The sequence below is a fragment of the Panthera tigris genome, chromosome B1 (genome assembly GCF_018350195.1).
Source record: "Panthera tigris isolate Pti1 chromosome B1, P.tigris_Pti1_mat1.1, whole genome shotgun sequence".
Lineage (NCBI taxonomy): Eukaryota > Metazoa > Chordata > Mammalia > Carnivora > Felidae > Panthera > Panthera tigris.
In genome coordinates, this window is record NC_056663.1 from 45156953 (window position 1) to 45229041 (window position 72089).

General features: G+C 44.9%; 2 long non-coding RNA genes across 2 annotated transcripts; both read left to right on the top strand.

Annotated features, from left to right (window-relative positions):
* Window positions 1–22514: 22514 nt before the first annotated feature.
* Window positions 22515–28247, top strand: LOC122237627. The gene is made up of 3 exons (XR_006216211.1): window positions 22515–22601; window positions 24923–24959; window positions 27845–28247. It is a non-coding gene; the product is annotated as an uncharacterized LOC122237627 (long non-coding RNA).
* Window positions 28248–29287: 1040 nt separating this feature from the next.
* On the top strand, window positions 29288–43468 carry LOC122237628. Its single transcript, XR_006216212.1, has 4 exons — window positions 29288–29420; window positions 33001–33169; window positions 41480–41558; window positions 43312–43468. It is a non-coding gene; the product is annotated as an uncharacterized LOC122237628 (long non-coding RNA).
* Window positions 43469–72089: the final 28621 nt, after the last annotated feature.

Consider the following 72089-nt stretch of genomic DNA (forward strand, 5'->3'; position numbering starts at 1 on the left):
TACAGCTTGGTCTTTGCGACACGGGCGCCCTGTCTTCCTCCGCAGTGTGCTGTGAGTGCCAAGGCCGGCTTTCCTCCATGCCTCTGCTCAGGGAGAAGCAATTCAGAGTCTAATGGGTCTGCGGAACAGGTGCATCCCTCTTGCTGGAAACATTACTGCATAAACAAAGCGAAAAGAACCCAAACCCAAGTACATTGTCCTAAAGGGGGAAATAATACTTCAAAATGGCCAGAATGTTTACCGACCCAGTGAAGGGAAAACAGCAATGCTGCGCTGAGCCTCGCTCTCCCCGTCTTGGGCTGGAGAGTGAGCCTCTGCTGGCTGGGCGGCAGCTCCCAGGCCGGTGCTTGTCCTTCAGAGGGGTGCGCTGGCGGCAAAGGAGTCTAAGGGTATCTTCTCGGCCATTTTATTTCCTGACAGAAATGAAAAAGAGCCTAAGGAGTACCGTCTGCGGAGAGGCCAGCTTGGAAGAACCTGTGTTTGCAGCAAAGGCGGATGGCGGTCAGAAGACGGCCTCGTGGGGTCTCTGCCAGGCCTGTTTGAAGGACCGGGCGGCTGAGGGACTGGAGTGCAGGGCTGCCGGATCCGTGTCTGCTGGATCGGTCTGGCCTCTCCAAGCGCGGTTCGGTCTCGCGAAGCTGTGCAACAGGTGTGTGGGGCACCTGCCCCTCCCCCTTCCCGGAGCCCACTTCCCGTTCACCATCGTTCTCCAGAATGGTTTCTGGCTCCATAAAACCAAAGGCATTTGGCGCATAAAACCAAACACCTTTTGTGTGATGGCCTTCTCGTCATGAGCTAATAAGATACAGAATGAATGAGCACGGCCTCTGCGCTCCTGGTTTCCCTATATAGTCGTGAGGGGGTGGGAGGGTGGTCGTCCCGCCCCTCTGGGTTATCTTCAGTGTCTTTCAGGTCTGGTCCCATTTCATCTGGCTTTTTCCTCCCGTGGAATGATAAGCTCTTCAAACAGACATTCCTTCCTTGTGCCCGGTAAGGCTTAGTGGAAGCACAAAGCAAGAAGAGGTGTGGGTAAAGACAGTGAAAACTAAGTGGACAGGGAGAGATTGGAGGTCTGCGCAGCATGACTGGGACCGCATGTTGGGCAGATGTGAGATAACACACATACAAATGTAACACTCATTCATCTAAAGGTATTTGAGGGCCATTTTGTGTCAGTCACAGTAAATAAATATAAGCAAACGAAAAGTTGCGCCTTCACCCTCGTGGAGCATTTATGAAAGAATCACAGAAGTCATGTAAAGATGAGAGCTGTAGAAATGCCAAAGAGTGTTACCTCATCCTATGAGAGCATCAAATAGTAGCATTTGATCAAATTAGGGAAATCAGAGAAGGCTTCCCTGAGGAAGCGATACTTGAGATCTGAAGGTTGACTAGGAGTTCACCTGTTGAATTGGAAAAGGAGGAGCATCTCAGTTGGGCAGGGCAGCCTGGGGCCCGAGAACATATCTATAATAGACAGAAACAGCAAAGGGTTACAATGAAGAATATGTAAAGGACTGTTACAGATCGACTAGAAGAGCACAAAGCAATCTCCTGAAAATAGGCAAAAGACACACAAAAATAATGGAAGGAAACATATGTGGCTGATAAACACATATAGAAATGTTCAGTCTAATTAGTGATCAGGGAACTGCAGATATCATTTTACAGCATTGACTGGCAATGATTAAAAGGCTGACAACTTACATGTAGAATTAAAAAAAAAAAAATGACCCAAAAAACCAAGCTCATAGCTACAGAGAACAGATTGGTGGTTGCTTGGGAGTGAAAAGGAGTCACAGGTTACAGACTTCCAGTTATAAAATCAGTAAGTCCAGGGGATAGGATGTACTGGTGACTACAGTTAATAATACTGTATTGCATACTTGAAAGTTGCTAAGAGAGTAGACCCTAAAAGATCTCATCACAAGAAAGAAAATTCTGTAACTGTGTGTGGGGACAAATGTCAACTACACTTACTGTGGTGGTCATTTCACCATATATACAAATATTGAATCATTATGTTGTACACTCGAAACTACTCTAATGCTATAAGTCAAGTATACCTCAATAAAAAAAATAAACAGCTGACCATACCAAGTGTTGCAGAGAATATGGAACCATGGGGTCTTTTACACATGTCTGGTGGGGGTGTGAACCAGGGCAACCACTTTGGCAGTCAGCTTCCAAGTGCTTCCTAAAGCCAAACATAAAACCAACCCATATATCCATCAATGCACACCAAGATATGTACCAAGGGGCGTGTGTAAGAATGTTCATGGCAGTACTGTTTAATCAAAAACCAAGCAAACCAGGAAACAATGTGATTGGTGATCAACAGAAGAGTGGGTAAGTAAACTACAGTATGTCCACACAATGGCATATTGAACATTAAACAGATGGACAACCATAACATGCAACAATATGGATAAACTCTAGTAATGTAATATTAAATAGAAAACAAGTCTCCAAATAATATAGTATGAACTATTATTATAAAGTCAAAACAGCTAGAATTACTTCTAGAAATATGTGCTGTATTTTACACACACACACACACACACACACACACACACACACACACACTCTAGAAACAGTAAGACAAGGGAATGGTAAACACAAGACTCAGGATGATGGTTGGTAACCAGGATGATGAGATGTGAGGTCACCAGATGGTTTGCTGTAGATTGTTTGCTTTTGTTTTGGTCAGTGGGATTATGAGTGCTCATGACATTGCAAAAAATTACTTATCAATCTAAAGAAATAAATAAGTAAATAAGCCATCCTATATCTGAGCAATGATGACAGTGAGTCATTAAGTGAAGATTATGATTGATACAATTCTGCTTCTCTGAGATTAGAAAAAAAAAAAGTCATGTACTTGGGGGAGGGGATGAGAAAAAGCCACATGCCTGAGAGAGGAGTGTGTGAGGTAAGGGATGGGGCTCAGGTGAGAGGTAGGGGAGAGAGCTATGTAGGATCTCATAGGGCCTGTTAATGACTTGGATTTAACGGGGTGGTATGATGACATGGTCTTTATATTTCAAAGGTCTCATTCTGGCTGCATCGTGGGTATTTTATTAGTGGTGGTCAGAGAGAATATGGGGAAGGCTGGTTGGGAGGCTGTATCGACTGTAGGTAAGAGGTGATGGTAGCATGGATTAAGATGAGATAATGAGAGAAGCAGGTGAATTTAAATAACAGTAAGTGAAAACTGATAATTTTAGATAGAATATGGGGCATGAGAGTCAATGATGATGCCTCCATTTTATTTGTGAAGGAGGTGGATGGTGGGCTATTTACTGAGAAGAAAGTGAGTTTAGTTTTGACTATGTTGGATTTGGATGCTTTTGAGATATGCCAGTGGGCAGCTGGATATTGGGCTCCATAACTTCCATGGGATCTGAGTTAGCTGAGGATGTACAAGGGAGTCATGGATATGTGGGTGGGGATTAAAGTTGTGGAAGTTGATAAGATTACCTAGAAAGAAACAGTGTAGTGAGAAGAAAGCTGTTGTAAAAACAAAATTTAAGTAGACAGTTAAATTAAAGCAGGCCACACATATCCTATGATGAAAGTGTACCATGAATCTAAGATTATGATTAATCTAGTTAAAAAAAATCAGGGTCTAAGAAACAAAACATATGAATATATGGGAGGGGAGAAAAAAGAGAGAGTGAAACAAACCATAAGATACTCTTTTTTTTTTTTTTAATATTTTTTAACGTTTATTTATTTTTGAGACAGAGAGAGGCAGAGCATGAACGGGGGAGGGTCAGAGAGAGAGGGAGACACAGAATCTGAAACAGGCTCCAGGCTCTGGGCCATCATTAGCCCAGAGCCCGACGCGGGGCTTGAACTCACAGACTATGAGATCGTGACCTGAGCTGAAGTCGGACGCTTAACCGACTGAGCCACCCAGGTGCCCAAGATACTTTTTACCATAGAGAACAAACTGAGGGTTGAGAGGGAGTGGGTGGGGGTTGGGCGAGATGGGTGATGAATGACAGGTATGAAGGAGGGTACTTGTCATGATGAGCACTGGGTATTGTAGGTAAATGATGAATCACTGAATTCTATTCCTGAAACCAATATTGCATTGTATGTTAACTAACTAGAATTTAAATAAAAAATTGAAAAAGAAAATCAAGGTCTAGCATTTGGAGAGATCTTGACTTTTCCAGGAGGGAAAGAAAGCCAGTCGGCCTAGGGTACAGAGGGGTGTGGGTGGTGGGAGGTGAGGTGGGCTGCGGAAGGAGATAGGGGATAGATCATCCAGCATGTCATAGAGCATGTTCAGGATTTGGTCTTTATTCTGGAAATATTAAGAAAGATTTAAAGCTTTACAATTTTTGTTTCAACTTAACGTTTTTAATTATTTATGTTTGCTTTTAAATCAACCTTATTAAGGTATATTATAATTTACATACCATAACATTTTGTATTTTATTATTTATCTATTTATTTGCACCCATTTTACATGTACACTTTGGTGAGATTTCACAGGTATACATTCCCATATAACCACTACTGCAATCAAGATATAGAACATTTCCATCACTGTCCACCCTGCCGATTTCTCTTGTGCACCATTTGGAATCACGGATGCCCTTCCCCCATGCTAACCCCAGGTAACCACTGATGTCTTTTCTGTTATTAAGCACTAGCTTTGCTTATTCTGGAATTCATGTAAATGGAATCATGCAGCGTGCTCTTTTGTGTATGGCTTTGTTCCCACTTATCAAAATGTTTTTTAGATTCATCCACACTATTGCAAGTATCAGAGGTTCATTCTTTTTATTGCAAGTATCCCACTGGGTGGCTATGCCATAGATTAAGTAACCCACTCACTGATTGTTGGGCATTTGCATTTTTTTTTCCAGGCTTTGCTATTATGTAGAAAGCTGCTATTAATATTCATGTATGTCTTCACGTGAACACATGTATGTATTTTGGATACATATCTACGACTGACATTTCTGAGTGCTAAGGTAAATGTAAACTTTACAAGGAACTGCCAAGAGTTTGCCAAAGTAGTTACATCGTTTTCCGCTTCCATCAGCAACCTATGAGATTTTCAGTTGCCACATGTCTTTGCCAATACTTGATATTGTCCGTCTTCTGAATTTTAGCCTTTCTACTTGGTGTGATATGGCATAGGTCAGTGGTTTTACTTTGTATAGCTCTGATGACTAATACTGTTAAGTGTCTTCTGGGAAGTGTCTGCTCAACTATTCCGTCCATTATTTACTTCATTGATGTCTCTGTCTTTTACTGAGTCATAGAAATTCCATATGTATTCTGCACAAGAGTCTTCTGTCATGTATATCTTTAGTTTTCTGCCAATCTGTGGATTGTATCTTTTCCATTTTCAAACTTTTTAACAGGGTTCACTTAAGAACAGAAATTTGTAAATTTGATGAAATTCGATTAAGGTATTTTTCTAGAAGTGTTGTAGTTTCAGCTTTTACACTTAGCTTTATGACACATGTTGAGTTAATATTTGTGAATGGTGTGAGGTCAGGGTTGAGGTTCATTAAAAAAAAAAAAAAGGATATTTAGTTGTTCTAGCACCACTGTTGAGAAAACTATCCTTTCCCACTCAAATTATATTTCTATCTGTGTCAAAAATTAATTGGCTATATATGGATGGATCTATTTCTGGATTCTTTATTCTGTACCAGTGATCCATATATATAGAAATATGATAGATCACACTGTTTAGATTACTGTGGCTTTATAAGTCTTGAAATCAGTTTAGTGTAAGTCTTCTAAATATTATAGTTTTTGAAAAAATTGTTTTGTTATTCCAGGTCCTTTGAATTTTCATACATTTTTTTTGACATCTAAAAATTTTTATTATTTTTAAATTTTCTGATTAAAAAATTGTTTTAATGTTTATTTTTGAAGGAGAGAGAGAGAGACAGAGCATAGTGGGGGAGGGGCAGAGAGAGAGGGACAGACAGAATCCAAAGTGGGCTCCAGGCTCTGAGCTGTCAGCCCTGAGCCCGATGCACGGACCACCAGATCCAAAGTCAGACCTGAGCCAAAGTCAGACACTTAACTAACTGAGTCACCCAGGTGCCTCTTAATTTTCTAATTTTTAAATTTCTAAAAGAAATTATGGTAAATTTCACATTACATAAAATTTACCACCTTAATTATTTTTGCCTTTCATTTCTTTTTTTTTTTATTCAAGTATAATTAACATGCAGTGTTATATACATCACTCAGTGCTTATCATGGTAAGTGTATACTTAATCCCCTTCACCTATTTCCCCCAGTCCCCCTAGCCACCTCCCCTCTGGCAACCACCAATTTGTTCTCTGTATTTAAGAGTCTGTTTTTTTGTATGTCCTTTTTTTTTCTTTATTTGCTCACTTGTTCTGTTTCTTAAATTCCACATATGAGTGAAATTATATATTTGTCTTTCTCTGACTGACTTATTTCACTTAGCGTTATACTCTCTAGTTCCATCCATGTTGTTGCAAATGGCAAGATTTCATTCTTTTATGGCTAATATTCCATTATACAAATACATTTTAAAATCAGGTTGTAAAAAATCCAGCTTGGATTTTGTTTGGGATTGCTTTGCATCCATAGATAAATTGGGGGGGAAAGTCCTATCTTAACACTGGCTTTTCCACTGAATGAACATCATATATTTCTACATTTAGAGGCCTTCTTTAATTTATTTCAGCCATGTCGTATACTTTTTAGCATTTAAGACTTGCCCAAATGTTGTTAAATTTATTCCTAAATATTTTGTATTTTTATGCTGTTGTGAATGGTGTTTTAAAAATTCCAATTTCATATTATCTTTGTTACCAGAAAATGTACAATTGATTTTTGTATGTTGACCTTGTATCCTGTGACTTTGCTAAATTAATATATTATTAGTTAAACATTTGAAACATTTTCAAGAATTTGTTTGAATTTGAACTTTTCATCTGGGCTGCCAAATCATTGACATAAAGTTGTGCACAATATTTTCTCATCCTTTTAATGAGATGGCTTTGTCTGTAGGATTTGTAGTGATGTCCTTTTTTTTCACAAATCATATTGGTTATTCGTATCTTTCATATTTACCCCCATTTCTTTATCACTGGTTTTCATTAATTGGATTATATTGCACTTTTATATTGTTTTTTTGTATTTATCCTGCTTTGGATTAACTAAGTCTTTTGGCTTTGTGCATTCATAGTTTTCATTAAACTTGGAAAAAATTGATCATTATTTCTTCAAATATTTTTCTGCTCTCCATATTATTGCAGGACTCTAATTATCTAGTAACTGCTTGATATTATTCACCAGGTCATTGAGGCTCTGTTCATTTTTTTCAGCTTTTATTTTTATTTTCTCTACCCTTCAGTTTGGGTAGTTTCTATTGCTATTGTAAAGTTCACTGCTTTTTTTCTTTTGTGGTATCTAATCTACTGTCTAAATGCCAGTGTAATGTTTTTATTTAGGGTAACATATTTTTCAATTATGCAACTTATATTTCATTCTTTTAAAATATTTCCTTTAGGGGCGTCTGGGTGGCTCAGTCGGTTAAGCATCCGACTTTGGCTCAGGTCATGATCTCGTGGTTTGTGAGTTTGAGCCCTGTGTCGGGCTCCGTGCTGACAGCTCGGAGCCTGGAACCTGCTTCGGATTCTGTGTCTCCCTCTCTCTCTGCCCCTCCCCTGTCATGCTCTGTCTTTTTCTGTCTCAAAAATAAATAATAAAAAAAAAAAACCATTATAAAATATTTCCTTTAGTCTTCCTTGAGTTTATGTATTTCCTTAAAATCTTGTGCATAGTTATATAGGTATTTAAAAATATTTGTCAGCTTAGGGGTGCCTGGGTAGCTCAGTTGGTTAGTGTTTGACTCTTGGTTTGGGCTCAGGTCATGATGTCACGGTTCCTGGGTTTGAGCCCCTCATCAGCTGACAGTGAGGAACCTGCTTGGGGCTCTCTCTCTCTCCTCTCTCTCTGCCCTCTCCCACTTTTGCTTTCTCTATCTTAGAATAAATAAATAAAAACTTAAAAAAAATTTTTTTTGTCAGCTTGTTTTGCCATCTCTGTTATTTCTAGACCTCTTTCTTTGGTTTGACTTTTCTCCCAAATAGTTTTCTCATATATAATAGTTCTTTCCCCCCCCTCCCCCCCCCCCCGCTGCCCAATGTTTATTTATTTTTGAGAGACAGAGCTTGAGCAGGAGACAGAGAGAGAGACACACAGAATCCAAAGCAGGCTCCAGGCTCCGAGCTCTCAGCACAGAGCCCGATGTGGGGCTCGATCTCACGAACCATGAGATCAAGATCTGAGCTGAAGTTGGATGCTGACCGACTGAGCCACCCAGACACCCCTCATTTTTAATAGTTCTTGACTAGATGTTGGATATTTAGGATAGAATGTCAAGTTTCTGGATTTTGTTGTTATCATATATAGATTGTGAAATTTGTTTTGACTTGCAGTTTTCAATTTCTTATAAATCAAGATTGGAGGGGCCAACATGGCAGAGAAGGAGGGGGATCCGTACTTCCCATGTCTCTCAAACAAAGAAGGGTTGAAGCCAAAGGACTTTGAACCCCAAAAGGAAAAGAGGAAAAGAGACTGAGTCTACCAGGGAGACACTGGGACAACCTAATGGGCCATATGTGGGTGATGGCAAACTGGGGGAGAAAAAATGGGCTGCATAGGCACGGAGGGGAGGGATCCCCTTCTGCAGAGAGACAAAGGGAAGAGAAAGAGCGTCTGGGGAAGTGTAGGACTGTATCTGGACAAGAGAAAAACCTCTGACTGGGACTGAAAGGGATCCCATCTCTAACTGCTGGGCTTTCTCCGGACTGGGGCCATCTGTTCTGTTTGTGCACCTGGGGAGGAGGGGAGTCAACCCTGGGCTCAGTAGCTAGGTCAGGGGCGCAGTCCGCAGTAGGAGAAAGCAGTCCCCTCCCCTAAAGTTCTGCGGCACAGGACAAAACCAGCCAGGGACCACATATCTGGTGGCAGAGAGAGGCGCTTCCCCAGTGCCAGGGTGCGTGGAGCCAGAGTTTAAATCTCAGCCAAGCGCCAGGGCACAGGAGTCAGCGGAGCAAAACAGACCGCCTTGTCTGTGCCCACGGCACAGTGAGGACAGCTCGAAAGGAGTGATTTAGGACACCGGGTCCGTGGAGAAGAGACTGGGAGGTCACCATTATTCTCCCCACCACCACCAAGGCGGGACCTCAGGAATCGGACAAGGGGGCCCACAGTGGAGGTGGGACCTGCCTACATCAGACCACGTGACTCCGCACTGGGTAGCTGTGTATCTACTGGAGCGGGATAGAGGCTGAGGAACCAGACAGCCCCCTCCTCCAGGCCAGCACTGTTGCACTTCCTGGATTAATTCTAGGACAATTCTTGTTTTTTTAGGTATATTCTTCCTTCCTTTTCTCCTTCCTATCTCTTCCCTCCTCTAGGCTGGTTACGTTGGTTGTTGGTTTTTTTTAAGCAGACATATTTAATCCATTCTCTTGATAAATGTTCTACACCTCCTTCTTTACTTTCTTTTCTCTCTTTGGATTAAGCCATTTAGTTCCTCTGCCGGGTCAATGTTTATTTTTCCTTCTTCCTTGCCCCTGTCATATCTCTCTTTGTATGTGCTCTTCCATCAGCACTACCTCCACCCTGTTCTTTACTTGTGCTGGTGTTTCTGGTTTTTTGGCTTTTGGATTTTTTGTTGGTTTGTTTGTTCATTCGTTTGTTTGTTAGTTTTATTTGTTTGTGTGTTTTTGTTTCCTGTTTGTTTGTCTGCTTGTTTTCCTTTCCAGGGCTACTTGGAGGAATAAATCAAAGCGTACCTGGTGGAGGGTCCAAAACATCACTATGAGGAGGGAAGTAAAATAACTAAAGCCACAAGAACAGAGAGCAAGTAATGCTCTCCAAAAAAACACCTCCTGAAGGGCAGGCCCTGGACAGTGTATGACCTCCTTTTAATACAGCAGTGCTCACAGGTGCAGAGCACATAACAAACTTTTAAGACTCATAAGGGACAGAAAGCTAGCCAAAATGACGAAACAGAAGAATTTTCCTCAAAAGAAATTCCAGGAAGAAGTGACAGCTAAAGAATTGATCAAAACAGATATAAGCAATATAACTGAACAAGAATTTAGAATAATAGCCATAAGATTAATCGCTGGGCTTGAGAAAAGCATAGAAAACAGCAGAGAATCTATTGTTGCAGAGATCAACGAATTAAAAAATAGTCATGATGAATTAAAAAATGCTATAAATGAGGTGCAAAATAAAATGGCAGTGGCCACAGCACAGACTGAAGAAGCAGAGGGGAGAATAGGTGAATTAGAAGATAAAATTATGAAAAAAGAGGAAGCTGAGAAAACGAGAGATAAAAAAATCCAGGATCACGAGGGAAGAATTAGAGAACTAAGTGATTCAATCAAATGGAACAATATCCGTATCACAGGAATTTCAGAAGAAGAAGAGAGAGAAAGGGGCTGAAAGTGTACTTGAACAAATCATAGCTGAGAACTTCCCCAATCTGGGGAAGGAAACAGACTTTGAAATCCAAGAGGCACAGAGAACTCCCTTCAGACATAACTTGAATCGATCTTCTGCAAGACATATCATAGTGAAACTGGCAAAATACAAGAATACAGAGAGAATTCTGAAAGCAGCTAGGGATAAATGGGCCTCAACATACACAGGCAGACACATAAGGGGTAGTAGCATACCTATCTACTGAAACTTGCCAGGCTAGAAAGGAATGGCAGGAAATCTTCAATGTGATGAACAGGAAAAATATGCAGCCGAAAATCCTTTATCCAGCAACTCTGTCATTCAGAATAGAAGGAGAGATAAAGGTTTTCCCAAACAAACAAAAACTGAAGGAATTCATCACCACTTAACCAGCCCTACAAAAGATCCTAAGGGGGATTCTGTGAGTGAAATGTTGCAAGGACCACAAAGTACCAGAGACATCACTACAAGCATGAAGCCCACAGACATCACAATAACTCTAAACTCATATCTTTCAATAATAACACTGAATGTAAACGGACTAAATGCTCCAACCAAAAGACAAAGGGTATCAGAATGGATAAAAAAATAAGACCCATCTATTTGCTGCCTACAAGAGACCAATTTTAGACCTGAGGACACCTTCAGATTGAAAGTGAGGGGATGGAGAGCTAACTATCATGCTACTGGAAGTCAAAAGAAAGCTGGAGTAGCCATACTTATATCAGACAAACTAGACTTTAAATTAAAGGCTGTAACAAGAGATGAAGAAGGGCATTATATAATAATTACAGGGTCTATTCATCAGGAAGAGCTAACAATTATAAATGTCTATGCACCAAATTCGAAGCACCCAAATATATAAAATAATTAACCACAAACATAAGCAATCTTATTGGCAAGAATGTGGTAATTGCAGGGGACTTGAATACTCCACTTACAACAATGGACAGATCATCTAGATAGAAAATCAGTAAAGTAACAATGGCTCTGAATGATACACTGGACCAAATGGACCTAACAGATATATTTAGAACTCTACATCCTAAAGCAGCAGAATATACTTTTTCTCCAGTACACATGGAACATTCTCCAAGATAGATCACATACTGGGTCACAAAACAGCCCTAAATAAATACAAAAGAACTGAGATCATACCATACAGACTTTCAGGTCACAATGCTATGAAACTTGAAATCAACCACAGGAAAAAGTCTGAAAAATCTCCAAAAGCATGGATGTTAAAGAACATCTTACTAAAGAATGAGTGGGACAACCAGGCAATTAGAGAAGAAATTTAAAAATATAGGGAAACAAGTGAAAATGAAAACACAACAATCCAAACCCTTTGGGATGCAGCAAAGGCAGTCCTAAGAGGAAATTATATTGCAATCCAGGCCTATCTCAAGAAACAAGAAAAATCCCCAATACAAAATGTAACAGCACACCTAAAGAAACTAGAGGCAGAACAGCAAAGACACTCAAAACCCAGCAGCAGAAGAAAAATAATAAAGATCAGGGCAGAAATAAACAATATATAGTCCAAAAAAAAAAAAAAAACCCACAAGACAGAACAGATCAATGAAAATAAGAGTTGGTTTTTTCAAAAAATAAAGCGATAAACCTCTAGCCAGGCTTCTCAAAAAGAAGAGTGAGGACCCAAATAGATAAAATCACAAATGAAAATGGATTTTTTACAACCAATCCCTCAGAAATACAAGCAATTAGCAGGGAATACTATGAAAAATTATATGCTGACAAACTAGACAACTTGGAAGAAATGGACAAATTCCTAAACACCCACACACTACCAAAACTCAAACGGGAAGAAATAGAAAATTTGAACAGACCCATAACTAGTGAATAAATGGAATCGGTTATCAAAAATCTCCCAACAAATAAGAGTCCTGGACCAGATGGCTTCCCTGGGGAATTCTACCAGACATTTAAAGCACAGTTAATACCTATCCTTCTCAAGCTGTTCCAAAAAATAGAAATGGAAGGAAAACCTCCGGACTCATTCTATGAAGCCAGCATTACTTTGATTCCCAAACCAGACACAGACCCAGCAAAAAAAGAGAACTACAGGCCAATATCCCTGATGATTATGGATGCAAAAATTCTCAGCAAGATACTAGCAAATCGAATTCAACAGCATATAAAAAGAATTATTCACCATGATCAAGTGGGATTCATTCCTGGGCTGCAGGGCTGGTTCAATATTCACAAATCAATCAATGTGATACATCACATAAATAAAAGAAAGGATAAGAACCACATGATCCTGTCAATAGATGCAGAAAGATAATGTGATAAAATACAGCATCCTTTCTTAATAAAAACTCTTGAGAAAATTGGGATAGAAGGAACATACTTAAACATCATAAAAGCCATTTATGAAAAGCCCACAGCTAATATCATCCTCAATGGGGAAAAACTGGGAGCTTTCCCCCGGAGATCAGGAACACAACAGGGATGTCCACTTTCAGTTAGAGAAGGACAGATATCATGTTTTCACTCGTATGTGGATCTTGAGAAACTGAACAGAAGACCATGGGGGAAGGGAAGGGGAAAAAAATAGTTACAAACAGAGAGGGAGGGAGGCAAACCATAAGAGACTCTTAAGTACAGAGAACAAACTGAGAGTTGATGGAGGATGGGGGAGAGGGGAAAGTGGGTGATGGGCACTGGGTGTTGGGATGAGCACTGGGTGTTGTATGGAAGCCAATTTGACAACAAATTATATTTAAAAAATTCTTATAAATCAGCTAGTTCCACTAAAGCTTATTTTTAAGCTTTGTTAGGTTAGGTTTAGAGTAGCCTTAACTCCAGGGTTAGCCTATTTATGTTTATTTGGTGTGACCTTTTTGGAATCTCTGCTGAGTACCCTGCGTGTTCAACAAAGTCTTGGCAGTCTGGTTGATTAGAACTTGAGCATATCTCAGCCTTTTTTGGGCTCTGGGGATTGTTAAGCTTGTGGCCTCACCTTAGTATCCAGCCAAAGACTCAAGGGAATCTCTTTTTCTGTGTAGCTCGCTCTTCTCTTGACGGTTTGCCCTGTAAATTCAAGTTACCTTTGCTTCCTCAACTTTGATTTTCGTCTCATCAACTCAGTGAGTCTACGGTTTTCTGCTATTATTTTTCTTCTCTTTAATGTAATCCAGAAGGTACCCTCTGTCAAAAGTTGGGGTGATTGTAGGCTCACCTTGTTTTTCTGTTTTACAATCTCAGGGATTGTAATCCTATGCTGCCTACTTTCAGATGTTTGAAATCAGTTTTAAATGCAATATTTCCAATTGTCTAGTTGTTTATTGTAGGTGGGCAAATCCAACTCCAGTAATTCAATGCAGTTAGAAGCAGAAGTCAAGTGTTTAGAATTCTGAGACTAGATAGTAGAACCTGAGCCTATGAAGCGAGGAGCAGCCAGACACAAAGGCAGAAATGTGAAAGAGTTTTGTGTCATAGAAACCAAGGAAGGAAAGGAAAGCCTTTTAAGAAAAGAAGAGTTGTACAACTCTGTGGAATATTTTGAGGGGGTCAAATAAAATTTAGACTAAAAAGTAGCCTTGAATCCAGTAACTTGGAAACCACTGGTGGTTTTATAGAGATCTGTTTCCAAGGAACAGATTGGAAACTAGATGGTTCTGGAGGAAGGGAATGAGTGGTAGTTGAGTTTACTGGTTAGAGTAACACTAGTTCTTGCAACAAATAAAATCCAAAATTTCAGCACCTGGAACAGTGGTGTTTCTGGATGTCCCTGGCCATTGGGCAACTTTCTCTCATGATAGGATTCAAGGATTCAGTCTCATTTCTTTCTCTTTTTCTTTTTTTTTTTTTTTTGACAGCGTCATCCCCTAGTGGGACCTCATCATTGCAGTTGTCTGCATCTAACTGGTTATTAGGGGAAGCAGCACCGGGAAAGCTACTTCCTAAAACCTTTGCCTCGAAGTTACACCCAACTTTTGCTCCTTTTTCATTGGTAGAACTAATGACGTGGCCATACCTAGATGCAAGGAAGCCTGGAAATAGAGCCTGGGCCGCCACCATGCTCTATAATTAGAAGAGGGGTATGACATTTGTAGGGCAACAAGCCATCTCTGCCACGGTAGAGATAATGCTTTTGAGAAGTTTGCTTTGAGTGGCAGGAGAGCGTTTGGCTCAAAGCTGGATAGACGTGAGAGGTTAATCTGAAAGATTGGGGCATGTTTTCAAGCCACTGGGAGTGCTCCAAGTCAAGAGAGAGGTTAAACATACAAGAAAGGGAGAAACAGAATGAATACGAAAAAAGGGCAAGGTAGAAGAGTAGGATATGTAAAGCTCAAATACCAGGACTGGTCTCAGGGAGGGTGAACAGTGGTTCTGTTGTATCGAAAGGGGAGGAGACTAGGGGAAGGCATAGGCAGGTTTTATGATTAGTTAATGTCAACACAGGGAGTTCCTCTCTGCTGGTGCCTATTTTTTTCTAGGAAATAGGAGGTAAATTAAGGAGGACGTGTGGGACATGGGAAGTTTGAGGTGAGTAAAGATTTAGAATTATTGCTGCCTTGCTCAGTCTTATTGTACAGTAGATGCTCTATAAATGTTTTTTGAGTATTGATGTATGCATTGCCTTTCCCAAGATTTTTAGGGCACCATCTAGGGATTGTTATGAATAAACAAGGGCTCCTTCCTTCTGCCTCTGAGCAGGCAACAAACTCTTGCTGTGAATCTAGGTGCCATTGGCTGGAATGAATTATAAGGCAAGCCTATCTTTTTTTTTGACCACACCTGGAGGAACTTGGTCACTGAATTCCTAAAGAATCTTGTTACATAAATTACTCCTCTGACCTGGAGCACATGGAAATATTTTCACCTGCTGCCAACAGCTGCAAAGCCCCTGGTTTCAGGATGGAGGTGGGAGGCAGTGGGTTTTGAAGGGTGTCGAGTATCCAGTAGGCTGTCTGGCCTCCCTGAGCCACCCATAGAAGCCCTCGCCTTCCCCTCTCCTGTCCTTTTCTGTTGCCTCCAGAGTAGAGAAAACCAGACCTCAGAGTTAACAGGCACCTGTTTCCTGCTGCATGTATTTAGGATTAGGTCATGAACCTGAAATGAATGAAATGAAAGGTGGGAGCTGTGCCAGAAAATACTGAATGTACAAAGCGAGCGTGCTTGTGTTCAAGCCCTCAGAAGATGGACTCTCCGCCCACCCTCCTCCCCACCACGGGTCCCTTCCCTCTCCACCTCCTGCGCCCTGTCGCCCACTTGTCCCAACCTCTTACTCTTTCTCCCCATTTGGCTTCCCTCCCCGTGCCCTCCACAGCCCCCATTTCTCTTCCGTTCCCCCCTCTGACCCCGCAGAGCCTCGCGAGCTGGCGACCCTGCAGCCAAGGGCTCCCGCAGCCTTCCTGGAGCCTGCTGCTCCCTGTTATTTTCATTTCCCTGTAATTCGAGGGGACAGGTGAGATGTGCTTCAAAACACTGTAATCATATTTTAAATGGAAATGAAATGTGTGAATTAAATGTAAATTACAGTAGAATGGAAGGACAATCACTATTAGTTAAGGGCTGACACCTATTTTTGCAGACCTTTCCCAAACGCCACAACTTGTTTCCCCACATGTGTGATGAGAAGTTGTAATTATGTGGCAGCTGCTTCTGCAGTGGGGCTGATGCTGGTTACTGGATCATTTGTGCAAGGGGGTCTGGGTGCCGGGCCGCGGATGTATTTTAAATAGATACGGACTGCTGTTGGTACTATAAAATTACCCAGAAGAAATGATATTTTTATGCGAGGGCCGTGAAAAGAAACCTTTTTTTGTTGTTGTTTTGTTTTCCCCTTGGAAAGGTGAGGCGGTAATAGAAAGGGACACTTTTATATAGTCAATTTATTTACGGATTCTCCATTTGCTTTTATATTGGAAAAATATGTGCTGTGCCAATGGGTTGCAATTTGGCTCTCAATCTTGGCCTGCCTCCCTCCCACCTAGTGCAGAATGCCTTGGTGCTTCCTAGGGGAGCCCACGGTCCTCCTGTACGACCATTACTGGAGCATTTTTCAAGACAGGATCAGCCCTTTGCTATAATTCCTTGGACGATGAAGGTAATAATTTTATTATCTATCTACCCAAAGCCATGACAAACAGCAAAAAAGATTTAAAAAGAAAATCATTTAATCCCCATCAATCCAGTCTTTTGTTTTGCTTTATGTGGGCACAATGACTGGTTGACTGAGTGTGTTTTAAAACTTTCTGAGCCGTTTCTGTGGTGTGTTGCAGAACTTTCAGAGGTAAGGGCCGATCTGGATGAAATAGATAAAGTTAGAAGCAGCAAGGGGCGATCAGTAAATGCATTAAAAAGGGATCTATTTACATGTTCATTGTTGATTCTAACTCCTGTTTGCCTCAAGTAAATTCCTCGTTCTCCGTGGGAGCAGTCAGCAGATAATATATGTTGAATAATCACGTGTGTCACTGAAATTTACCAATCTTGCATTTTTCGGGCAACAGAGATGCAAGCTCAGTCAATATTTAGTTCTTAGGGACACTGGTGATTAAGGTGTAACGTCTGGCTTGAGATTAGCAAAGGGTCCATCTTGAAGATTCTCTGGCATCTGGCCAATCCCCACCTCTGCCCCTGGCCTCCTCCTCCATGGTCTCTCGTAGGCCACTGCCAAGGGCTCCAGAACAGCCCAGCACCTCGCTGGGCTCCACCTCGCTGCCTGAGCTCACATTGTAAATGCAGCTCTGACCGTGTCACTGGCTGCCCTGGTGAGAACCCTCGGGGGCCTTGGTGAGACAGAGTCAGGGGTCCGCGATGTAGCCACACATGTAGTCAAGTGTCCCTGATGTAGCTCCCAATACTCCAGGCCCTTTCCCTCTGCTTCCAACCAATTCTTCTTTGAAGGTCTGCTCCCAAGTTCTCTGCCTGGTAATCCCACTTACCCTTTAAAGTTTCTCTTAGAATTCTCCTTGGGGGAAAAGCTTTCCCAAAGCTCCTGAAGACCAAACCAAGTGCTTTGGTGGCTATGTCCAGGCATGCTGTGCTCACCACACTGAATTATTACTGACTTTATACACACCTACCTCTAGATTAACACCCAAATAAATGCCTGGCGCAGCTTGACAGTAAACCTCTTGGGTGGTGGCTGCTTCTCTTTGCAAAGTTGAGGGGCTAAAATAAATAAACTTGACTATAGGCCAATTTTTGAATTCCTCGACAGTGTCTTCTTTTGCTGACATTATCCATCTTCCTTTTAAAATAAAACATAAAACGGCTGTATACAACAAAATGTAAACCACATCAAGTGTCTTCCTTTTGATTGCATTATGTCTACCACCACCTTGTTTATGTTCGTGTGGAAATAAAATTAGTTGGCAGCATGTGTTCTAAATGCAAATCTGATCACGGCACTTGCTCCTCTGTCTTCTGGCTTGCTGATACAAAGGGTGGTTGGGATGAGCAGAAAGGTCAAAAGGGAATTTATAGATATTTTATAATATCTATATTTTATGTTATAATATCTTATTTTATTATATTTTATAATATATAGCTTTGTAAATATTTGATTATATTTTATAATATATAAATATGTAAATATTTTATCATATTTTGTAATATATATAAACATAAATATTTTATTATATTTTATAATATATTTTATAATATCTATATTATAGATATAGATATTTATAGATATTTTATATCTATTTATTTGCTAGTGTCTTTTGTTTTATTTAGTTTTTATTATCATTTTTATTTTAGAGACAGTGAGAGTGACAGGAGGGGAGAGGGACAGAGGTAGAGAGAATCTTAAGCAGGCTTCATGTTCAGCATGGAGCCCAATGTGGGGCTTGATCCCACAACCCTGAATCATGACCTGAGCCAAAATGAAGAGTTGGATGCTCATCCGACTGAGCCACCCAGGCGCCCCTATGCTGTGATTTATAAAAAGAAATACATATTTGATGTTCATTCTGTTTCTGGCACAGAGCTCCTAAAGCCCTTAGAATTTGTCTTTTGTTATGCTGATGAGGGGACATCTAGACTGCACCTAAGGATGGGGTCTGGTTGCCAGGATAGTCAACTTGGTGATTAGAGGGCTGCAACTTTCAGTACTACCCTTGAATTTCTGGGAGGAGTAAGGGGCTGGAGATTGAGTTCCATCATCAGTTCCATCACCAATGACTTAACTGATTGTGGCTATGTAATGAAGCCTTCGTAAGAACCCAAAGGACAGGGTTCAGAGAACTTCCAGGTTGGTGAACACGTAGAGGTGCTGGGAGAGTGCACACCTAGAGAAGGCATGAAGATCTGCTCCCTTCCCTCATACCTCGCCCTATGCCCCTCTTCCATCTGGCAGTTCCTGAGTTATATCCTTTTATAATACACTGGTAATCTAGTAACTAAAATATTTCTCTGAGTTCTGTGAGCCACTCTAAGAAATTAATCAAATGCAAGGAGGCTATCATTGGAACCTCCAATCTATAGCCATTGGATCAAAAGCACAGGTGACAACCTGGACTTGTGAGTGGCATCTGAAGTGGGGAGATGGGCAGTCTTCTAGGACTAAACCCTTTCCTATGGGATCTGACACCATGTCTAGGTAGATAGTGTCAGAATTGAGTTGGATTGTAGGACACTCAACTGGTGTCACAGAATTGCTTGGTGGTGAAGAACCCCGTACGTTGTACTGGTGATGAGAATCATCACATAGTGAAAAGGAAAGAGTAGATGTTTCTGGAGATCCCTTCAAGCCCACTTCTGTTCTATAAAATAGAGAAGGCATTAGTATTCCCACCATAAAAATGAGGAAACTTATTCAGAGGGCCGGTACCAATCAGAGAAATGGAGGCAAAGAGAAATTAGGTGGTATGTTCAGAGTAAGAGTTAGTAACAGAGTTAGCCAGAAGCCCCGGAGCTGATGAGGTTCCCTGCAGTACCTGGAGTTCTCGTAGGCTGTGGCATGCCTAACAGCTATCAAAGAAGCAAAGTTGTTTGGGGCCCAACAGATTTGGTGAGTATTCTAGAAGAACAATTATTCCTACACAATTTATTATTAAGAAGCCTGGATGTTTCCTCAGATGATAGTAATTCTGATTGAGATCTACCTGGGGTACCAGGATGAAGTGTGGTGGGGGTGAGAATAGCCCTTGCTTCTGACCGCACCCATGCCATAATGCCCATGTCAATCTCTGCATCAGAAAGTGAGTTGCCAAATGTCCTTCTGACCTGCACTAGAAGTTAAGAAGTTTCAACCAACCCCCGCCCCCTGCCCCCAGGAAAACTCAGCCACCAGATCAACCTCTTTCTATTAATATATCTAGACAGCCTCTACAAACCTGGGATTTATGCTGGTAACCTGGGTCTCGGGAGGGCCTAGCTCAATTTGTGCAGAAATTCCACCAACGGTGGAGAGTTGATTTAGTGTCAGAAAAGGGTGTTTGAAACAAGTGCGTTTTCCTTTACGAGTCTTTTAACATCAGGAGAGAAATACAGCTGATTGCAATTGATTTGTATACGTGGCTCTTTGTGTGAAGTGTCACAGCATGTTTTATAGGAAGAGGGAAACAAAGAAGGAGAAGGGAGAGAAATCGCTCTCCTAGAAGATGCAGGACAGAGTGCAAGGAAGCACATCTTACAGAACACTGTTTGGCCCTCCCGGTGACAGGCATGGATCCCTGCTCCATCACCTACTTTCTGTGTGACCCTGGCAAGTCGCTTAAGGTCTCAAAGCCCTGGTTTCAACATCCGTGAAAGGGGAATAACAATAGTTCCTACCCCATAGGCTGTGGGGAAGGTGAAATCAGCTGGTGCGGCTGAAGGGAGAAGGGTAGTGCTTGCAATAAATGATAGCAAAAAGAAAAAGCACTTGGGGGCCTGGGTTGCTGTATACTCACCAAGTCAAGGCTTTCAGGAAGTCTTTCAGAAGTCAGTGGTTAAAGTCGCACTCACTCCTTTGGGACTGAATCTTCAAAAGTTGTGAACAGGCTTTCTGCCTCTTCCCCATGCCTCCCAACCCCAGTGGCTTTGTTCTCCTCCACTTCCTCTGCCTCTCTAAAAGCTACTTCCAGGAAAGGGCTTTATAAGAGCCCATTGTACTGAATGGACCATTCAGTTTAATGACCATTTAGAGTGTGTCACATATAGGAGAACACCGGAGCCCTTTATGGTTTGAGAAACACTCTCATGATGGCCCCTGGGGTGGCTCAGTCGGTTAAGCATCTGACTCTTGATTTTGGCTCAGGTCACGATCTCTTGGTTTGTGAGTTTCGAGCTTCGTGCTGACAGTATGGAGCGTGCTTGGGATTCTCTCTCTCTCCTTTTCTCTTTGCCCCTCACCCACTTGCTCTCTCTCATAAATAAACAAACTAAAAAAAACACCAAAAACCACTTTCATGCACATGACCTCATTTAATCATCTCAGCAATTCTATGAGATATACAGGTGGCCCCTGACATACTATGATTTGATTTTTCAGCTTGAGGAGGGTATGAAAGCCATCACATTTATTAGAAACCAGACTTCAAATTTTGAGTTTTGGTCTTTTCCCCGGCTAGCCATCAGGCAGGATGATTCTTTCTGGTGATGCTGGGTGAGGCAGGGAGGCGCAGCCCCCAGTCAGCCATGTGATCACAAGGGTGGACTGACAACTATTCTGTTTCTCGCTTTCGGTACAGTGTTCAATCAATTACAGGAGATGTTCAACACTTTATTATAAACTAGGCTTTGTGTTAGGGGGTTTTGCTCAACTGTCGGCTAATGTCAGTGTATGGAGTATATTTAAAGTTGGCTAGGCTAAGCCCTGATGTTCAGTAGGTTAGGTGTATTAAATGTATTTCCCACTTCTGATTTTTTCAACTTATTATGGGTTTATGGGGACATAACTCAATTGTCAGTCAAAGAAGATCCGTATAAGACAGGTGGTATTTATCCTATCGTAAAATGAAATATAGGCAGAGAAGAGTAACTTTTCAAAATTCATGTTTTTGTTCCTATATATAGTTTTAGGTATACATAAATGACTGACTAAAATTGCACAATTAATAAAGTAAGGGTTTATGACTTGGTTTTGTTTTTCTGACTGAATTTTAGTATATTTTAAAAGAAAGAACATTAAAGCAAAGAAAAGACTAGTTGTGGAGTTTCAGCATACGTCAACAAATCAGGGAGTGGGAGTACTTTGTGGGCTAGGAGTCTTTTCCAATGTCTTTGCTGTAACGTTGTACAGAAGCCTGGCAGTCTATGGGAAGGCCCAACTCTGCCCAAGGTATATAATAGCAAAAGTTTTGACTTTCTCTTGGCCTTAAGCTTTCTTAATGTGTCTGTATATTCCTTCACTATCTTCTCCACTAACATGCCTGTGTTAGTTATCTACTGCTGTGTAACAAGTTACCCCCCAATGTAGCAACTTAAAAAAAAACATTTATTATCTAATAGTTTCTGTGGGTCAGGAATCCAGGCACCACTTAGCTGAGCCATCTGCTTCTTGGTCTCTCAGAAGGCTGCGATCAAGGTGTTGGCTGGGACTGTGGTCATCTTGAAGCTCAAAGTGGGGGTGGATTTACTTCCAAACTCATCAATGGTTGTTGGCAGAACTCAGTTCCTCAGTGGCTGTTGGCTGGGGTTGCCCTCAGTTCCTTCTTATATGAGTTTCCCCACAGGGCAGCTCATCCAAGTGAGAGAGAAAGAGAATGAACAAGATGGAACTCACAGCCTTTGTGAGGTTAATCTCTGAGGTGACATGCCATCACTATTGCCGTACTCTATTCACTGGAAGTGAGTCATTAGGTCCAGTCCATACTCAAGAGAGTTTACAAAGGCCCACATACCAGGAGGTAGAGCTCGTCGGGTCATTCTAGAAGTCTGCCGAACCACAATGCCTTTGTAGGGACTGGAGCCAGCCCTCAGGACCAGAAACAGGCTCTAACAGCTTCCTTCTCTTATTTCTACTTTGAAATCAGTAGTATCTCCTCAACCTTTGTGGGAGCAGTTGTGAGGGTGTCCTCTTGAGCCAAGCCCCTAGGCAACTGACTTGATAGTGAAGCAAACTGAATTCAACCTAAGCAACTCATAACCAGTACCCGAAGCTGGGCTGTAATGAATGAGAACGAGCGCGCTTCAAGGTTGGGCAAGTCTTTTGATTCTTTGTTCTTTCCCTCACTCAAGTGGTTATGATGATATGTGAACCTAGAGGACAAACTTTCCCAAAACAGGGATAGAGAATCTCTTGTTTTGGCAGTACTGCCTCCTGCAAAGGTAGGGTGGGGTCAGAATCCGGGAGCATGGATGCCGCTGCCAGCTCCCAGTCCCCAGGCGGCGGTGTCTGCGAACAGAGGAGGTATGCCCTGGCTCGGCCGGTACGTCTGTCAAGGCAGCTCCAGGCTGCCTTGAAACAGAAGCCTGTTGTTTCCCAGGAATGTCAGGTCCCATGTGCGCAGAACCATGCCATTGCTTTGGCAAGTTCATTTTATTTTCATTCATTTAATTGCCTCTCTCAGCTGTTTGTTTTATGAGGAGTTAGTTTCATTAGTCTACTAAGCCCACGTGCTAGCTCCGTGCGCTCAAACGTTGCGTGGACGTTGAGTTTTTCCCCAACTGGGTCTTGCAGAGAACATATATGACCCTAGCGTTGCCCTCTTGAAGTTGAGGCCTGGCATGGATTGCCTGGCATGGGGCCAGGAAGTTCATTAAGTCTTCATCTGAGTTGGTGTAACTTTCTTATGTAAAAGCCACTGACGGCTCCCTGTTTGCAGGAAATGCCAAGCTTGTTGGCGTGAATACAGGCCCTTCACAGCCTGGCCCGAGTCTGCCTCCCCACAGGCCTGTCCAGCTGCTTGTCTGGATCTCCTGTACACACAACAGCTAGAATCCTAGCCTGCTTTCACGCTGTTTCTTTATTCATGCATTTCCCTCACTGTGGGATGAAGGCCCTCCCTCTCTGACCCCCTCTGCCCATCTCTGCGTGGCAATCTCCTCCTCATCTTCCAAGGCCCCGCTCAAACACTAGCTCTGCTTTGTAACTTTTCGGACCTCCTGCTTTCCTTTGGGTTAGAACTCGCGGGTCGATAGCAGCTGCCATCAGCACCCCACCCATTTCCCCTTGGCATTTACCACTTTTTGACACACCAGCCTGACTTCCCACTGCCAGCACCCGCAACTCTTTTTCTGGGGGCTTCCTTTGTCTGCCCACCCTGCCCAGGTGCAAGGTGGGTTGGAAATGTTGGGAGTTATGTCCCCAGAGCAGCCCACCCCCAATAACTGATGGGACTCGGTAGACAAACACCCCGGCTCCCTCACCCTTTGGGCAGGGCATTCCCGAGGCATTTCTCTACAGCAGCCCCTGGGGTCTCCCATGGAGCGAAGCTCCACTTGCCCACAGAAGCAACTGGTTGATAACACATCCCTTCATCCCTTCTCGGTTCCTTCCCTTTCCTTTCTCATTCCCCCCCTTCCCTATCACTGTTCACCCCCCCGTCCCCACCCCAACGGCCAATAACGTCTTTGTACTTGAATGTTTGCTTCAGGGTCTGCTTCTGGGGATCCCAACTAATACAGAGCCCTTCATTTGTGTTTGGGCTCTGTCTACACATTTGTTACAGCCCATATTACAATGTATTGTGTGTTGCCATGGTGTCCTGTGTCCACCGTGACCTCCTTGAGGACAAGATCTCTGCCTTGTCCCTCTCCGCATCCCCCACACTGAGTGCAGTGTCGGGCCCACAAGCAGTGCTCAGACTTTTGCAGAGTTGATTGATTCTCTTATGCTCATTTTCCTGTTTTGTTTTGTTTTTTTATTTAATTTTTCTGTTTTCATAGCTGATGGAGTTTAGATCCTGTTTTTGAGCCAGAGGATGAAGTGGTCAGCCAGACCATCTCAGCATCACTGTGGGCCCAGCCTCTCTTGTGGCCCTTTGTGTCAAGAAGTTTGCCCAGAGGGTTATGTAGCCAGGTGACAGAGCAGCCCTATGCTGGCCACTCTTTGACAGACTGCGAGATTGCATTTTGCATTTTGTGTGGTTGCACTGGTCTTAATTTGGTACAGACAGCATCTGTTCTCATTTCTTTTACCCGGACTCTGTTGTTGCAAATGAGAAATCGGGACGAGTGTAAATGAGATATTGGGAATAAAATCCCATGCTGCAAAGTGCTGAAGTCCCAGGGAAAGGAAGAAATATCTGCTGTGCTATCCTGGGATCACCTTAGATGCCTGCTGAGGTATACTCACATACGCTCCCTGGCCAAGTTTGGGACTTGGGGCAGAATTTCTCACCCCACCTGAGTGAAGAGTTGGAGGGCTGGGGAATGACACATTGGAAGGTTGAGTAAGATTCTCAGAAGAAAGTCTTTACTACAATGTTATTATTATTATTATTATTATTATTATTATTATTATTCTGTGATGACCTTATTCAGTTTTGTCTATAATTATTGCACTTTTTTTCAGGGTGAGAGAGGAAAAGGGACCAGGAAGTGCTCACCAGGTGGGGTATCACTCTCTTTTGTGTCAAGTACTTCTTTACAGAGGACAAAACCCCAACCACAGTGCAGGGAGCATTCTGTACCTATTGGCAGAGCTCCACAACTGACAGACAATGAATGGTCCCAGGTTGGCAAGCAGGCTGGGTGCCCCATCGGCTAGTTTCATCTGGTTGAGCTTGGTTTGGTTGGTGCTCCATTTGCCTCCAGGCCTTGAGAATGTTTCTGATGGGGCAGGAAGGTGATAATAAGGCCTCTTAGCACCACTGATTAGCCCCTCTTGCTTCTGTCCCCTTGGTTCCTGGGAAGTTAACACCTGTGGGCTTTTCCCTTGGAAGAAGCCCAACTGGGTCATTCTCGCTGAAAGTAGATCCTTGATCCAGAGGGTCGTTTTTATTTTTCTTTTTTTAACAGCAGGTCTTTAATGCATTGTTATGACCTTGGGAACACTGCAAAATAGAATGGCATGGGGCATCAAGGGTATAAGACGGCCCAGAGTCTTTTCTTGAGAACTGTGCTTTGCTCTGACATATGTCTTGCTTAGTTAGTTTATTAGAATTAAGATATATTCCTTTATGAGTGAAAATATATGGTAGGATTTCTATTGACTATCCTTACTTGGCCAAATAAAAAGTTGGCAACAACCTTATCATTTCTAACATTCCCTTCAAAAATATATTTTTCATAGATTGGTGATACACAGAAGACAGTGGACAGATATAGAGGACAGATTAAATACTCCATGAGTCCTCATCTAAGCCTGATTTTTTTTTACTTTCTGTAGAAGAGTATACTTTGCCATCGATGCCTAGCTTTCCTTATCTGCAAGATGGGGGCGGAGACCAGGCCACCTAGCTTTATATAGATCAACTGAGAAGGTGATTAGGGTAAGAAAAATCCATGAGGAATGAGGTAGGCTGAGAAATGGCCTTCAAGAGATATCTACTTCCTAAGCCCTGGAAGCTGTGATAGTTATCTTATGTGGAAAAAAAATGGAGGTGGTGGGGAGGTCTTTGGAGATGGGACTCAATTAAGGATTTTGAGAAGGGGAAACTGTCCTGGATTATCCAGGTGGCTCTACACAAAATCACACACATCCTTATAAAAGGGAGGCGAAGGAGACTGCAGACACAGGAGAAGGAGATGTGAAAGCATAAAGCAGAGCAGAAAGAGATTTGAAGATAATGTCCTTGCAGATTAGACTGATGTAGTCACAAGCCAAGGAATGCCAGAAACTACTAGAAGCTGTGAGAGGCAGGGAATGGATTCTCCCCAAGCACCTCTGGAGAGCATGGCCCTGGCCTTACTGACATCTTGATTTCAGCCCAGTGATACTGACTTTGGACTTTTGACCTCCAGAACTGTGAGAGTAAGTTTCTGTTGTTTTACGCCTCCGACGTTGTGGTAATTTGTCACAACAGTCACAGGAGACTAACAGAGGATTCCAGACTCTAAGCTCCTTTAGACTAGGGATTAATCCTGTGTTTCTTTAATCTCTCAAACAATGCCTTGTCCTTAGCATGGACATACCTAGCTGCCCACACCTGTAGATGAGACGGCTCGGCACCGATCTGCTATTTAAGGACAAATCTTCTGAGTCTTCTCTTTTAGGGCCTGTAGACATTTCCTGGATTGTTGGGGACATGTAACCATGGCTCTTTCTCAACTTCATTTCTAGAAACATTAGACTGTCTCCTTGACGTTACACAGAAAGAGATGTTCTTTGCAAGGCAGTGGTTCGGACTTGAAAGAGGCGTATTTTTTAGCAGACAGTGGGATGAGAAATGGGAGTCTGTGCCACGAACCCTTTCTACGAACAGTGCGGTGAAAGCATACCTTTTCTTGGTTCAGGTCCCTTCTGAGTAAGAATTCGTTTCCTGTTTTGCTTTTCAACCTGAGAAGTGACTGTCAGGGGTTGAATTATGTCCCCCTCAAATCCACATGGTGAAATACCTCAGAATGTGACCTTATTTGGAAATAGCGCCACTGCAGATGTAATCAGTTAAGATAAAGTCATTAGGGTAGGCCCTAACCCAGAGTACTGGTGCCCTTATATAAAGGGGAAATTTGGACAAAGACCCACAGACATGGGGAGAATGTCACGAAGGCAGAGATGGTGTGATGCACCTACAATTCAAGGAACACCACAGATCGCCAGCAAACCCCTGGAAGCTAGGGGAGAGGCGTGGGACAGAGTCCCCCTCACAGCCTCAGGAGGAACCAATGCCGCAGATACGTTGATCTTGAACTTCTGGCTTCCAGAACTTCGAGACAACACGTTGCCGTTGTTGAAGTTGCTCAGCATGCAGTGCTTTGTTATGGCGGCCCGAGTCAACGAGCCCAGTGCCACCAACTTGTGCTCTATGTGTCTTGCCTGCACCTTGTAGGGAGCAGCTAAATGAAAGAGAGAGAACAAGAGGGAGTGCTCCTGCTTGCATGCAGGGCAGGAGTGCAGCCTTTAGAAGTGTGGCCTTGATGTCTGAACAGCAATCCTTCCACACCCAGCAATTTGTCTGCTGCCTGTGATAAGAAGATCCATGGAGTCTCAAAGCCACCTCCCTGTCCTAATCCCTCCCCAGGGAGCCAACCTTTCCCTCCAGATGGGGTCAGTGAAGGAAAGTAAAGTTTCAGTCATGCCTTTCAAGTTGCCCTCCCCTCCCCTCTCGCTTTGGTCTCTCCCCCTCCCCCCACAGCCCCCCTTGTTTCCAAGTGCCCAGCCTTGTCAGAAGAGAGGGGACCATCTGGTTAGTCCTTGTTTACTGCACACCCTGCCAGTTTGAGCTTATTAATCATATTTACCCAAGTATCTTAATTACTCCCTGTCTAGCAACTTGCTTTGCACTCAGCTGTTGACCCCTCTTTTTTTATTCCTTTCTATCATTAATCATAGGCGCAGCGTGGGTACAGGAATTCCTGAAGCTTGGATTTCGCTGGCACCGTTACCACTCCCAGAGAGGAGCGGCTGGAGTTCACGGCTGGTTCCTGACAAACTTCCTAATTAATCTGCTGAAGATCAGAGGAGGACTAATCGGGGCTGAAGACTGTGTTGGGCCCATCCCCCCGCCCTTTCCGTGTGTGTGTCTGTGTGTGTGTCTGTGTGTGTGTGTACCGCGCGCCTGTGCACACACTTACAGTGCTGAGCTTGGCAGGAGAGAGTCTCAGCCAGCGATTCAGCACAATAGCATTCCTGCTGCTGCCACCTACCTTCCCTGCTTTGGGAGGAGGAATTTTCTTCTCTTGCTTAGAAGTTTCCAGGAGTCCCCACTCCTTCTGCTGGCGGATGCATGGCGGAATACACATCTTCCAGCCCACTTTCCTATGGGACCAGAATCTCGGGGCCGGTGCAGGCAGGAGCTGTCTCGTGCAGAGCGGATCAAAGCTTTCTCCGGTGGAGCCAAAGATCGGGGGGCCTCTCAGGAGCTCAAGATGCTCCGGGGCCCAAGACCGGCCAAATCCAGGGGCGGCTGCAGACCTCAGGAGCACCCGCTGCAGGGTGCCAGGCTAACAACTTCCAGACAGACAGCCGCCGCACGGGAGGAAATGCAGAGCCGAGGACAGCTGAGCAAGAGTAGGAAGTCTCTCGAATAAGCCGTGCCCCGTGTGCCCCTTTCTCTTTTCTTTAGCAGAAGGCAGCGGGCAGGCAACAAGGGCCGGGCTTCTTTCTTTCCGCCGGGCCTGAATCTCCAGGCCGAGAGACACCATTAAGGAGTATAATTTGTTGATCCAGGCTCTCCTTGCGTTTCAGTGCAGAGTGGCATCGTTTTCTTTATGACCTCGTAAAGTCACAGCCGAGAGGCCGATTTGGAAAACAAACTGCCTCAGGTTGACAGATAATTAGATACAGGGGACATATTATATGCCTTTGCATATAAATGTGCTCCGAGGCGTGTTGGTTCATCTGAAGTTGAGGTTAAAGGCGCGCCAGGTATTCCTGACACATCAGGATATATATTTTCATACGGTCTCGGGCGCTGTGTTGGTTTTATAGCCCTTTCATCCCGGCGCTGACTGATGGCGACCGAGCGCAACCCAACTTAAGAGGAGCGGGGCGCTCGCTCACCCATGAGCCTCTGCGCGGCCGCTGGGCTCCCCACCCCCTCGCGACTCCCCCCCCTTACCTCGCCCTGGCAGAGGGGCTGTTCTTCAGGCTTCCATGCCTTGCGCATGACCAATGGCCACCCTGGGCGGGGGGTGGAAGTGGGCAGGATCCACTTTTCTTTTCTTCTCCCCCCTCCTTTTTTTTTTTTTTTTTTTTTGAATTCTGGGGACCCATTTAATAACAGTTACAAAACAGGGGCCTCCCAAGACTGAGGCAGACCCTGGTGGAGTTCTATACAAGCTAAGCCATGGAAGTGGCTCTTTTCTGGAACGTTCTGCGGACTGTCGAGGCTGCTGGTGGACAGCTGCCGCTGCTCAATATGGCGGCTGGGCCGTGCTGGGGAAGCTCTTCCGTCCTCGGGAATCAGGTCCGAGAGCCAGGGCGTGGCGCCAACCCGAGGAGGATGGGTCTCTCCTTCCCCTGCAGCCTCAGAGCGCCGGGCTAGGGACAGGTCTCTCTGAACACACGGTTCCAGTCAAATTCATCCCCACCAAAATGTAAAGAGCTTAATTTAATGCCCGTCGGGAGTAATTTCAATTTAAAAGTGGCATTACAGCCGGTGGCTGAAAGAATGGCTTAGCGGTTAGTCATCTACCGTTTGGGCGAGTCACTTAATCTCTTTGAGTCTGTTTCTTCATCCTAAAATAGGAATAAGAAGCCGTGCTCACCTTATAACGCTGAGAAGATTAACTTCGATAAAACTTGTGGCCCAGCGCTTCCCATACAGTATCTGGCACGTGTTAACTGTCTTTAATGAGGAAGCTTAACAGAGCTCATCCTAGTAAAAAATGAGGAGAGAGGAGAGGGCCTCGACCCCAAGGAAGGGGCTGCCTGACAGGCCGTCTCCTCAGCGCCCGTGTGGAGGTGGCCGTGGGCTGGTGAGCTGCAGAGGCCCCTGATTCTTGGGAGGTCTGGTTTGGGCCCTGCCTCTGATTAGCTGTGTAATCCGGCCATGTCACTCCCTCTGTCCCACTCGTTAGTTTCCTCATTGTAAAATGAGGGGCCCTCTGAGGGCCGCGGGGGGCAGCGTCGGACCCCTGGCCGCCTCGTGAGGCGGGTCTGTGGGGGGCGCTCTCCTGTCCTCTGCCAGGCGTCCGGCAGGCCCGCTGTCATCCCTGCCGCTGCAACAGGCCTGTGTGGTTTTCCAGGCCAAATTAGAGGGCCGGGGGTGGGGGGGTGGGAGCTCTTAAAAAGACTTCGGCGAGATGGCTGAACAGTTCTCAGCTTGAAATGATCCTCCATCTTCAATCTTGCCAGGGATCTCTATTAGAAAGGGACAGAAGGAGAGAAAGAGAGAGAGAGAGAGATTGAGATGGAGGGAGAGAAAGCAGACAGAGCAAGAGAGAGAAGGCAAAAGGAAGGAGAGGGAGAGAGAATAACCTCATAGGCCAGCCCTAAGCCCTGTTGAAGGGGATGATATAAATAGAGTTGCTGTCACTTTGATGAATTAAATCCTCTCTTAATTAGGATGCATCGATTTAAGGGTTGTCCAGGCAGATAGTCCTTTTCCCCTTCCCAGCAAGTGATAGCAGAGGGAGGAAGCAAGAGAGGGGTGGCTTTCTCTCGTTCTTGCCTGATGGCTGCTTTCTCTCCCAGGCTTCATTTATTATCCCAGAACATGGGCACTGCAGTTTTCTCCATGTGCCATTCTCTTTTCAGCTGGAGCTTGGCAGTGGGCTACACAGGAGCCTTCTGGAGAAAGGACTACCTTTGAACCCCACGACCTTCTGCAGTACCTTTTCACAAGGTGGTCTGTTGAGAACAGAGTGAGGGCCCCTCGGTTGTTCTGTGGGCAGTTCTCTCTTTAGAGCCCCTCGACTTCTGGAGCCATTACTCGGCTGGCCAGCTGGATGCCATGCCTGTAAACCACTGGCTGTACCTTAGGGCAAACCACTTTTGGTCCCAGGAGTCTGAGGTTCCAGGGGCCTGTTCTGGATACCGTTTCCAAAAATGAAGATATATTGTTCACAAGGACCTGGAAAATCTGAGTGTAGATTGAGTATTCCCCGAGTACGAATGGTTCAGCACTTTGTAATACTGGATTCATGAGCGAAAATACTTTGGAGGAGCAGGACATAAAATCGGCAGACTGATTCATCTTCTCTTGACCCCTTCACTCCCAAGGGGCCCATTACTCAGGCAAAGGAAGTGTGTTCCTCGGGGCGTGGAGACATCGTGTGTGCATGTGGAGGGGGGGGGGCTTCTCATTGGGCTTCCTTGTGATTCAGAGTTGTTTCATAAATGGAACAGAGTCTGTAAGAGAAGTCTCTTACATTTGGTCTTTCATATCAAGACTCTAAAAACCCTGGTGTCACTCAGTGAGGGAACTCTCATGTACCCCCTCCCTTAATTCCCTAAAGTCTCATATACACAAATATGTGCATGCCTTCCCAAACTAATGCTGAACATGTCTTTCTGGAATTGCTTCAGCAGTTGAGAGAGGAAAGAGTTTCCTTGTTTTTTTTTTTTTTTTTTTTTTTTTTTTTTTTTTTTAAAGAAGAACAGAGTTTCCTTGGTTTGAGGAAGAAGAATAAACTCATAAAGATGGAAGTGTGTTTGAGTGTGTTTGGAATTCCAGACCCACCGACTCTTACCCAGCTGAGGGGATTTGCTGTGTTTTCTGTTCTGGCTCTCAGGTGACATGTGTCCCTGGCTGCCAAGAGAGAATCCTTGCTTGGATCATCTGGTCACAGGCCAGAATCTCTTTGTTCCCTCTACTGTCCTCTGTAAGGGGATCCATGTGGCCACACTGCTGGAGAACCTCTCTACTCTCTTTGTTTCTACGCCAAGGGGATCCATAGGGTGGAGGTAAAATTTTTTGTAGCAGATTGTGTGTGTGAGCCAGAAAGAATGAGGTGGAGGGATGCAGGAGGAGAGGGAGCAAGCAAAAAAAACAAACAAACAAACAAAAAAAACAAACAAAAAAAAACAAGACAGGAAAGAGAGAAAATGACAAGAAATAAATTAGCCAGGGACAGAGGCAGGAAGAGAGAAGAGGAACCGAGAAGAAATTCCCAAAGAGGAAGTGAGCCTGCAGGCGGGAGGTGGAGAAGAAACCCTCAAAGAGAAAGGAGTGGAGAGCAAGGTTGCCGGCCCAACTGGGGAAGGCAAGACACAGAAATCAGGAGAAGGAAAAGAAGGGATCAAGCAGGTGCTAGGAACAGAAAGGGAGAGGGGTTTGGTTGGGAGGGGAGAGGCAAGAGATGAAGGCGAAGAAGAGGGGAGCAGCCACCGGTGGGGGAAGCAGGGGGAGCGAGAAAGTGCTGTGCTGTGTGGATTATTGTGTGTTTGTCATCTGGAATGGTATAAGCTGTAGGTACAGCATCTCCTGCCCATGATTTATGGTCCCTGTCAGGCAGGGAGCGCGCTTTGTCTGCTGTAGCGTGGAGGATGAATGCGTTTCTGTCATCCCAGCCTGGCCAGCCTTTCTCTCTCTCTGCTCCGAACGCTCGCTCCCCATTTCACGCCAGTGAACATAAACAATCTTTTGTAAACCTGACAGTCACACTTGCTTCTTTGGAAACATAAAGCAGAAATGTATGACTCGGCTTTCATTACCCAATTTCCTACGCTATATAAAAACACTCGGGAAAGACATGTAAGTGGTCACGAAACCTGGGAAATTGGAAGTGTCCTGGAGGGGGGAAAAAAAAGTGGAGGGGGAGGAGGGGAGTCTGGGGGTGGGAAGCTGGTGAGGAGAGGAGATGATGTGTCTAACCCCACCACATCCTTCCCAGAAAATGCTGTCTGATAAACTGGGCCATCCAGACACATAATTATATTACATTTCTGAATAATAGACATTTCCTGCCTGAAATGTTGCTTCCCACCCCCCCTTTTAGCCCAGAGTGCAGTAATGAAACAGTCTTGAGATCAAAGCTGGCTGATAATGTTGCTTTGTTTTTTTTCCCTCCTCTCTTCTGCTTTGCATTTTTCTTCTCTACCAGCCATTTGGCTAACTCCACCAAGTCAAAAGTGCAACTTCTTTTTAAAGAGCTATTAGGGTGCAGTTTGCCGTGATTTCTGAGCTGGAGCGCCTCAGCTGGGACAGTGAGATCTACCGTGGAGAATCCGCCTCCATTCCTGACGTCTGGAGCCTCACTAGGGCCAGAACAGGTGAAGGGGGTCTGTTACCACCGAGGGCTGGGGTGTGGCTCCAAGATACGCTGGGGCCTGGCCTAGAAGCCACTGGACACCTTCCCAGGACACCTTCTGGGAAGAAGAAGGGAAGAAGTCATGGGTGACTTCTCTTCCTGCCTTCAGTTACATTCAGCTGTAGTCTCCTACCCAGCAGAGCAGAGGGGTGCTCGGGGGATGCTCTGGTCCTTTCCATTGTGCTGGGGTTCTGGTCTCGAAGTCCCGGTAAACAGAGTTCCTGGTGAGGTTCCTGACTGTGGATCTGGGAAGTGACAGCAATTTGTTAATAATTATTGTAATCATGTCATTCTTTCAGATCAAAATCTTTGAGAGGCATCTGTGAGCTGCCTTAGTTTCTTTGGCTGTCTGCCTTTAAACATAACAGGGCCATGGAACATCTACTTAAGAGTAGATTGGGCAAGCTGCAAACGCCAGTCCGGCCTGTTCATTGACTCAGAGACCCGGAAGTCACTCTGCTTCCTTGAATCTCAGCTTTTCCAGAAAGACAGACACCCCATTCACCTGTCTGCATCTCTCTCTCTCTCTCTCTCTCCCCCCGCCCCCGTCTCTCTCGCTCGCTCTCTCATGCACACACACACACACACACATACACACACAGAGAACACAGTTTCAAGGACTGGAATATTATAATTCAAAAGAGTTTTGAATACCTACTAGGTGTCCAACACGCTAATAGTTTCTGTAAAGTGCATGCCCTCAAAATGACTGTTGTTGAATGGGAAAGGTTTTGATAGATAGACGTATAGAGCTTGACCAGAAAGGCCTATTGTAGACATGCATACCTCCTTCTCTTCCCTCTCTTTCACCCCATCCGTGCCCAAGTTTTATTCATGATTCTTCCAAGGTTGTACTCTCATCGACCTCCTCCATAAAAACCTCCTGCCCTCTACAACTCCTGGTGAGTGGTCCATTCCCCTGAATGTCCTGAACTGATAACCTGTTCCTCATCGGTGGCAATTAATCATATGCTGTCTTGTGCCAATTCTCACATTGTTTTCAAGTGTTCGTGTATACTAACCATCTTTTGGGGTTGAGATTTTAATCATGTCTTGTGGCTTTTAGGACCCCCCTTGCACTCAACATGGGGATTTGTTATATAATACACCCACAACTTTTGGAAAGCATAGGTCCCAAGACTTTTTCAGATTCCCTAATTTGTCCCAATATATAAAGGCACGTTTGTATAGATTTCTGACGTTTTCCCTAACAACATATCCATAAAGAGTTATGTTTAATTTAAAAATACTCACAGTTTAGGGGTGCCTAGGTGGCTCAGTTGGTTAAGCGGCCGACTTCGGCTCAGGTAATGATCTCGCGGTCCATGAGTTCGAGCCCTGCATCGGGCTCTGTGCTGACAGCTCAGAGCCTGGAGCCTGTTTCAGATTCTGTGTCTTCCTCTCTCTGACCCTCCCCCGTTCATGCTCTCTCTGTCTCAAAAATAAATAAACGGTAAAAAAAAAATTAAAAAAAAATAAAAAAATAAAAATACTCACAGTTTAGATATCCTTTAAACTCACTCAACAGCCATTTCTTTTTCACAATGCAACATAGTTTTTATTATTTCAAAAGAATTAACGTATGCATGGTGAGTATTAAACATGAGAACACATGGAGATTTGGGTGATGGGGCTTGGCTAGTCTTACTCATCAGCTGAATTGTTCCCTTCTGCCACTAACCTTTCACTAGCCATGCTTCTCATTTGTACCTCAATAAAATTTTATTTTATTTTTTCTGGTTATGGGACTGTGAGTTAGCTCACATATAGAGATAACCACTAAGGAAAAATCTACCGAGTATCTGTGCAGTGGGTGCCAAAAATCTGTTGGTTATTTGGAAATTAAGTATACCTCGAATGTCCTATGAACCCTTGCTTACTCCTCTCTCCCACCCAGCCCCTCCCTCCTTCTTCCCCTTCCCCTTCCCTTCCCCTTCCCCTTCCCTTTCCCTTCCCCTTCCCTTCCCCTTCCCCTCCCCCTTCGCCTTCTCCTTTCCCTCCCCTCCTACATTCCTCCCTTCCTTTCTTCCTTCTCTCTCTTTCTGTCCCTCCCTCCCTCCCTTTTCTTTCTTTCATGATACAAGGTTTATTTGGTGTTTTATTTGGTACAGTCTTACTTGTAATCTAAGGAGGTAGCATAGTGTAGTGAAAATACATAGGCTTTGGCCTCAAGTCCTGGTCCCACCATTTTACTGGTTATGTCGTCTAAGGCAGATAACTTCTTTGAAGCTCAGTTTTTTCATCTGTAAAATGGGCAATGTAATAACTCACCCAGTGAAGATTAAACCTATAATGACTGTTGCATAGTAGGTATTTAATGTTAATTTCTTTTCTCTCTGCGTCATCCACTACAGATATATCCCCCATTTCATGGCATTCAAAATACAGGGCTTCAAATAGTCTCAATGCTGGCAATACTTAGGTAGGAAATAAACAGGCAGCTTGCTGAGCACTCCTAATGGTGATATATATAGACTCTGATACAGGCTTGGATGGCTTTGGTGCTCTGGAGGAGCCCTTCCTCTGTTATTGTTAGGCATGCGCATTGGACAAACAAAGTAAGCACAATGAGCTGAATTTAATACCTGCCAGGCAGCAGAACAAATGTCGTTGATCTTGCTGATACTATATAAAAAGCACAAAAGTGGATCTAGTTTGGTCCTATGGCGATTTATAATCCTTTTACTATACTAGGTTATTTTCAGTAGGACGGACATTCTTTTGCCTGCTGGGGGGAAAGGCACCAACTTGTACAAGCTGCTTATACCACATCATTAGGAGACAGCCTCAGAAGTGCCCAGAATCAAGAAAGTACAAAGCAGAGAGGGAAGAGTTGGGAATACAGTTTCAGGTTAAGAGCATCCAATATATGGAAAGCATAGATCCCCTCTCACCGCCCCCCCCCCATAGATAAAATTAAGGGAAATTATTTATAAGGCAGAAGAATTTCCCCTCCTTTTAATGATTCTTAGAAGTAGCCAGCTTCCTGAGCGGGTATACAGAATAATTTATACTCAACTGAATAGGTACCACCATTTTATAGGGGATCTGGGGAAGACAGAAAGATGACATTGGAATGTGCTGTTTTATGGCTATAAGATGACAGATGTCATTCCCAGCTACCAAAAGTAGAAGGCGTTTATTTTGAGGAGCTTTTAAATGGTGATAACGTTAGTGTGCTTTCAGTATTTGGTTGGTTGGTTCTTCTGTAAGATCTTGTCTGGGGCTGTGGAAAAGAGATTTGTGTAGGTGTCTCAGCCATACTTTTGGTTTCCAAACCCTGAAGCTGGCCATTGCCAGCGTTCGGTACTCGGGATAAGAAAGCCCAGCTCCACCAGCTTTCTCTCATTATTAGATAGTAGCTAAAGGGGCTCATTGGTGTGAGCAAACCCACCACAACCCATGCTCTGCAGTTCTAATCTTGTATGGATCATTGAAGTGTAGCCCATCTCCTCTATTGATTTTCTACTGCTGTGAAAGACAATACCCCCAAACTTAATGGTTATTATCTCACACTTTGTGGCATTTGGAAACAGCTTATATGGGTATTTCTGGCTCAGGACCTTTCCTGAGGTTGCAGTCAAGACACTGGCTGAGGCTATAGTCATCCGAAGGCTTGACTGGGGCTGGAGGATCACTTTCCAAGTTAGCTCACTTCCTCACAAGGCCTCTGTTCCTGTCTGGCTGTTGACAGGAGGCCTCAGTTCTTTGCCAGATGAACTCCTTCCACAAGTCTGCTTGGATTTCCTTACCACATGGCAGCTGGCTTTCCTAAGAGCAAGTGATCCAAGACAGTGAAGAGGAAGCTACAATGTCTTTTATGACTTAGTCCCGGGAGTCATACACCATCACTTTGCCACATTCTGTTTGTTGAAAGTGAGTTACTGTGTCCAGCTCATTCGCAAGGGGAGGGGAATCAAGGTTAAAAAAGCCTTTCTATCTTCCTTTCTTTATTCTTATACATTTATTAAAAAATCATAGCCTTCGACCTTTATTTCCATTCCTAGATGTTTCCATTTTCATACTATAAACTTACCAAAATGGGATGTTGAAATTGAATGAGAATATAAAATAACAAATGAATGCTTTTACAGATATTTATTAAGTACGCAAAACCAAACTGAACGAAAGCTTGTCGTGAATATTTTCTCTTCATGATTCTTTTTCATGGGTTCCACTGGGTAAGGCCCCTCCCCTACCTTATAGGTTTTCTTTATAGACTTTCTTCATTGCCTCAGGGACCTTCAAGTTGTGTTTAAATTTATGATCATTTGTTTGGGCAATATTTAAGAAATTTGCACTGCCAGCTCAATGAGGTTGTTCAATGGAAGTTTTTGAATACTAAATCATGGGGAAGGTGCAGTTTCCATAACAGAACCTCCACCGTCTTTGCTTCAGGGATCTCCTGCTCTAAATGTAGTGCCTATTGAGTCAGCTAAGATGTTGCCAAACTTGACTTTGGCCAGCAGAGCAGTGTTTTATTGAGTATCAACACTAGGATTTGTTATTTACTGGATGGCTGCAAATATGGTTTGGTCATTTAGTACAGAAGGTTCCACACTCAAACTGGAGACGTTTAGCAGACTACTGAGCCATGGTTGGCATTCAAGTACACAAGGCTGGCCCTATCTAAAGTTTTCCTAAGTCCTCAGTTAGGTTCACTCATCCAGTCGTCTGTTTATTCAACACATGTTTACTAATCCCCCACTTTGTGTCAAACCCATGCCAAAGCAACATGGCAAAGATTTTCCAAATAGGTCGGAGAAAGTATTGAGATGGGGAAACTGGGGCTGGATACTTTTCCTGACAAAGAGCTGGCCACTGGACTGATGTTCAGGAGACTATAAGCAGCAGTGACTAATTAAAGAGAGTGACCCAGGACACCTTTTAAGATCTTGGCACAGAAGCCCAGATGTAAGAACTGGGTTCAGGGTGGGGCTAGCTGCCAGAGATAAAGGAGACATCCAATTATCAGACCTGAGGTCAAATTAACAGCAAGCAACACTTGAAGCTAAGTCCTGGACCTTGGAGAGCATCAAGTTTCCCAAGCGTGGGGAGAGGACAGCTGCAGAGACCCAGAGTCCAGCTGGACCCAACACTTCCCAGTTGCTTTCATGTGGTGGAGATTTACTGGGATGCTCTGCAAAAGAGGAGGAGACAGAACGAGGAAGGAGATGTGATGAGCTAGGAGAACCCACGGGGTCAAGAAAGGATCCCGGGCATATTCCCAGCACCTCCCCCACAAGGCCCAGCTGCTTAGCCACCTACAGAAGAAATGAAATCCTCCTGCCTCCTGATGCAAGGTGGAGGGAGAGGCCTCAGGGGGAGGCTTAGAAGGGGGTACCCTGTTTTGTCAGATCACACAGGCACAAAGTCCCTTGGAGGCTCAGGGAGCTTTCCACCCTCCTCTCAGGCAGAGGCAAGCTCCTTCTCCTCAGGGGGTTCATTTCAATGTTAATGAGACTAAGAAGGTGGGCAAAGTTGTTTTCTTCTAAAAATTCCATTTCACCCTTCCTTGCTCTCTGAGCATACCTCTCTGATTTAGATTCACTGTGTTTAATTAAAGCTGTGTTTGTTTTTTCTTCTTCTTTTGCTCTTTCCACTTCTTGCCAAATCCTCTCCTCCTCCCTCTACTCCAGGAGACTGAGTTCCTCAGGCTGCCCCTCAAGTCCCCCCCGCCCCACTGAGCCTCTGTGGAAACCTCTGGAGGCAAGCAGGGTGGGGCTTCTCTTTCTCCCCATTGACATCTGGGATGAAAGGAGCGTTTTTGCATCGGGAACCGTGGTAGCACTAGGCAGTGCTTTGGATGCACATACCCCTCATTTTTGGTACACCTGAGAACCCAGGGAAGAAAAACTTGGATTTCCTGGAGACTAATTAATGAGGACAGGAGAGTTTCCCGGTGGATGAGAGAAGGCTGGAACAGAAAATGGGGGAGGCAGGTTCTCTGCTTTTGGGAAGTACTCTCCCCATCAGACAAGGATTCAGAACAGGCTTCCTTTAAACAGCTAGCTCCTCTACTGCATCTGAAATAGGATTTAATCAACAAAATGGAGACTATAAAATGTGGTAAGAGTAGAGATGAGTATTAGCTACTCTTTATGTGCCAGGTCCCGTGGAAGCGCTGGAAGCCAGTGAGATTTTTACTGAAGCTTTAGATTAGTTTACCTATTTTATATGCGAAAACATTACAACTCAGACAGGTTTTAAGATTCTTGTCAGGGTGCCTGGGTGGCTGGGTCAGTTGAGTATCTGACTTCGGCCCCACATCAGGCTCTGTGCTGACAGCTCAGAGCCTGGAGCCTGCTTCAGATTCTGTGTCTCTCTCTCTCTCTCTCTCTCTCTGCCACCTCCCCGTTTCATGCTCTTTCTGTCTCTCTCTCTCCAAAAAAATCAACATTAAATTTTTGTTTTAAAGATGCTTGTCAAAGTTCAAACCACTTGTAAACAGTAGAACTGAAATTTGAATCTAGATTTAGCTAACCCCCAAATCACACATTTCCCCACTATATCCCAAAAGGACCTCAAAGGTCATCTAGTCCTGAGCAACTCAGGCTGTACTGATTTTTAGAACCTATAATAGCCATCTACTGGGGACAGAAAGGCTGTGAGGCATTTCACATTGGGAGACTCCAAATCTGAGAGGAAGGGGTGGAAGGTATACCAGGAAGCTATAGCCACAGCTAGCTAATCAGAGGCCTTGATCTGGCTTGACTCTCTAATATGATCAGACACCTGCTTGATGGAGTGCCTGGGCCTGAACTCTCGGTGCATAGGCCAATGGTCTTTCCACCTCTCTATATTATTGACCCTTCACATCTGCTGGGTAAGTCGAGGCACCATAGCATTCAGTACTTTCTATACATGAGGTGCTCGGATTGGGAAGAACTAGTATTCCTTGTCCAATGCTATCAAGGATTATTTATCTTCAAACTCAGGGCCGCCCAGTAGAAATAGAATACAAGCCACATGTGTAATTTAAAATGTTTTAGTAGCCATTTTAGAAAAAGTAGAAACAAAGAGGGGAAATTAATTTCAATAGCATATGTTACTTAACTCAACATATCTCAAATATAAGCGATATAAAAAAAAGCAATATAGGGAGTGATGAGATATTTTACTTTTTTTTTTTTTTTTTTTTTTTGCACTTAGCATTCAGAATACATTGGGTACTCTTCACTTACCACACGCCTCGGTTCTGATGAGCCTATTATGAGTGTGCTATAGTCACCGCAGCTCGTGGCTGCTGTATCAGAGAGAGAAGCCCTAATTCGTGAGCTCTTCTGAAAGCAGGAGAGTCGATCCAGTTACAGGCTCTTCTCCCTGGAGCAGAGCTTTCTGGTTTCTCGATTGCGAAGGGAAGATTCAGAGAAGCAGACAGGTGTGTCCACTTCATCTTTTCACGGATAACCCTGCAGAAAGCATCACAGGGCTGACAGCAGCCTTCTCCAGCAAAGATGAGCTGCCAGGGGGAGGAGTTGGGTCCTTGTTGACATGTGGCCCTAGGTGCACAGAGCAATTCGGAGGGGATCACAAACTACGGCTGCGGAAAATGCCTCCTGTTCCTGTTGTGCATTCCGATCGAGACAAAGATCGACTAAGTGTTTACAATCAGTGAAGGCAAGCTCGGCCCTCGGGAAACTGTGAAGCAGGAAAGGTTTGGCTTCAATGTCCTTATTATCCCCTGAGCTTGCTTCTGTCCCTCAGCCTACAGTGGTCCATCCCCTAGTTCGGCGGAAGGCTCTGTTTCACCATGCTCTACCACCCAAGAGCCTTTGAGATTTCTTCTTTATGGCTGCGGGGCTGGGTAGAAACAGAGAATGTAGGCTGTGGCCTCCTTTGCTTTCACATCCAGTCCTATGCTGAGGCCTTGGTGGTTTGAGACTTCTGAGGAAACTGACTTTTACTCGGTGTACGAAGATGGGGTAAGGTGTGCAGATTCATTGCAGACAGGGAGGAGGTATTATGGCTCTTGTATAGATGACAATCACCAACTGAGTCTCTGGCCCTTTGTTTCCTCGTCCTTGGGCACTCAGACCTCTTCATGACCACCTGTAGGGGAAATGCACCTGGGACTCTGAGACCAGCTCCCATCCTTGGGCAGGGATGAAATAGAAGACTTGAGGCCATTAATCCTCAGATTTAGCTGTTGGTTGTGCTTGAACTTGCACATAGTTTCAATGTTTCTGCTTGTTTTCTTTTGATTTCCTGTGATTCTGGATCCTTCCTTTATACTCTTGGTGCTTTTAAAGATTCATATCTTTTCCCTTAGACATATGGTACCTTAAACTTACATCAAACTCTGCTTCAGATGGGAAGCCGAATTCTGGTCTTGCCTGATCATTGATAAGGTAAGAGAATTCTACTGAACCAAAAGAAACAGTAGGTATGTTTTACAAGTGCTAGTGTATTTATTCTAGACAGCACTATATGGTATGTGTTTTATATTTGAGGAACGAAGGGGAGAAAAGGTAACTCCCTCTGCTATATTGTTTTTTTCCCCTCTGTTATATTGTTAAGCCATATTGCAGAAGAGTGCAATGGAACAACGGATTCCTTATTTTATAGCTTTTGTGTCTACTTGTTCCTCCCAGCATTGTGCTGCCCCAGGGGGAAGGTGCTTTAACAGCCCCCTGATTGTGTGTTAGCTCAGAAATGAAGCCAGCATGCTTATCAGAATGATAGAAATCAAGACCTGATGGTACATCACATTGTGACTTAGTCACATCGTCATGGAATCAGCTATAGAAGGCACGCTTGCAGCAACTGTCTTTACGTTGTCCTGGATTCCACCAGCTTCCTCCTTACCTTGTGACCTACCACACCTTCCACACACACTTTGCTTTGGCCATGCTGGCCTACTTACTGTTCCTCAACTCGTCCAACCTTTGCTTTTACTGCTCTATTTCTCCAGAAGGCTCATCACCCCACATTCACGAAGCTCACTTCTTTACTTCCTTCAAGTCTTTCGCCAGATGGCACCTGCATGGTGAGATTCTCCAGACCGGTCTCCCTCCTCTGTTTCAGGTGCACCGTTTCCATCCTGTTCGCCTGTCTTCATTGTCTTCGTGGCAGTATCATTACATGCCATTAGCACATACCCTTATTTGCTTGTTGCCTGTCCTTTTCGCTGGAATGTAAGTCTAAATAAGGGTAGGGACTTTGATTTTATTCATTACTGTGTAGAGCACAGGTCAGCCTATGTTACCTGGGAAGTGAAAAATAAATGTTGATGAATAGTTAGTTGAAGGAAGCATCTGGTCCGCATTCCACCCGTCCATGGCATCCTAGACAGATCTGGCTTCTTCTCAGATATCTTGAGGAACACTAAACTCAACAACATCTATTACTGGATAGCTCCACCTTTTCTAAAGGTCTGTGTGTAGAAAGACGGCCTGGTAGAAAGAGCACCAGAATCTTTCTAATAAGATAAACCTTGGGGGTGCCTTGCTGGCTCAGTCGGTTAAGCATCCAACTCCTGATTTCGGCTCAGGTCATGATCTCACAGTTTGTGAGTTCGAGCCCCATGTTGGGCTCTGTGCTGACAGTGCAGAGCCTGCTTGGGATTCTCTCTCTATCCTTCTCTTTCCGCCCCCATTCTCTCTCTCTCTCTCTCTCTCAAAACAAATAAGTAAAGCTTAAAAAAAATTAAAAAATTAAGCCCATTTGTTTAAAAAAAAAAAAAAAGATAAGCTTGGACACCTGGGAGAAGCCTGAGAAAAAGTAATAGGCTGTGAAGCCCTTAGTCTGCCCTGGTCTTGCCATCACTTCTCATGGGATGTCGGAGAATTATTTTCATCTCTCTGGCCTCAGCTTTTTTTCTTCTAAAAAATAGGATTGTGTAGACGTGTTAGAAACAGGGTATCATGACCAGAACAGAAGCCTGCAGAGATGCAGAAATCTGACACAAGTAAAACAGCCATGTTGTTCAGCCTAAATATTGAATCTTAGAAAGCGTCTCACCAGGGGTGTGTGTGTGTGTGTGTGTGTGTGTGTGTGTGTGTGTGTAAGCACATAGGTAGATAGACAAGCCATCTCAAACTAGCCTGAAAGGTCCACTTGGTCTGGGGCTGCATCCACTGTTTCTTTCTTATTACTCCACAGGGCCTGCACAGAGATCTGGACCAGCTCAAAAGGTTGATAACTGACTTAATATAAGCACAAGAATAACTACGCATTTATGTAAAGTCTTTCTCAAAGGAGCGTTCAGCACTCTGCAGATAATGGACTTATTTATCCTTAGAGCACTTCTCTGAGGCAGTAAAAGGACAGGGGTGACCAGACTCATGTAATAAATAATGTCAAGGACAGCATGAGGCAAAACTAGCCTATACGTCTGAGGCCCTGGGGGAGATGGGATGGGCCCAAGGTCACCCAGGGAGTTGGGAACAGGATGAGTGTCCATGCTCCAATGAGGTGATTCATTCTTTCCAGCACCTCTGCTCCTGGGACCTGACTACATGTCCCCCGGGCTGGCTCCTGCTTACACACACATATCCCAAGGCATATTCTGTGGGATATCAGAGGTGCTCTTATCAGTGCATGGCTTAGTAAGCTCCAAAAATACTTGGTTTCACAGAGTTAAACAGTTTTCTCCACTAGAGGACTTTGTAGACGCATTAACAAGTTACTTTGTTCATTGCTAATATCCAGGAGGGATCTCCAGTATGCGGAGTTACCCAAATTTATTTGTCCATGGACACTTCCTTCCCCAGGATCTCATTGGATTGGTGAAATGCTGATTTCTTAAGACATGGTACCGGGACTTCCCTTGTGGAAGGAGATACCTGGGTTTAGAGAAGATGTTGGCAAGCCAGGCGGGGATGTGGGTGACTTTGTAAGTCTGGCTGTTACTGGATGCTAAGACAGCAAGAGGGAAAACTACCCTGTATGAGACAAAGGGAGGAATGAACTGTTTTTGTTCCTGGGAGGGAGGAAGAAAGAGAAGAGGAGAAGAGAGAGAATGGGTAAAATAAAGAAGCCAGGGCCTGGGTGGGATCAACATTCAGTGAAACTGCAGGTTGGTGGGAGAACAAAGGACATTTTATACGGATGCTTACTGCCTCATGTGGAACCGTCAGAGGTACAGTGTAAACCTCTCTCCATTATCTTCTCCTCCTCTTTATAGGGAAGTCTATTAGGGTCATGTGTGCTTTGTAGAGTGGCGTGTGTGTGTGTGTGTGTGTGTGTGTGTGTGTGTGAAGGGATTGAGAAAGAGCTTCATTCCATCCTTGAACTTTTGTGGACGGCAAATAGATAGTATTAACAGACACAGGAGCCTAGAGGCAGAGATGACCATGAGAAGTAAGCCTTCCGGTGTCCACATAACACTTTAAGAGGGGTGGGCACTTGGGGCTTGAGCTAAACTCCCTCGGATCTCAATTGCTGCAATGGATGTCGTGTAGATCGACTGACTTCTAATGCTGTCCTCTGCCCTGTCACCCTCGGGGCCTGACTACCCTCTCCATTTGTACCATAGTAGCTCTGGCATCTGGAGCCACGCGGAACACATGTCTTCAGACAGTGATTCCATTTCCCTTCAACAGTCTGTTCTCCAGATTGAACATACTTAATTCCTTCCACATGTCTCGTATGACGAGTTACCAGACTTGTCACCATGCTGGTCACCCTTGTCTGGACAGCCTCCAGGGTTTCAGCGTGCCTCTTGGGATTTAACACAACACAACAAGTGTGGTCTGCACATTGCCAAATACAGTAGGGTCTCTGCTTTCTGCGATCTGGACCTTCTGCTTCTACCGAGGAAGCCTACGTTGGACCCAGCCTTGTTTTTATTCAGCGGCCACGTTGGGTTCTTGGCTCCGCTAAACTTGCGGTCAACGACAACCCTGGTCAGGTAATAAATACGTTCTAGCCATTTTGGTCACAGCTGTTCTGAGTGTGTGGTCTTGTTGCCACGTGGGTGAGAACTGCTGCGTTGCATGTCGTGTTGTGTGATGATTATGGTTTATATCGTGTTGTGATGGGGGAGGATGTCTTCAAATACATGCACATGTGCACGGGCACTGAAAGCTACCATGTGCCACTTTCGGGAGCGCCTGGGTATAACGAAGTGATAATTAACAGCGTCAGTCACCAGCAACTTTTTTCTCTTCTTCCTGCACGACGCAGCTTGTTTGTCAGAGCGTGCCGATACACTAGTGATAGGTGCTATGTAAACACATAGGTAGACAGACAGAGAGAGACCGGCAGACGGTGACTGTGGAGTGGTACGGAGACCCCATCGCAAACATCCGTAACAGTAATGACAGCCACAGTGTATACACAGAATTCACCTTAAACAGCTTTTAAGTGCTTCTGGGGTAGGAGGTAGGGATGGTGAGGGCGTCAAGGGCTTCACTCATGTTAGCTGAGCTTCTATGTTCTGTCAGAGTTGTGTTAAAATCTCCTGATGGAAGTGGTTCTGGAGGGTTCGAAAGCCCTCAGTGAGCCATTTGTCGTTGGCCCGTGGCCTTGTAGGACCATGGGCTTATGTAGGGAGGGGAGAGAGAAGGTGCTTTCTCTTCTCCTGCTCACTAGCTCTGGGACCTTGAGCAAGCCAACCTTTCTGAGTCCCACCTTCTTCGTCTGTAAAATGGACTTTTCCCAAGTGGGCTTAGGGGATATTGGGAAGGTAGAACCAGTGCCCTGATGCCCTGGAGTAGCTATAAGTTAGTAACCTGGCATAGACCTTTCCCCTCTTAGTCAAGGTGCTGTTTGGAGAGAGAGTGGCCCGGTCACTCACTCATGCAACATTCTGCGAGCCTCTCGGGGGGTCAGGCCTAGTGGGGGGGGGGGCCCTGGGCTTTCACAGCAGACTGTGATCCCATCTTCCTAAGCCAGCAGAGGAGACCAGATCTGCACATCAGTAACCACAATGCAAGGTAGAAATGGGAAGCATTTTAAGAGGTCAAGATAATGTGAAAAGGAAGAGTGTACTCTGAGGGGAGGGAGGAAGGGAGGTCAGGAGGGGTTGGCATTTATGCTGATCCTGAAGGAAGTGTAGGAGATGGACACAGAGGGGGTCAAGAGGAGCTCCATCTTTGGAGAAGGGAAGAAGTACGACTCCCATTTGATGCAGAGTGATCTGATCTGATTTGGCCCTTACTCCAATTACAATCACAAACTAACATTGCAAAGCATTCCACATGCGAGGCACTGTGTGGACTCTCTCTGCAAAGGCAGGGCTGAGGGTCCTGGGGTTCTGTTCGGTAGTGTCCCAGGATGTGGGTAGGGAAATCCTGAGAGACAGGTTGAAAGTCAGTTCCAGGAGGTTGGCCTTAGTTGGGCAAGTGAAAGGAGCCCTGAAGAATTTAGAGCAGGGCACCAACAAGATCCAAGTAGTAGCTTTAGGGGGATGACTCAGGCCACTGTGTCTGATATGAATGGAGAGTTCCCTCGAGACTCTCTCCTTGCTTTCTTTCTTTTTTAAAAATTTTTTTTAACGTTTAGTTTTGAGAGGCAGAAAGAGCGTGAGCAGGGGAGAGGCAGAGAGAGAGGGAGACACAGAATCCCAAGCAGGCTCCAGGCTCCGAGCTGTCAGCACAGAGCCCGATGTGGGGCTCGAACTCACAGACCATGAGATCATGGCCTGAGATGAAGTCGGACGCCTAACCGACTGAGCCACCCAGGCGCCCCCTCTCTCCTTGCTTTCTAAAGGGCTTGGAAACCTATTTCAATCTGAAATAACGAATTTCAGATTGGTATAGGGCATGGGAGACAAGGCTGAAATGAACCCACACAAGCTACAGCGATCCAAAGGAAGGAACGATTAAGTGATCGGTTCCATAATTAATTCAGTCATTCATTCTGCAGATATTTAGGAAAGATGCCAATGCATCCGGCACAGTTCTAGGCTCTGGGAAAGGAAAAATGAACAAGGCCAATCCTTGTCCTACTCAGCCTCCAAGACTTGGCTGACAGAGACCCCTGGTCAAGACGTGTTTCCTCAAAGTCTTCTGATGAGAGCCCCTCCTTTCTCTCGAGTTAATTCCTAAGATGCTCCCCACTTTCTCAAGTATCTCACTCTCTGCAGCTGGAGTCAGCAGATTCCATGTGGGAGGCCACTTGATTCCATGTGGGAGGCCATTTTGGATCTCTGCATGGAGTACGAAGTGAGTACAGGGGACAGGCATTCAGAGAAGACTTCTGGGAGGAAGTGAAATCTGAGCAGAGCCTCCAAAGGGGGTCCTAGAGAGACAAAGTGAGAGTATGAGGGGACCAGAAGTAACTGGAGTTGTTACAGCAGAGCATGTGAGGCAGGAAGTTGGGACAGATGTAGCTGGAGACGTGTAGATGGTCATCAGGTCACAGAGGGACTGCATGCCGTGCTGAGGAGTCCTAACTTTATCTGATAAATGACCAGGAGCCACTGATGCCTCTCAGTCCCAGACAGAAGAATGACATGGTCAACTTAGAATTTTCCATGGATAACAGTAGCAAATACTGGCATTATTCTGGGGACTGTTTAAAGGCTTTGCAAATAATCCTCATGATAACCTCGTAAGACAGGTGATATTATCATCCCCATTTTGCAGATGGGGAAACTGAGGCACGGGGCTTAAATGGCTTGCGAAGGTCCACACAGATAATAAGAAGGCAGAGCCAGGATTCAAAGCCGGGTGGTCTTGCTCCCGAGTCCATGCCCTTACCCACTGAATTCTGGATACTCGGGAGATGTTCCAGGAAGCAGGACTAGAAGTGGGAGTCCCATCTGGAGGTTGTTACAGAAGTCCTGGTGAGAGATACTGAGGTCCTTAATTAACAGTAAGAGAATGGGGTGTACTCCAGATATGTTAAGGGGATATCCATCAGGTGTTCGTGACTGCCAAGGGGGTGAGAGAAGTCAGTGTTGACCTAGCTTGTGGGCTGGCAAATACTACAGGCTTTGGGGGTCATAAGGGCTCCGTTGTAACTACTCAACTGCCTTGGGAGAATTTTGAGAGAGTGCATAGACACCATGTAAATGAATAAGTATGGCTGGCTTCTAATAAAACTCCATTGATGCACACTGAAATTTGAATTACATAGGATTTTCATATGTCATGAGATATTACTCTTTGTTTAATTTTGCTCAATCACTTAAAAATGCCCAAACCATTTCATAGCTCCAGGGCTGTGCAGAAATAGGCAGTGGGCCAGATTTGGGCTGGGGGCCATAGTCTGTTGACCTCTGGTCTACTAGTCCTGGGAGGGGAGGGGGGGTGAGGAGGAAGGGATCCAGGATGATCCGAGAAAAGCACAAAGCAGAGGACAGGAGGCCACGCAGGTCCTTCCTGAGCCGGGCCCCTGCTTGGGTGTCCTCTAGGAGGGCGTCCATGCTGTGGGCTATGGGAGTGATTCAGAACCAATGTGCGGTGCTCGACCCCCTCAGACCCGAGCTGCTGCTAATAAAAGAACATTTGCAAGGACAGTGTTAACAAGCAGTGGTGTTCCAGCTCCCCCTTCCCAGCCCAGACCTGGTGGTAATGAAAACACGTTTACATAAACACAGAGGTCATGGTCATACCGCCACCCTCATGGTAAAGCGTTTCCGAATACTAATAGTTTTCATTTAATGCAAAATCCAGGTTGTACAGGAGAGCTTAAGGTGACCTGAAATACCACTCTAAATTGCACAACTTTATAAATAAAAAATCATTCTGCAGGCGAAATTACTCCGTGTCTTCATCCATGCTGGAGACGGGGAAACACAGAGTTTGAAATTGTATCTGAACACGAACCTTACAATACCAACTGGCCATTGGTTACATGTCAAATCCCCAAGAAAAATCTTGGTAAAAGGCCACCCCCATAGACCACCAGCCCCCCGCCCCCTCACTGCCATAAATGTCTCACTGTGCACAGGTGTCAACCCTTTCGTGGGTGTCCAGCATGAGGGGAGTCACTTGGGCAAAATGGTGGCCACCATTTTAGAGTAATAGCTGTGTGTAAGGCACTTGGCCAAGGCCTCTGTCAATACACAAGGGTAGATGCTTGGTTGGTGCTGATGACTCCATGGACAAAACATAGGGGTCTTAGAGAGTATGTCCAGTCCACGTATTTTTCTTTAAAGTTAATTAATTAATTAAGAGAGAGAGTGAGGGAGAGAGTGGGGGAAAGAGCAGAGAGAGAGGGAGAGAGAGAATCCCAAGCAGGCTCTGCACTTCCAGCACAGGGCCTGATGTGAGGCTTGATCCCATGAACTGTGAGATCATGACCTGGGCCGAAATCAAGAGTCGGACAATTAATTGAAGGAGCCACCCAGGTGCTCCCCAGTCCAAGTGTTTTTTAAACATTAAAAACTTTTTCTTTAATTAGTAGAATCTCATGTACACCATCCTGTTCACACTGAACCTCAATAAGTAACACACAACAGAGGGGGCAGGACACCCCCTTCTTGCATGGCAGGCCCCGAGGCACCCTAAAATTTTTCATCTTGAGTATGATCTTCATTTTATAAAGTAGAAAACTGAGACCCAGAGAGGCTAAGTGACTTTCCCAAGGGCAGACAGCTCTGGTTTAGGGCCGTTACTTCCCAAGTCAGCATACGCTTAACTCGTACAAGGGCGTGTTAGTTCGGCCTTTCGTAGAGGTGGTTCCAACTGTGGGCACAGACCTTCCCGTGTCTGCCAGCAGTCCTAGACTTCCAATGGGGGCAGCTCAGTTACATTAAATTAGCCCTGGATTACATGGCAGCAAGTTGGGTTTGGGTCCCAGCCGCCACTTACCAGCTATGACCCCTGGCAAGTAGCCTCCTTCTTAGCCCCAGCTTTCTCATGAGAAAAATAGAAATAATAATCAGATCTGTTACGAGCATCTTGCAAAAGAAGTAAGTGAGAGAATTTTGTGAGAGGCTGTATTTAGGGATGCAACGATGGCTGTTTCTGGCAGGCCTGGGTGGCCGCCCTACGAAGCCCACAGCCTGTGCTTGTGCAAAATGGAGCCGCGTGGGAGTTTCAACCAGCCCGACTGCACGCTCAGCATGTAAGGATAGGCTTTTTGGGGTTGGCAAAAAAATACTGCTGCATTTCAATCCTTGCTCTGTGCCCATCTTTCTAGCTCCAACCGTGTGTCCCATCTGCCATCCATCTAGGCAACTGGGAAGGAGAAAAGGACTTTTCTTTACCCTCTGGTTCCTGGGCAGCATTTGAGAGTTATAGGCTTTTGCTCCCCCAAGAAAGAAACATTATCCTCAGCCTTCAAGGGTGAGGATTCCTGCCTGTAACAGGACTGAGTAATGCCTTTCCTCCGTCTCTCATACTGGAATTTAAGAGGACCCTAGAGCAGCTGAGTTTATTAGGACCCATAAGAACCATCCTATAACCAGGACACCCGCAGCCATAAACCTCTACCTTGAAGTTCGCAACAAATCCTGAAATGGTGAACTAGGACGAGCTCTTGTCTCTGTCAGCAGAAAAAAATAAAATAAAATAAGGGGAGAAATGCAAACTCAAGCAGAAAAAGAGAGCTGAGGAGGGAAGGCAGGAAGAATGAGCAAAGAGCAATGATAAAGGTGATGCCGTTAATGATGGTGACAATAATAATCATAACATAAAAAAAGCAGGCGGTGTGTCAAGATATCCTCAAACGTGCCCTGTAGTCACCTACATGATAGGATGGGGCCTGGCTTGTGACAGGAAGGGGGAAGGGGCAGTGAGAAAGGAAGATACACGCACACAGGTACACAGGTGGACACATACACGCGCACGCGGGCACACACACACACACATACACACACACAGCCTAATAGTGGGCAGAAGAAGAAGTTGCTTGGAGGAAAACAAAGCCCAGGTAAACAATAAAAGACATCCGGGGCCCTGCCAGGCTGCTACCGCTCACAAAAGAGCCATCTGAAGCAAGGTCTGAGCTGAAAGAGTGGCTACCTTCCCCTCTCCCCGTCCTTGCCTCTTAGAGGCCGCACCGGCTTTCCTCTGAATGCTGTGAGTTACTCAGAGCTGTTCCCAAGGCCTTGCCCTTGGTAGCCAAGAACAGGACAGATGGGAACGCTTTTGGCCCATGTGGCCATGCACACTCAGTGGCAGCAGTTGTGCGAGGGCAGAGCTGGGAAGCCGAGCCTGGGGGAGCAGTACCTCGGGGGACAGGAACTGTTTCTGTCCACAGCGTGAGGAAGACACACACCCAGCGACCCCTCCTCTGCGGGGCCCGGCTTCGGCCCCAATTCCACTTCACCACCTCACAGACCCTGTCAGTTGCCAGCGCAAAACCCATTGGTCCCCACCTCCTTGCAAACAGAGCCCCATTTTTATTCAATGTGACAATGTGTCCACTTCACCTCCCAGGCTCTTTGGCAGCCATCTGGGGCAATTTGGTCAGTGAGAGAAATGCTGAGGTTCGCTGGTGGGATCTGGGAAAACTTCTCCTGATACCAATGGCAACGAGGGCTGAAGACATCCTCTCCCCTCCGCTCTTCCCTTGGACATGGTCGTGGCGTCTGGAGCTGCGGTAGCCACCTTGTGACCAGGGAGTCACAGCAGGGCAAAAGCCAACGCCCTAAAGACTATAAGGCAGACATTCAGAAAGCCAGTCCAGCACCTCCCACCTCTAGACTTCTGTTGTGTGAGAAAAACAAACACTTCTTTGTTTAAGTTGCCGTGACTTGGGTTTTTCGTGCTTGCAGCCAAACTCCATCAGAGCTGGTACATTCAGGTAGAAGGGACTTGGCACTTTTTTGTTTTTTTAACTTCCAACCTTCCTCCTGCCCCTTTCTAGCTTGTGAGACCTCGTTGCCAAGGTATTAAATAACCCCAACATTCCTGATGGTGTGAAACTGAGCATCGTGGGCTGGGCTGGGCTGGGACAAATCTAGAAGTGTCGAGGCCCTGGCTGGATGCAAGCTCCCTAGCCCTCTGCCCAGGCCCAGCGTGGTGCCAGGAACCCTCTCCTTCCTTGGCCTGCTTCTCGCTCCCCCAGGATCTCCACTCTCTCTGGTCTACGCTTTGTAACTTGCTACTCTGACGCTGTCTCTGATCTAGAATGGGTTAACTTTTTTATTGATTTATTTTTCTTTTTGCGAGTGTGTAGGGAGGAAGAAGAGGGAAAATAAATTATACATCTCCCAAGATACGATCTGTAGTTAATTCTTAATTAGGACTGACAGATGCTTCCCCCATAATCCTATTCCCAACATGTTCTATTTGCTTTGTTTGGTGCTGGAAGATATATTGTGACACAGTAATGACCTTTCTAAGCTTGTCCTGGAAGTGTTATTGGCATTCTAATGATTTATTGCATGTTCCAGTTGATTACAGGGCCATTTGTCAACATTTTATTTCTCTCTCCATAAACCTGTCTCCTGCGTCACAGACATTCACTGGCATGAAATTTAAACAAATACAGTATATAGCCCTTATTCAACTTCTGTTTGCACTTGGAGACTCTGGAGCAAACCCACTCTGGCCAAGAGAGGGCTTTTTATGACCAGTGCTGCCTGTGGCTCTCACAGGGCGGGAAGTGGTGGTGGTTGTGAGAGGCTGGGGATGGTTTCCTCTCCACTGATTTGTCATTCCTTGTGTTGGAATTTTTTTTTTTAAACCGAATCTATCAGACCAGAGTCCCATTTGCTTATGTGGACTCTGTCTCTGGGTTTCCAAGCAGACATTTTGGGCCTGTTGGTGTGCAGGAAATGTTTGGTTGGAAAAGGAGGTGTTGGCTTGTCTTAACCAGTCAGCCTGGCAGATTTACCTCCTAACTCCTTACAACTACAGACTCACCATGCAGGTGACAGGACTGAGCACGCCCAGGGGACATTCGGAGAGAATATGAGTCATGCCATCACCGCACAAAGGCTTGAGCTGTTCCCAACTTCCTGGGTGACCTTGGGCCCATCCCATCTCTCCCAAGGCCTCAGATGTATAGGCTAGTTTTGCTTCACGCTGTTTTTGACATTATTTATTACACGAGTCTGGTCACCCCTGTCCTGTAACTGCCTCACAGAGGTGCTCTGAGGATAAATAAGTCCATTATCTGCAGGATGCTGAGTGCTCCTTTGAGAAAGACTTTACATAAATGCGTAGTTATTCTCATGCTTATATTAAGTCAGTTATCAACCTTTTGAGCTGATCTGTGACACATGGTGGGGTCACGTGACAGAAACAGAAGACGCTGGTCCTGTCCAGCTTCTGTTTGAGAAGGCATGAATATTCACCTGGATGCCTTCACACACAAGCACATGCACACACTCTTACACACACACACACACACACATGCCTGATGGAGAGAGAGCACTTCTTACAGTTAAAGACTCATTCTGAACAGTATCAGGGCTTAACTTCCCTCAGATTCCTGCAGCGAGGAGACTTTCATCCTGGTCCGTAGCATAGTCTCTCGTGAGTTACGTGGTGAAGCCAGAAAGCTCTGGACGTGCTCCTGTGTGTTGTAGACACTGCCACATGTGTTTCCCACAGGCATCTCAAAATTGCCAAGTGGATAACTGAACTTGTAATTAGTTTGCATGCTTTAGCTCCCTGAAAGCTGCTTTCTCTTGAATTATTTTCCTCACTGAATGGCATGAACATCTGCCCAGTGGCCCAGTTAGAAGCCTGGGAAGCCTCCTTGCCTGTATCCTTTCCCACATCTCCCCGAGGTCCTGTTGGATTCTGTGTGCTATATATTCATTGACTTCAACCCCTCCTTGCCATCACATCTGTTCTCAGACCCTCACAGTCCCTCTCCTGGACCGTAACAATATGCTCCTCATCAGCTGGGGAGAGCGCTTGCAGCCACGGACACCCAATCTTGCTGTGTGTGTCACACAGTCAGAATGCTCACTGGAAAGAGATTTGGTGACACAACACTAGTGAGAAGCTAGGGAGTCAGAACTAGAAAACAGCTAGGAGTGTGGAGACCTCTGGAGATCAGGCAGTTGGATCCCCAGTCAAGGTCACCCTTCCAGTGATCTAGCTCTGTGTAACAAGACACCCAAACTTCAGTGACCTAAATGACAAGATTGTTTTGTTCAGGAATCAGCAGTTTGGGCATGGCTTGGAGGGGACAGCTTATTACTCTATCTGGCATCAGCTGCGATGGCTTGAAGGCTGAGGCCTGGGGATCATCTAAAGTCTCCCTCACCCACATGTCTGCTGGCCTAGCTGGGCTATTGGCTGGAGCACCTACACATGGCTCCTCCAAGTCTCCTGGGCTTCCTTGCAACATGGTGGCTGGCTTCCTAGGGCAAGCTTCTCTAGAAAGAATGAGCCAGATGGAAGCCATTTCACTTTTTATGACATCGTCTCTGAAGTCTTGTCCTGTTACTTCTGTTTTTCCTCTTCTGGAGAGGGAATAGACTCCACCACCTGATGGGGAGTGGTGAGGCTCTAAACAAGCTTGTGGGATCAGAAAGGTTGCTAGGGCCATTTTGGGAAAACACAGTCCATCATCGTCTATGTAAAGTCTGTTTTTATTTACCCTCTCAAAATGCAAAGTTCCTAGAAGGGAGTGTCAGATGGGCTGTGTGGGTCACAGGCCCGGCCCTGGCTGCTCCAGAACCATGAGATGGAGAATCTTACCCTTTGACAACAGGAGAGGGAACTGTCTCCCTCCAGGCTCCACAAAATGGTGGGGAGTTTTTCCCCAAAGGGAAATCGGGCTGCTGGGAGGCATGTGGTGAGGGGGATGTGAAGTGAAGTATTGAATTCCAGAAAGCCAAAAAAAAAGGACAAATACCTTTGACAGCCTGACCGCAGACGTATCTTTCCACTTCTACTTAGGTCTTCATGACCTTGGGGGCCATCGTGATCGAAAATCCTATTGTAATTATGTGCGTCTCATGCCTAAAATCCTCCGATGGGTCCCTGCAATTTCAGAATCAGCCCCAAACTCTTGAGCCTGGCAGACTAGACACTATGGACCTGGCTCTTGCTTATCTTGCCCCGTGACTTCTGGCCACAGTCCACATACACCCTTTGACCCCCCGGGCCTCTTTCTGGCTATTTCTCCTATTTGCTATACTCTCAATTTCCTCTGAGTTTTCGTGCTTGCAAACCTATAGATTCATCTACATCAATATCCCTCTTCTCTATCGGTGTGTCCCAAGCTAGTTTTTATTCACTGATATGTGTCTTTGTCGAGAGTCACCAATGAGAAGCCTTCTGTGGGGTGACTCTCCTGCTAGCCCAGGCTGAGTTGGGGCTCCCTTCTGTGTTCCCAAAGCACCTCCACCCCAGCTCTACTGCACTATAATCTTTGTTTTCCTGCAGTTTCCTCAGTTAGATGGAGGGATCCTTGAGTCAAGGACTGTATTTTGGTTATCTCTGAATCCCTTGGAGTTTAGGATGCTGCTGGCTACTTAGTGGTTGCCCAGGAAATGCCAACTGAATGGTGACAGTGTCAGGTAGCCCAGATTCCATTTTCTAAGATGACGACCTAAGGTGGGGTGTTGTGGCAGGAGGACACTTTTGCAGCCATGTCGGAAGCCAGATGAGACCTGTTTCTCACCAATGGCCTGTGCACCCATGGGGTTGGAAAGAAAATCAGCTTCACCCTCATTGCTGAGCCACGTGGACACTGATGCTGGGGGTTTATGGGTTGGTCATAATTCGAACCTGAGTGGGGCAGGGAGGTATATATGCACACCGTCTAATCCTTGACCACCATTGTTCTTTGGTTCAACATCATCCCAAGAGAAATGAATACTTAAAATCGCAGAGGGGAGCAAACCCATGTCCCAAGCAAGTAAGTAATTGATTTTTCCATATGTCTTTCTAATGTAACCACTCTCTCCTTACGATTGGGCAGAATATGGAGAAAAGCAGGAGGGGTTAAGGTAGATGTAGAGAATGGAGATGAGGTCAGGGAGTCAAGGGCAGAGAACCGACCTGTTCTTCTTGTACAGAGACCCAAAGCGGGGTTAGGCCTGGAGAACCTCAGCTTGGGGATAGACAAAGAGGCAGAGATTAGCAAGGCTTTTACTGTCTTTTGGGGGACTCATTTCTCAACCATTGCTGGAGCCCCATTGCAAAAGCATGGTCTGTCGAGGATGTCTACACCACAGGGCAGGCATGTCTTGAGTTTTGTGGGGGAGGCCACAGGCCTCGTGCAAGGGGCCAGCATGAACTCTAGCCCCTGGCTGAAGAGGACAGATGGGGTGGAGAGAGGGGTGTCCCTGAGAGACCCGGAGGCTGAAGAGCTCCCAATCCCAGTGCGAGCTGCGTGTAACGTATGGCTTAATTTCCTCTCAAATTAGACACTTGATAAAAAAAGTTATTATATCTGTCAAATTGCCAGGGCATTTTATGGGTGTGATAAACTAAGAACCACTGCTTTACAAACCTTGATGGGATGTTTCAGTACCTGGAAAACAATTTTATGGCCGCCCAGGCTACTAACAAATTGCAAATACTGATTAAGCCATAAAGTTACAACAACATTAAAATATAATGAGAGGTTATTGCACGCGGGAAAGCTCTTAAGCAACAGCCACAGCTGCACTCAGCCGGCGAGTGGGGCTTATGCTTTCTCTGGTAGAACGACGTGCTTCAGGCTGCAGAGGTCCCTTCAGGGCCAGGCCTGAGCTCTCGGGGGTGTCAGGGGGACATTTCCTCCAGGGTGGAGCAGAGAGCAGGGGGAGGCTGCCCTCATAGAGGGCCGGGATGCATTGTTCTGAATGTCACTTCTTGGGAGCCCAGGACGTAAGACTAGGCAGAGGAGGCCACTGTGACTGTCGCACACACTGCAGCGTGTCTGTGACACCCTTTCCAGCCCGTGGGAATCCCCTCTTGAGACTCTACTTGAGATTCTTCTAGGGAAGACCTTTCTCTGCGCACTGGGCAAATAAAATGGTCAGTATGCCCCGTTCACCAAGGGTAGGCACCGTGTGGCGGCCCAGGCAGATAAGACCTCCGGCCTGTAAAGTGCTGGGGTCTAGCAAGGAGATAGGACACACGCCAGGAGAAGATGAAAATACGGCACGCAGGTTCCTAAGAGCTGGCCAAGTCATCACACGACGAAGTGCTGCTGAAGGGAAGGGAGACAGGTTGGCGTTCTCGCTGGTTCTCTTGCCTCTTTCCGCTTCAACCAAGCTGAGATTTTCTTGAGATCTCTGTCTGTCACCCAAGGAAGCAACCATTCTTGTCTGGATCACTGGTCCATACCTTCGGCTAAGAGAGAATGTCAATCAAAGCTCAGTCTCCCGAAGCTTCCTGGGGTTTCTGCTTGCCTCTCTCAGCCCCGGATGATTTGCATTGCCCCGCAGGCCTGAATTTCCTTCTCCAGCCTTCCTTCCTGGGCTGAGGTTGTTTGTGTGGCTCCTTTAGTCCCAGAGCCTTAGCTCTCGTCTTCACCGCAGAGGCTGGGAGCTTCTCGGAAGCCGTAGGTTGATTCTTCATTGACGGCCTTCATACCAAACGAAGGTCACGGGCTTCACAACAGCACTGACATGCATTTTATCTAGGGGATACTGGGGTGTGGATGTACACCTTGCGGCACCAGGGGTGGGGAGGAAGGTGAAATTAAACACTTTTAGGGAACTCGTACAAAGAGCCAATCATGGCAGCCGTTGTTCAGTGTGGAGGTCAGAGAGGGGACTCTGGAGTCAGGGGCGTGTGGGCATGAGTGGCCTGTGGCAGGTAAGGTGGCATCTTTATACTTTATTTTCCCTCTCTTTAAAAAAAAAAGGAGAGAAAAGAGTTTTCTCTCTCTTTAAAAATTTTTTTAATTAAAAAATCTAATATGTTTCGTATTAGATTTCTATTATATTTATTATTCGTGCATTTATTATTTTTATTTATCCCCATTTCAGGGACCTATTCACAGAGTTGATGGGAGGATTAAATGAGTAAATACCCACAAAGCCTTTAGCATGGGCCTGACACACAGCAAACCCCGAATTAATGCTGGTATTGCTGCTTATTGAGTGGCTGCTGTGTATTAGACTCTCTATTTGTACTTCACATGAATTATTTCCCTAAGATGCATAATATGTGTAGTAAACTTCAAGTAAACGTCATAGGCTCCATTTTATAAACACAGCAACTGAGAGAGGCTCTCGGTTACAGCTAGTAGATGGCAGAGCTCAAAGTCAAAACTAGGCTGTTCTGATTTCCAAGTCCATGCTCAAGAGGAGATCATTAAGAACATCTTGAGACTTTCAGGGAACCAAGCCCTGGGACAACCCTGGGGAAAGGGGGAGAAAACTCATACCCACCTGGCACAGCAGACCACCGGTCCAGAGCACCTAAACTTGGGTTCCGTTGACCCTCGGATCCAGGAGCACCTCCGGTTCCTGGACACCTTGCGTGTGGTGTGATCAAAGCCACCTGGCATGCCACCTTGTGAGAGACGGTCCACCTGCCTCGGCACTGTCCCTGAGGTACCTTACAATGAACAATGGTTCTGTTAGGAAGGGGCTTGGAATGGAAGCATACTCAGGAGATGACAGGCACTCCATCGTTTTGACTGTACTGGCATGGGAGGGGATGGGCTGGTTTAAGGGACAATGACAAGCTCGAGGGACAATGCCACCTATGGAATAAATTACGTGTTTTGCTCTTTTAGGATATGGTGTGCGAAGAATGCAGTACATAGAGCAAGAATACTCAGAGATTCTTATTCATCCATTCCTACTTATTCTAATTTATTCCTCTAAATATAACAGTTCATAACTACCCATGAAATAGCATCACTGCGTCACTATAAGAAAGGGTGTGTGTTCAGAATAATGGACTATTGTAATCTCAACACCTGTACTGCACGTCAAGTGCTTTAACAAGGGAAGATGACAGTACAGGGACAATAGGAGAAAAGGTGACCCCAAGACAGCTGGGGAAGGTTCTAATCTGAGTCTGTGCTGAACTTCCTGGGTTAGAGGGAATCGGGACCAATCGTTCCAGTTTCTTTCCTCTTCTCTTAAGAACACTGCTCCTTGGGCATTATTTGCTCCTTGGGCAATAACCAAGATATGGAGACAGCTCAATTGTCCACCGATAGATGAATGGATGGAGAAGAAGTGGTATATATACACAATATTACTCAGCCATAAAAAGAATGAAATCGCGCCATTTGCAACAACGTGGATAGATCTAGAGGGAATAATGCTAAGTGAAATAAGTCCGTCGAAGAAAGACAAATACCATACGATTTCACTCATATGTGGAATTTAAGAAACACAAAGAAACAAAGAAAACAGACACACACAAAACAGACTCTTAAATAGAGAGAGCAGGCTGGTGGTCACCAAAGGGGAGGTGGCGGGTGGGGGGGAACGGATGAAAGGGGAGTAAGAGTGCACTTGTCATGATGAGCACTGAGAAATGTACAGAACTGTCGAATCGTGATATTGTACACTCAAAACTAACTAATATAACACTGTGTGTTAATTATACTTGCATAAAAAGAAGGAAAAGAAAAAGAATACCGCGCAGCAGGTCTGGGCTGTGAAAATATTCACGATGATAACTAACATCCGTGTCGCACGTCACAAAAAGGGCACAACAGCCTCATAAGGCAGCTGTTGTCGCCGGTCCCATTTGACAGATTGAGGAACTGTGATGCAGGGAAGTAATGGCGTGGGCCCCATGTTTCCGGTTCACCACTGGTTCTCACCCCAGTAGAATGCGGCTCCCATACAAGCAGGGACTCTGGCATCATCTGAGTCGCCACGCACTGGCAGATTGCCAGAACCTAAAAGAGTACCCGGTACGTGCTGGTCACTGGATGAATGTCTTGTTGAATGTGTGAATAAAACACAGATCCTTTTCAGTTCCAACACATATGTGCTGTTCATCGTATCCCCGGCTCCTGATGAGGTACCTTGGCCCAGAAAAAATTTCTGGGGGAGAGAACGTTACACACAGCAATTCCTTTTACCTCTAATCCAGGCACAAGGTTGGAGTGACCACTGTCGGTACAAAGCACACTCAGCCGGAAACTCTCCAAGGTACTTGGGGGCCAGAAACCTGGTGGGGGGGGGGGTGAGGGTGTGTCTGTGGAGGTGGGAGGGGGTTAGCATAAGAAAACCTTTTGCGCGGTGGCTGGCCAAGCTGGGAACAATCTTCTAACCATTTCACCTCATCATACGGGGGCCCCGTTGTGGCCCAGCTGGAGTCAGACACAAACAAAGTAGCCTTCTCCATGCCAACAAGAGTGGAAATAAGATGTGTCAGCAAGACAAAACCTCTCCTTGAGGCTCCTCTGCGGTGCCTATTAGACGTGAAGTCAAGAGGCTGCGGGTGGCGGGAGAGCCTGTGGTTAAGGAAAGGCGAATATTAGCGCCAACACACTGGGCCATAATGGGAAATGTCACCTTTTTCAATTCCTTTGAAATAGTCACCTGTGGTAGGTTTTCTGATATTGCTGCCCTGTTCTTAGCTGGGTCATGTCCCCTCCCGGGACCTTGGGAAAGGGGAGAGATGGGAATAATGGGGCAGAAGCCGGGATGGGGCATCAGTCTCCATGCCTGCCATATTCTAGAACTCAGGCTGTGCCTCTCTGCATTCGGTCATAGTGGTCCTCTCTGTCTCAGGGTGTGATGCCCTCACCTTTGTTCTCATTCTCTCGGCCACTGTAAATAGGTCTTGGCTTCCTCTGGTAGGAGTGGAGCTGGTCACTGCCTGGTCTATCTCGGAGGCACCTGCTGGTCAGCTGTGGTGAATGTCTCTGGATATTGCCGAGGGGTGGCATTACTGTATAGGTCATCACCTTCTGCTTTACTTTGTATATTCTCCAGCTCTAGGAGGCTTAACCCACATCCCTGGGCCCCACTCAAGCAAGGCAAGAGCTTGTGTGCTTCCCCAGTCGGCTGATACCGGATGTGTGGTAATGGAATGATCACGGCAACAGCAATACCGACCACGTCGTGACCACGTCGTGACCTTCGATGCCTGGCACACTGGTCATCACTTTCTACACCAAGTCTCTCGTTCCCCTCCCTTTGGCTGGGTTTCCATTTGCCCTGATTGGTCTTCAATGACAAGATCACAGCTTCTTGCTAAGAGATTCCAAAGCTTCATGACAGAGTGTTTTAGAGTTTGGTATGCTGTATTTTTGATGTGTCCACATTCCCCCCCCACCCCAAGATTTTTATCTCCGGATTGTCCCTCCTAACTTTCTCTTTACATGAAGGCATTTCCGACCTCAGTCAATCCCACTGTGGGGCGAGGTTGGAAAATCACACTGGCATGTTCTCCTGTCTCCCCCTCATGTCCTCTGTCTTCACACCAAAGAGTGTGCTTATTTCATTTGGCATTGCTTCGTATTTGGGGCCGATCAGTCCATACCACCCTCTCTCCAGGACCCACTTCTATTGCCTTGGTCTCCTCCATTCCAGGAGTGGACCTGTTAATTCCCTATCCAATATGTTCTGTAGGTTTACCCTGAAGCAAATAGCTCAAGCAGTTCTGAGAGCAGAAGTTGGGGGTGAGAATGGGGTGTCCTGGAACTTCCATAGCATATCAGTGTGTTTGTTGACCCTACATGGGTCATTGTATTCATTTTATATATAAAAAAACAAAGCTCGTAGACCCTAAATAACTGGCCCAAGAGATCATAGCTAAATCTAGGACATAGGTGAGTTTCCATCCTAAGGCAGCCTGATTCGAAGCTCTTTCCACTATGTCCACTTGCCTCTTACTGGAAAGGATATTATCAGCCTGGTTTCTGAGAAACTGGCTAAAAGGTTCAGGCAATCTGTCCCTCTAGAAACTAATCAAAGACCGCTGTTACAGGATCTGTCCGACAACAGCTATTATATTACTAGTAGAAGCTAACATATACTGAATTCTTACTAATCTTGTTGAAAGCACCTTAAATATATCAGTTCTTGAATCCTTATAACACTCCTCCCTAAATTTGTCCCCATTATCTGGATGAGGAAACTGAGGCCCAGAGAGGTTAAGAGAACAGCCGTCCAATGGCACCAACTACCAACATGATAACGAGTACGTGGCATTTCTGAAATACATCCAATGTACGAATATTCAGAAGGTCTCCTACTCCAGGGCTGCCTGGGTTTCTCAGTCGGCTAAGCGTCCGACTTTGGATCAGGCTGTGATCTCGCGGTTTGTGAGTTCGAGCCCCGTGTCGGACTCTGTGCTGACAGCTCAGAGCCTGGAGCCTGTTTCAGATTATGTGCCTCCCTCTCTCTCTCTGCTCCTTCCCCATTTGTGTTCTGTCTCTCTCTCTCTCCCTCTCTCAAAACTAAATAAACATTAAAAAAATTTTTAAAAAAAGTCTCCCCCTCCAAACAAACAAACAAACAAACCCCACACTGGTCAGGACAATAAGGAGATGCAAAGGGAATGAAGCCTGGCAGACAGAGTGCTCAGCCCAGCAGAATAATAATCATAACCGTAATATCCCATTAAAATAATAATGTAACATGTATGAACGCCCCCAGTGCTCAACACCAACTGCTTTCCTACATGCACCAAAATGTATTTCATCTTGAAATGACACGATGCCAATGTGCTTCTGCCAGGCTGGCCATACAGGAAATCAGCCCTGATCCGTGGAGGTGTGCACTGGGCTCACTGCATTTGTGTTGTTCGTCTCTGGCAGGGCAGTGTCTGGGGCTCTTGAAACAGTGTCTCAGCACTTTATAGTCATAACTTTCCCAAAGCAAAAAGTTTATTGCCCACATTCTTTGACCATGATGCATCAATGCATTAAAAATAGAATTTTATGCAATGCAATAATGCAATAGTACTTGCCAAACACTTCACAGATTCAGGATTGTAAAAAGGCTCTAAAACTTAAAACAGGTCAGAAAGGAAATCAAAATAGGAATTGTAGATTGTTTAAAATTATTAATAGTCTGAAGCCCTGCACATGAGAAATTACGGAATGTAGAAAAATTTTTTAATTTTATTTATTTATTTTGAGAGAGAGAGAGACATACAAAGAGAGAGAGACAGAGAGCACAAGCAGAGGAGGAGGAGAGAGAGAGAGAGAGAGAGAGAGAGAGAGAGAGAATCCCAAGCAGGCTCTGTACTGTCAGTGCAGAGCCCGATGCGGGGCTTGATCCCATGAACTGTGAGATCATGACCTGAGCCGAGATCAAGAGTCAGATGTTTACTGAACTGAGCCACCCAGGTGCCCCTAGAATAAATTTTTTAAAGATAAGTCATTTCCTTAAATAACTTTATTAGTAAGAAAAGCTGAAAAGCAAATGGTGTAATAATTGGATTCAAGGAGTGAAAGAAGAATAAAAAAAAAACTAAGGAAGGTAAGAGGACGGAATTAGAGACGATAAAAGCAGAAACAAGTGAATTAGGAAAAAAAAAAAAGTGAGCTCTTTAAAAAGACCAAAAAAATACGAGAAAATGGTTACACATTGGCAAGAATGACAAAACAAAACAAAACCCCAAAATCTCAAAAACCAAGTGACACATCACTTGCATGGATTAATTTCCTGTGGCTAGTGTGCAAATGACCACACACTTGGTGGCTTCAAACAACACACATTCATTCTCTGAAGTTCTAAAAAAAACTTCTCTTAACATTTGTTCATTTTTGAGACACAGAGCATGAGCGAGGAAGGGGCAGAGAGAGGGAGAGACACAGAATCTGAGGCAGGCTCCAGGCTGTCAGCACAGAGCCCCATGCGGGGCTTGAACTCACAAACTGCAAGATCGTGACCTGAGCCGAAGTTGGACGCTCAACCCACTGAGCCACCCAGGCCCCCCTCATTCTCTGAAGTTCTGAAGGCCAGAAGTCTGAAATCAGTTTCACCGAACAACAGTTAAGGTGTTGGCTGGGCTGGCTTCCTTCTAGAGGCTCTAGGGTGGGGGGAGTCTGTTTCCTTGCTTTTTCTAGATTCCTCAGCCCCCTGCATTCCTTGTCTCCCGACCACTTCGGATTCACTCCAATCTCTTGCTTTTGTCATCACATTTCCTGCTTCTTCCTTTGACCCTCCTGCGTCCCTTTCATAAGGACTCTTGTAATTATTATAAGATCCACTTGGATAATCCAAGAAAATCTCCCCATTTCGAGATCCCTGACTTAGTTGCATCTGTAAGTCCCTTTTGCCATATTAAGTAGCATTCACAGTTTGTGGGGATTAGGACATAGATATCTTTGGGGGGATATTATTCAGCCGACTACATTACATAACCACAAGTATTTTCAAAAAATATTAGAAATGTGAATGAAACATATGCAATAGGATTCCAAAAATTTGGCAATCTAAATGTAAAGGTTTTCCTCCCCCTGCGAAATTGAAAATGTCCAACATTGACTCAAGAATACATAAAAAATAAAGGAATACATCATCCCTTCTGTTTGAGGCTCACCAAAAAAAGGCACGAGGTCTAAATAGTTTTGTGGGACATTCTATCATGTCCATAGTGAAAAGATAATACCAAGATCCCATAAATGTCTCCAGAGCATAAAAAAATATGGGATAGCTTCAACTTTTGACTCCATTTTTGAAAAACTTCATTTTTTGACTCTGATAATGAAAGTCAACGAAGTCTCTCAAAGAAGAAATATAGAACCATCTCACTTGTTTAGAGATGTAAAATTGCTGAGAATGATACCAACAAATCAAACATAGCAATATATTAAAGGGAAAATATGCCACATCCTAGGAGGCTTTATTCTTTTTTTACTTTTTTATTATTATTCTTTTTTCTTTTTTAATTTTTTAATATAATTTATTGCCAGGTTGGCTAACATACAGTATATACAGTGTGGTCTTTGTTTTGGGGTAGATGCCCGTGATTCATCGCTTACATACAACACCCAGTGCTCATCGCAGCAAGTGCCCTCCTCAGGGCCCATCACCCATTTTCCCCTCTTCCCCAACCTCCTATCAACCCTCAGTTTGTTCTCTGTATTTAAGAGTCTCTTATGGTTTGCCTCCCTCCCTCTTTGTAACTGTTTTTTCCCCTTCCCTTCCCCCATGGTCTTCCGTTAAGTTTCTCAGATTCCACATATGAGTGAAACCATATGATATCTGTCTTTCTGTGACTGACTTTTTTTCACTTAGCACAATACCCTCCAGTTCCATCCACATTGCTGCAAATGGCAGGATTTCATTCTTTCTCATTCTAAGAGGCTTTATTCTCAGGCTGATTATGCAAGCTTGTTTCAGCATTAGGAAATTTATTAATGTATCTTTTAATGTGATATAATTTTTTACCTAATAGGTTAAAAGAGAAAAACAAACATGATCATCTTATTAGGGTCTAAAACCGCATTTCACAAAATTTAGTGAGAACAGTGGTTTAGAAAACTGTAGTATATTTGAAATAGAATGAAATTTCTTAACACAGAAAAGTATCAGAAACCAATACTAATCCTCATAGTAGACAGTAAAATAGCTGAAGTGGATAGATATATCAAAGCCTTTTTCCAATACTGTTTATCATCAATCAGGGGACTTACAGATACATTACTGTTGAGATCTAGACAAAGAACCATGCGAAAGCAGTAAGCAAGATATAAATATTGGAAAGTAAGAACCAAAAAAATTCATTGTTAATTGCAGTAGATCATGAACCTAGAAAATCTAAGTCAATCAAATGAGAATCTACTAGATAAGAGAGCTCAAAAAACTGGCTGACTTAAGACAAAATTCAAAAGTTTTCCTACACATTCGCAATAACCACCTGGAGCCTAAGAATGAAAAAGAGTATCCTATTCACAGATGTAACAAGTTGCTAGAAATTAATCATACTGTGAAATATGGAAGAACTATATGAAGAATAACGTGAATTATGGAAGAACTATGAAATGCTATTGAAGCAAATAACTAAGAAAATAGGAATAATATAACTGAACTAAGAAAATAACTGAACACATTGAGAAATGTACCGTATTCTTGCTGGAAACGTTCATTTTTGCAGATATGCCTTTATCTAGGGTTATCCTATAAATGGATGGAATATCATTCAAAATCTCAGTGGGATATTTTTGAATTTTCCAAATTGATTTTAAAGTTCATCTCAAAGAGTGAATATATAAAAATAGTTAAATCTTGGAAAAGAGGAGAATACTGATGGTAAGATTTGCTTTGCTATCTATCAAATGTGCTATGAAGTTATAGTAATTAAATATTTTATTGGCACAGAAATTGAGAAATTAATTTGCCAAAGTTAATTCCAGGGGAATTTGGATTTAAATCCTAATATAAGATATAAGAAAATGTTCTTTAACTAACTTAGTGCAGGAGCAGATCTTTCTAAAGACCTTCTGAAGAATTACATCCAGGTTGGAAGCCTGTAAAAGATTGACAGATTTGATTACCCAATAATTGTATACTTTTCCACATCAAAAGATATCATTTACAAAGTTAATAGACAAATAACAAATGGAAAAATGTATTATGTGTGTTAGGCAAAGATTTAACAATCACAATATACAAAGAACTCCAATGCATCAGTAAGAAAAAGGAAAAGAAAGCAGCAAAATGATGCTAACTGATGATTTATAGAAAAAGAAATAAAAATATACAACAAATATAAGAAAAGATCTTTCACTAATGACAAGAAACTCATATTACCTCTGTGAGATCCCACTTTTCACCTCTTAAAAACTTGTTTTTAATGTTTATTTATTTTTTTTGACAGAGCTAGAGGGTGAGCAGGGGAGAAACAGAGAGAGAGGGAGACAGAGGATCCAGAGCAGTCTCTGTGCTGACAGCAGACCATCCAATGTGGGCCTTAGAACCCACAAAGCGTGGGATCATGACCTGAACCAAAGTCAGATGCTTAACCAACAGAGCCACCCAGGTACTTTTTGGCTCTTAGACTTTTCACCTCTTAGACACAATGGTAACATTTGATGTTTACTGAGTGGGTGGAAACACATGCTATTGGTAGGGGCGTAAACTGGTTGGTGCAGTCATCTGGAAAGACACTTTATCCATGTGTATCAAATTTTATTTTTTATGTTTATTTATTTATTTTGAGAGAGAGAGAGAGAAAGCACACCTGTGGGCTGGGGGTGGGGGGTGGGGGGTGGGGGGAGGTGGGGCAGAGAGAGAGGAGAAAGAATTCCAAGCAGTTTTCAAGTGCTGTTAGCGCAAAGTCCGATGTGGGGCTTGAACCCATGAACCATGAGATCATGACCTGAGCTGAAATCAGGAGTCAGACGCTTAACTGACTGAGTCACCCAGGCGCCTCCATGTGTATCAAATGTTAAATGGGCATTCCCTTTGACCTAGCAATTATACTTCTATATATTCATTCTACGGAAATAATCTCAGAAATTTGCAAAGATCTGTATGCAATGTTAACTGATACATTATTTATAATAGCAAAGATTTTTAGCTGACCTAACGGTCTACCATAAATCTGTGAGATCCCATTTTTCGCCTCTTAAATTTTTTTTAAATGTTTATTTATTTATTTTTTTTGAGAGAGAGATGGAGAGAGTGAGCGAGCAGGAGAGGGGCAGAGAGAGAGAGAGAGGGAGAGACAGAGGATACGAAGCAGACTCTGTGCTGACAGCAGAGAGCCCTATGTGGGGCTCGAACCCACAAACTGTGGGTTTTAACTATGTTTTAGCACATTATGACTGAGTCAAACGGTGGTAGATTAGCATCAAGGATTAGCAGGGCTGCATCTAGCACCTTTAGGACTGAAGGCAAGAATACAATTAGACGGCTACATATTTCAATGCATAAGAGGTACAAATTGAACAAGTGAGCTGCGGCAAACACTCTGTCTTCCCACTTTGATTAATCTACCTTCAAACATGGTTAAACTGTAGTTTATTTGGCTAAAGACTGACAAATATTAAAGATGACTGAATTTAATTGTTAGTGTGCATTTCTCGGGGCTCTGTTGATGGGCCAGTGGTGTTTGGGTGAGTGACAAGAAAAGACATTCCTAATTTATAGTAACTGTGTGTTTATCATTAAATTCATTTTTCTGGTCCTTCTTTTCAGTGAAATCACAAATTATATTGCTATAAATGAGATTCACACACACTTTGTGTTGTGTTACAATGCCAAAACAAACTTTCTTGAGTTACTCTCGCTCTTCGGTAGATTTTTACCAATTTCAGTTTGGAGAAATTTTGCGTGGCTGAGGCGATACAACTGGAATTGTCAATAGAAGACTTAAAGCAATATATAGATTTAGAAATTAATGTGCATTTTACCTAGCCTATTCCAACGTTGAAGGGTGTCACATATGATAAATTATCCTTGGTTCAGAAAACATTACAAAAAGGAAAACATCGCAGAGTATATTATTTCCGTTATAGACATTGCTATCACTTACGTCCTGATTTTCACTGTCTTTTAAAGCAATATGTAGATCCATTCAGAAATGCGAAGATGTGACATCACAGTTTACCCATTTTACTTTAGATGTATATACTGCGTATATAAATGCAAGGTGATAGAGATGGGTTAGTAATGCAGAATACACTTCAGTGACTACATGTAGCTCTGGTAAATACCGTGGTACTTCCTGAATACCTCTGGAACATGGATTAGAACATGAAAAGAAGAAAATGGACACTTGTCTCTCTCAATACACCGTACTTCATCATGCAAGAATCTGTAGCATTCACGCTATTTGAAAGGATTGAACTGGTTAATTATTTGGTCCTTACTCCTTAAAAAAAATTTCTTTTAATGTTTATTTTTGAGAGAGGCAGAGAGAGAGAGAGAGAGAGAGAGAGGGAAACAGTGCACGCAGGGGAGGAGCAGAGAGGGGGAGACACAGAATCTGAGGCAAGCTCCAGGCTGTGAGCTGTCGACACAGAGCCCGACGTGGGGCTCGAACCCACAAGCTGTGAGATCATGACCTGGGCTGAAGTCTGATGTTTAATCGACTGAGCCACCCAGGCACCCCAACTCTTTTTTTTAAGTTTATTTATTTATTTTGAGAGAGAGAGAGAGAGAAAGAGAGCGAGCAAGCAGGGGAGGGGCAGAGAGAGCTAGAGAGAGACAAAATTCCAAGCAGGCTCTGCATGGTCAGTGTGAAGCTCGATGTGGGGCTTGAACTCACGAACCCGTGAGATCGTGATCTGAACTGAAATCAAGAGTCAGATGCTTAACTGACTGAACCACCCAGGTGCCCCTCATCCTTACTTCCACCTAAGCCTTTCTGTCTCTCAAATCATCTCTGTGCTCCAAAGCAGTGTCAATCTCTGATGTCAGCAATGGCACAACCCCAAAACTTCCATGTATTTGGACAAGAGAATGGAGGCAAACTTACCTGGGGCCTGAACAGCATTAGTCATGAGCATGAACGTTCATGGTGGTAATTGGCTATTCTGTGCCAGCACCAAGGGCTGGGGCCTGAGCACTGAGAGCACCCACACACTCTTTAAGAAGCTTAACTTTTTGTGGATTTGTTATGGGGAGCCTTCTAAGTCAAGCAAACTGGCTCCACTGGCTGTGGCAGGGCTGATGAAGACCGGAAGCTAGCACTATGGCTTTAGGTGGGTTGTCAGGCCTGGAGCAGGAGTTCAGCCAGCCATTGGGGTACAAGGATGGGGCCAGCCCCTGGGAAGGGGGTTTGACTGTGGCGAGAAAATGTGTGAATCAGTACCTAAGGGAGAGGCACAGTCTTGTGGGAAGGAAGCAGCTTGGTGAGCCTATGGCTCAAGAGCTCCAGTCCTCTCCTGCTGAGACAGAAGCTTCTAGAACATCCTCATCAGAGGCAGAGCTGAGCCTGCAGGTAAGTTACCTGGGGACTACCCGGGAAAGTGTTGTCCATGGAGATGCTTTGGTGAGGCCCTTGAAATGTGAGGACACCAAAGGGACGAAGAGAGGGGTAAGGCACTGGCTTGTTTATTCAGCACCGAGAGCATTTCTCTATGGAGCAATTTAGCACCCAAGTGCCGAGCGGAATTGTGATATTACAGTTTCTTAGGTTCATTACTAAACCATAAGCTCCTTCGAGACAGGTTTCATGTTGATCTACCGTTATATTCCCAGTGCCTGGCACGTAGTACGTATTGACAAATACTTTTTCAATAAACACTTAAGGGACAGGGTTAGGAAACAAGCATGAACACTTGAACATGAACAACAAACACTTAAGTGGGGAAGGTAGAGGGGTTGTTTTTGCATTTTTGAGAGGGGCGGGATGCAGAAGAGAATTCTAGAGGTCGGAGGTAGGAAGAGTTTTGCGCCTCCAGGATTCAGACTTCCCGTGTATAAAATCTCGTTACGGAGATTTTCAGACATGGCAAAGCTGAAGAAAAGAGCAGCAGGGCAGCTACAAGCAGGAGGGACCCATGGAGATTCCCCCTGGCAGAGAGCCAGAATTTCTCAGGCTCCCCTACCCTGGAGTACCCCGAGTATTTCTCACAACCCTGCCCACCACAAAGTCTCCTTTAGTCTGAGCACTCCTTTGAAAGTTGGCCGGCCATGGGTGTCCCTAAATCTACTTTATGGAGTGGGAAACGAGGCAGGGGAAGAGTCAGACCGGAGACAACACCACGAGTTAAGGGTGCATTCGGACACGGTCTTAGACCTCTGGGCTCCCAGGGAGGTGAAGGCAACACCAGGCGATGCCGCTGGCCACCTCTTTCTTACCCGAGGCATCTTGGTGGTTTCCTTGCCTGTGCAGAGACTTCAAGAACCTGTAAAGGCGGGAGAGTTAATGTCTCGGCAAAGACCTGCAGCGGGCCACCCCTTGCCGCTTTGCCAATGACACGGTGCCTCCTTCACCTCGCATCCACCAAGCATTTGGCTTTGAACACAATGGCACTTGCAGAGGGCTTGAAGATCCCCGAGGGTGGCAGGTGCTAGATATTAACATAACATCAACTTTTGTCAAGTACAACGTTCACTCATGCTGCTGATGTGGAGCTCCCCAAAGTTTAGAAATATGCAAAACGAGCTCCCCGGCATCTTTACACCTGGCCGAACCTCTTAATGGCATCTCTCCGCACCACCCCCCCCCTTTGCCCCCCCAACTCTGCCCAGCAGCAGGCCGCCTTGCACGGCTCGAACACGCTCACTCTTCGCTCCTCCCTTTGCCTCTTCTCCTGTCAGTCCTTCCCTCCCAGGCTTTTATGCAAGTCATTTTTCTGCAGTTGTCATTTACTGCTCCGCCTAACAGCTACATCTGAGCGTGGCCGAACTAATGATGCAGCAATTAAGAGTGATTAGGGTTATTGATAATAAAGAGACTTCATAAACTTGATTAAAGGCATTCATTAATGAGAACGTCGTGGGTGCTTGCGTGGCGGTGGGGGTGGGGGTGGGGGGGTAGAATGAAAGGTGGGGGAAAATAGGAGAAAGGAACTCACTCCGTGAAGGTCCCAGGGTGGATCCGAAGATGACGAGGAGGCTGAGGCATTTGGCCGGATGCTCAGGAGTCCCCCCCAGGGTGGGGGGGGGGGAGCTTGGACTTTGAAGAAAGTGTGGTAAAATCGCTGTCCAGAGCACATCAGTTATTTCGACGTGGTGGCTGCGACAAACACAAGAAGATGCTCAAACAGAAGACTCTCCCCCTCCCCCACCCAAAGTCGCCGGAAATGGTCCAAGCTTGTGATGTGTTTTGGGCCCGACTTTCCTGGGCTGAGCAGCAGCGGTTGTTATTCAGGGGCACAAGAGAGGCTCCCTCCCTTCCCCTCACCTGTCAGCCCTGCTCACGGTGCTAAAGATGGGGCAGCGCTCATGCCCCTTGTAGCATCTCTTGGCTTGCTGGGGATACCAGCACCATGCTGACGACGGCTCTCTCTGTCTCTCTCTTGGTGAGGCTTTGGAGTGCTAGGGAGACAAAGACCAGGGTCCTTGTTCCCGCCCCCGGCACTCCCAGAACTTGTGGAAAACCCTTCCAGCTCATTTCCTTTAAAGGCTTAGAAAAATCTCGTTAACTCAGAGATACAATTCCGAGACGGATGCCTCGGACTCGATCTTCGCTTGGCACCCGTGGATTCCAGGAGGTGCAAATACATGTGAGTTGAAATAAATTAAAAAGAGTTTTTTTTTTTGTTTTGTTTTTTTTTTTTTTTTTGTTTTTTTTTTTTTTAAACAG